General features: G+C 40.5%; 4 protein-coding genes and 1 long non-coding RNA gene across 5 annotated transcripts; 3 read left to right on the plus strand and 2 right to left on the minus strand.

The window, feature by feature from the left end:
* The first annotated feature begins 10,850 nt into the window (after positions 1–10,850).
* On the plus strand, positions 10,851–18,263 carry tmem147 (transmembrane protein 147). Its single transcript, XM_079562059.1, has 7 exons — positions 10,851–10,939; positions 16,476–16,545; positions 16,652–16,717; positions 16,790–16,926; positions 17,309–17,393; positions 17,460–17,581; positions 17,989–18,263. The coding sequence occupies exons 1-7, from the start codon at positions 10,863–10,865 to the stop codon at positions 18,107–18,109; spliced, it is 678 nt and encodes a 225-aa protein (XP_079418185.1). The 5' UTR covers positions 10,851–10,862; the 3' UTR covers positions 18,110–18,263.
* Positions 18,264–29,062: 10,799 nt separating this feature from the next.
* sult2st3 (sulfotransferase family 2, cytosolic sulfotransferase 3) lies at positions 29,063–37,746 on the plus strand (the record flags this gene model as incomplete). The annotated part of the gene is made up of 7 exons (XM_079561149.1): positions 29,063–29,145; positions 31,151–31,316; positions 34,737–34,945; positions 35,077–35,203; positions 36,821–36,915; positions 36,991–37,171; positions 37,631–37,746. Exons 2-7 carry the CDS (start codon positions 31,181–31,183, stop codon positions 37,744–37,746), a joined length of 864 nt encoding a protein of 287 aa, XP_079417275.1. The 5' UTR covers positions 29,063–29,145; positions 31,151–31,180.
* Positions 37,747–41,038: 3,292 nt separating this feature from the next.
* On the minus strand, positions 41,039–43,983 carry LOC306966038 (macrophage mannose receptor 1-like; the record flags this gene model as incomplete). The annotated part of the gene is made up of 3 exons (XM_079560672.1): positions 43,567–43,983; positions 42,511–43,177; positions 41,039–41,233 (listed from the first exon to the last, which is right to left on the minus strand). The coding sequence occupies exons 1-3, from the start codon at positions 43,848–43,850 to the stop codon at positions 41,039–41,041; spliced, it is 1,146 nt and encodes a 381-aa protein (XP_079416798.1). The 5' UTR covers positions 43,851–43,983.
* A 2,903-nt stretch (positions 43,984–46,886) lies between these two features.
* Positions 46,887–53,574, minus strand: gapdhs (glyceraldehyde-3-phosphate dehydrogenase, spermatogenic). The gene is made up of 11 exons (XM_079561086.1): positions 53,483–53,574; positions 48,982–49,041; positions 48,778–48,874; positions 48,596–48,702; positions 48,434–48,524; positions 48,224–48,342; positions 48,066–48,147; positions 47,819–47,970; positions 47,583–47,745; positions 47,406–47,503; positions 46,887–47,328 (listed from the first exon to the last, which is right to left on the minus strand). Exons 2-11 carry the CDS (start codon positions 49,008–49,010, stop codon positions 47,259–47,261), a joined length of 1,008 nt encoding a protein of 335 aa, XP_079417212.1. The 5' UTR covers positions 49,011–49,041; positions 53,483–53,574; the 3' UTR covers positions 46,887–47,258.
* Positions 53,575–54,438: 864 nt separating this feature from the next.
* Positions 54,439–67,522, plus strand: LOC306967186. The gene is made up of 3 exons (XR_013793172.1): positions 54,439–54,537; positions 58,810–58,977; positions 67,426–67,522. It is a non-coding gene; the product is annotated as an uncharacterized lncRNA (long non-coding RNA).
* The last annotated feature ends 4,567 nt before the right edge of the window (positions 67,523–72,089 follow it).

Genomic DNA, 72,089 nt, shown 5'->3' on the forward strand with positions numbered 1-72,089 from the left:
AGCCGTTTTTTTTTTCATAGCAAAAGCGTGGAGGTGGTGAACAATGTGTACCTCAGACTTGGTTTATTCAAGATACAGCAACATCTGTATGAAAATAGACCATGTTACTCTACAAATAGTACAGGGACAAACAATGGCAGTGAGTTAGAGTGAAGACAGGAGGACGAGACAAACAGGAAGGACATAGAGACAGTCCCTGTGTGTCGTGACTGCAGTGGACACTCCCTTACAGTGGGACAGTCAGGGAGTGTCGTAAAACTCTAACCTGAAACATCAATGTAGTGTCTGCACAGATAAAATCAAAGAGATCATTTCAAAACTACAGGAAGTGCATGACTTGTTTTTATTGTTTCTAATATATTTAGCATAGCTAGCTACCTAAATGCATTTTTTTTACACATCACATTTTCTATGAATCAATCCATCCTTAAAGTTGCTGACACTGGACTGTTCACGTGCCGGGGCCCTGCAGAACAAAGCAGGAAGTTCTTCTTGCAGATGCTATCAGCGTCAGTCTACTCATGAAGTCTATGACATCATGGTAGTACAGGAGCGAGGACAATGGGGCAAACAAACAGCCAGGCAGTATAAACAGAACTCAGCCAAAACACTGAAATAACATTTTTTTTGGACTGTACATTGTATTATTTATTTATTTTTATTCAACAAATGTAAATAATTCATTTTGCTGTGAATGAGTTGTGGTAATGACAATAGTGTTTTAAATCTCTTAGATCGACAAAGGAAGGCACCACCCAAACAAGTGTGCAAGGACATTTAATGACCATATGTCCGCGATACATTTCATGGAATTCCTTTGGAAGGCTTAACCATGGCAATACAATGATAATAGCCTCATCACTGTTATCAGATATGTTTTTAGATTGCCCACATGAACTTCTATACTCTATGATCCCCTTTTTTCCAGCAAAAAGGCGTGTGTGACTGAATGACAGGCCCTCACTACAGTTAATGCAATATTGTGAATTTAAAGCATAACAAACCTAACTAATGCCCCTAGAGGCCATAAGCGACACTGCAGGTGTCGTAGCATGTTACGTTTTTTTACTCATTGTCTGTGAGAGTAAATACTACACTGACAGAAAAGAAAGGGGATGAGGGACATTGTACATCCAATTACACAATGATCATATTTTCCCCTCAAACTTGGCTGTAAATACTGTTCAGGTGGCGCTAGCCCACAGTTAGCTTTGCCCGTTAGCCTGAGCTTCTTCTTTGTGATTCCATTAGTGTGTATTGGGGCCTCCGGGTCGAAGCAGGGAAGTTGCAATTGTGGTTATCTGGCCAGAGACACCAGGGGAGTTGAAAGACCCCCCAATCATCCCATTAATACTTGTATTACCCCCAGAGGGACTACAAAAAGGATTTATTAAGGTAAACAAGTTACTTAGTACTGCTTTAAAATGATATCAGATGGATTATAGAAATCAGGACATAAACTCACTTGCATAAAAGTAGTTTTTTTTTCTTCACCTTTTTTGGTCATTCTGAGGGATATGGTTCAGTTGCTTAGAAATTGTAATCACATTTTGTTTTGCAAATCCAAGGTAGCTGTCGTCTGTCCTATATGATAAGGCGATGTTCTGATAGGGCTATGGCACTTGGCCAGTTTAGATGTTTGGGGGAAGTATTGTATTGGACTCAGTGCTTACACAAACTAACCTTAGTAAAGGAGCTCTGTTTATTTGACTGTTTCAGTTTAGTTTGCAAGATAAATTCAGACATAAACACTGCAACTCGCTGGATATTCCACACAGGTTTCCTTTAGGGATGTTTTTATACGACACACTCAGATTGTCACTTACCTCACAATAATAAATAATATTTTTGGCCTTTGCTGCAGTTTTGTCTCAGTAGAAAACATTATAATAATAACATTGATTGTTTATGCGTTTAGTTTGGCTGGCTCTTTGGAAGCACAAACATATTTTACAAGCCCAAGCAAATAAAAACAGAAAGGTTTTGGAAATCTCAAACAATTGAATCAGGTCTGTCATTTGTGTGATTGTGTGTGATTGTGTGCAGTCAAACAGAACTGGTTCTTGTGTTGACCGAAGACAACTTCCATGATGGTTGAATTCATAAATGTTCAAACTATGACCATGTCAATGTCGGTGTCAACTATGTCAAACTAACAACACTTTGTGCCAAAAGTGCTTCACATTCAATATTAGAAAGCACAGCTCAAAATTTCACCCTGAATCACCTGTTGAAAATGTTGAAAATGAAAATGTGCTCATATCTTTAGAAAGCTACAGCAAAATGTTTTCACAAAGATAGTTAAGGCCCAACGCATATTTATTTTATCAATTGTTGATAAAAGAAGAAACAATATTTGAATAATACTTTAAACCTCTATTTGAGCATTCTCAGTACAACAGTGTAATGACAGTATTTGAAGGTTACTTTGGTAGATCAGCTGCTGTGGTTCAGTTTTAGGATCATTCACACCGGGGAACCACATACAAAATAACATCACAGGCCAAATAAAGAAGACAAATCTTTAAGACTCTGTGTAAAACATGTACACATCTGCTCTGAAGGGGAGTCTCATCTTCACTTTTGAAATCTAAACAGACAGAGAGATTTAATACAAATACATTAGTGACACAGTGAATTCTGAATAATGTCGACACTTTCTCTATGCAAGGATGGAGGAAGAACGCTACACAGGGCCGGCAAAGAAGCTGGTCTGACTTGTGGAAAATCTCGCAAGCGGCTCAGCTTCCTTATCCACTCAACCTACAACACGCTTCTCTGTCCTCGTAACCTGCACCAGTGGTTTGGCAATGTCAGGCTGCAAGACTGCACTCTCCCAGGGACGCTACAGGTGACGCCATGACCAGGTCCTCAAGAAGCTGGCTGAGGTGCTGGAAAGGTGCAGACAGGGCAACAAACGGCTAGCAAACAGACACTCCAACTTTGGCGTAGGAAGGGGACGGGCAAAGTTACATCAAGCCAAGAGAGACACTGCGGCCATGGCCGCCAACCAGGTGTGGGAAATGAGGGTTGACCTCAACAACCAGCTCCAGTTCCCCACTGAGATCACCATCACATCTCTCCGCCCTGACATTGTTGTTTGGTCTTCGAAGGCAAAAGTGGTGCACCTCATTGAACTCACAGTTCCATCAGAGAGGGAGATTGCAGCGAAGGCCAAGTCCTCCGAGCTGGCCGCAGAGTGCCGGGTGGCTGGCTGGAAGGCCGCCATCTACCCTGTTGAAGTTGGCTGTTGATTCTTCGTGGGGCTGTCAATAACACGGGAATCACGGGAGGGAAGCTGCGCAGGGCCACGAGAGAGCAGGAGGTGGAAAAAGGCCACTTCTGGCTCTGGCGGGGGAGGAAGGATAGGAGCTGGGGAAAGAATGCCTAACCCCAATGACAGCTGCAGAGGATAACATTCTCCAGCTGCAGGGAGTGACAGGGACATGTCCTTGTCAGTGCTCCGCCACCATGAGACGTTCCAGGATTAAAGGGGCTGTCAAGTTGGTGATAGATGGTTCCTGGCTGATGACCCTGCAGCTGACCCATGGGCACCGGAGGAGCTGCAACAAGCAGTAATGCCAAGCAGGACATTACACTTACCTGTATACATCAACTGGAAAAAGAACAATACCTGTCAGTATCATGTAAAGCTCCCAAAAAAGTACTGAGAGCCACTCACCTCAGAGACTTCAGTAATGCAGCTCAAACTTTCCTCTGAAAGATAAAAACATTGAATTTTAAAATTCAGGGTGATTATGGAGTACATTTTGTCACAACAGCTTACTTAACCTTGAAGTAACTTAACCTTTCACTGAAAGCGTTTTACTGATTCAAAAGAAAACCTTTAGGACACATACCTTTTAGGCCTTTGAGAACCTTTGTTTTATTTTACTGGAACAAAGCCTTTCGTAATGTCCTACGACATGTTCATCGAGATGGGTTTCAATGGGAAAGTAGCTGTTTGTTCCATTGATCATAAAAAAAGTTTATCTCAGGCACATATTTGGACCCAGACAGTCCAAATGATGCGCAGAAAAAGTAAATGCCTGATTTATACTTTCTTTCACAAATGTCCTGTGTAGCATTGTGGGTCCTTCAGCACAAAATGTCCATTGTATTATTATTATATTTTTAATTTACCTCAATTTGCATTAAAATGTACAAATTATTAACACATATGCTTTACAATAGTATGTATCTGTGCTAATGAAAAAGCTCCTCTAACAATCAACGGTGCTGCAGTGAAGAGGGTGACCAGCACTAAGTTCCTGGCACATCACAGAGAAGCTCTCCTGGACCATGCACACCACTGGTCAAGAAAAGTATTCAGCGTCTCTACTTTCTCTGCAAGTTGAGAAGAGCCAGCCTCCGTTATGTCCAACTTCTACAGAGGGGCTATAGAGAGAATCCTGACCAGCTCCATCACTGTGTGGCATGGAGCCAGCACTGCCTCCTGCCAAAGGAGCCTCCAGCGCATCGTGAGAGCAGCGAAGAAAGAGCCCCTCTCCCCTCTATTAAGGAGATGTTCTCCACCCGTCTCACCCGCAAAATCGCCAGGGACCCTTCGCACCCATCACACAGCCTCTTCAAGGTTATGCCTTCAGTGAGGAGACTGCGGAAACTACGGGTCAGTTCCAGTCGACTGAGGAACAGTTTCGTACACAGGGCCATCGGGAAGCTGAACTCCCTGCCCTCCCTCCCACCCCTCTTCCCCTTCCCCCCGCTCCACAGTCAAGGATGAGAGAAACATAATTCCAACCATTCACATGGTTTGACAAATAAAAAATCTTGAATCTTGAATGTTAAACTCAATTTTCATTAAAATGTACAAATTATTAACAAATATGTTTTACAATAGTATGTATCTGCGCTAATGATTTGCACTTGTACTATAAGCCATTCTTGACCTATTGATGATGATCAATACTCTACAAGCAATTTGTTATCTTGACCATGAGTAAAGAATCAAGAATCACAGATTCTTAAATTTATTGTTAAACATAAAAAAAAAAAAAAATTAAAACATACATTTTAAGTAAGAAAGGTTTATCCTAGTTATAGCTAATGAGAATAGATGTTATTGTTTCTTTTAAATCCCTGTCCACGCTAGATTGTTTTGTTTTTTTCATCCATCATTGTCCCCATCTGATCTTGCAAATTTGTTAAATCAGCCTTTTACATTGTGCATTCTCATGAAGCCTGTAAATCTCTGTTCCAACATATCATTTGGTCTTTTGAAGATACAAATGCGCCGGATGTTGACATTAGCTTTTGCGTAAATAAAATCAAAGATACTCACTGTGTGTGAATATCTTTGGTCAAGCGTCTACGTGACTCTTGTTGTGTCTTACCTAATTTAGGAATTTCTATTGTTTGTTTTTCTTTGCATTTTAGGCTTGCTGACCACATCCTCTTACGGTCTTTAGTGCTTCTCTTACCGTCATCCTTGTTGTCCGCCTTCTCAGCCAACACACCCACCACCACGTATGTGTCTGGGGTTGTGCATGCAGGAAGTTTGGAGATGCAGCTCAACAATAGAGAGTAAGTCTGTGCCAAACAGTCGCCACATGCACCATCCACAAGAGAGGTTCATTTGTATTAAAGTAAAGACCATTTAACATCCATCCAATTATTATTACACTGGATAACCTAAAAGTAGAAGATGTAGGATTTGTAGTAAATATTTCCTAAACATTACCTTACTATGGCTAGGTTGGCTTTAGTTCTCAAGACAGTTAACCAAGCAGAAAGCAGAATGAGTCTCACACTTCGTCAGTTCTTTAGCTAAAACCAGATTGGAGCTGAACATATAGAGACTCTACCCTCTGTTACACAATCCCACTCTCCCACTCCCCAGTCAAGTCCTAGTTTACATGCCTCCAGTTATTAAAGCTCAGTGACTGAACTCTGGAGGTTCTTAGCAGCTGAGAAGGTGATCGGCTGCATGTAGGGTGACCAGATGTCCCAATCTATGACCCTCTCAGTTTTGTGCCCCCTGTCCCATGTTTCTGTGAATTTATCCAAAACCATTGATTTGTCTCAAGTTTGCACAAGCTCTGTACCAGATGTCCTGTTTTGTCACCAGCGTCATACCGAAAGCAGCCATGAATGGGTCAAAAACAAAGCTTCCATAGCGACTGAACTAATTAAAAAGCTCAAAGTATTGTTGTCGATGGACAGTTTTAGGTTAAAGGGGCTAGATGCAAGTTCTCCATTTTATACTCACTACTGCCACCTCAGGTCACACATGTAACTGCACCTTCTATATTAAGCTCGTGCATGACGGCACTTCGGACCCGAATTAACACCTTTTTGAGTGACAGTGCAGGATTTTAGAGGCAGTTGTGGTGAACAGGTCTGGGCTCACACATTAGGACATTGTTGAAACATGTAGGGGGAGGAAAATACTTAATTTTAACATTTTTAAACTCTGTATAGTTCCTTTAAGGTGGATAAGGTGCTTTATTTATTATAAGTGAAGAAACATCACATTTTTGCCTCCTCCAACAAATTCACATTTTTGCTTTAGTTTCTTGGAATATCTGGTCACCCCAGCTGTATGCTCCCATCTCTCCATGATTACATTACTAATTTATGTTGCACAATTGCACCAAAATAATAATTTAAAAAAATCCTAGTTTGTGAATGTGCCTTTAGTTATACTATTCTTTTTTGGTTACATGCATGTGCTTTAGTCCAGAGGCAAATAAAGGCTGTAGTCATTTGTCTCCGTTTTGAACAGGCGTTATAAGTTAGTTATCAAGTTCAATTTACTGTTTACTCGTGTGTCTTGTGCTTTTCAATAGCCTTAGGCCATATGGTGCTCCACCTAAGTTGTCAGTGTTGTTGCATTTGTGTATAAAAGAAGCGCTATTTTTTTTTCCTTACACATTTTTTCCATCGATATTTGGGCGCAACCTACAAACAAAACCCCCAAGATCTGTGTAAAATGTTTCGTTTGTAACAGACAAGTCAAGACAGTTCTCCTGTAGTCTAAGTTAACAACACTATAGCACATTCAGGATAAACTGAGGTCCAATTCAGTTAAGTATTTCATCTCACATTAGTGGACATGCCCCACACGCTCAAACTGCCTCAGCTGTGTGCCTTGCAGGAAGTCGAGATGATAGCTCTTCTCTGGGGCAGTTGGCTGCGGGCTGTGCCCCTTCCCCCAGGGCTTGCTGTGGGACTGTCTGCCGCTCTACGTGACTGATCCCCGGTCTGTGAGAGCCAGCGAAGGCCGCCGCAGCTGCTGATAACACTAATGAGCTTCCTGCTATTACGTCTAATTGCCCTGTCCAGATCTGGGCAGACACCCAGGGTGGGGCGTGACCGAGGAGTGTGTCCCACTGAAGCCTTGACAGATTGGGAAAAACACACAGGTAGACTTCATCTGGCGCAATGATTTGATGTCCAACTCAATAAGATACAGTATATCCACAATTGCAATTCATTCAATGTATTTGATGAAGAGACAGGCCGGTAATTCCATTTATTTAGACATGAAGCCCATGGAGCAGGCAGTGTGTCTGCTGTTGATAAATGGTTTTGTCCCTGAGATATCCGCCTCCAGGCTAATGTATGTTCTGTCTACATGAGGCTGATGACTTCAGTCTAATGACATTTGTGTAACATAAAGAATATTAAAAGGAGGATGTTTAGATGTTGCACTGTATGTTTTGTTATCTGTCCACAATCAGACATCTATAGCAGCTTATATGGCCCCTGAGACCGTTGGCAATGGTCTGTGTCGACATCAAAGACTAGTTAGCTTTACACTTTTATATGTATATCTATTACTCCATCTCGTTTTGTTCACTCAACACACCAATTATTAATCTATTAGTATTTTTGAGCATATTTACAAGGGAATTAGTAATTTCAGACAATGAATAATGCAATATCCAAACAAATAAATGTCAAAGGAAAACTTGCTTATGTAGATACATGTACATATAAAAAAAAATGTTAAAAAGTAAGGAATATTGTACACTATACTACTACTACATGAAACTAGTGACTTTCTGTAATGTTAACAATGTTTGGCATTGGTAGCCATCTGAAAAAAATATATTAATGAACTTGCTTTAAACTAGACATCGTTCATAAAATGAGAGCGTTGTTGTAGTTACAATGTTTTGTCAGTTTGGTCCGTGTTAAAATAGCTGCTTTGAAGTGTAAGAAATTCTCTTTTGCTAATGACACACATCTAAATACGATGCTGCTTATTGTATGATGGATAACGTAATTACAATAGGATAAAGTTAAATCAAGTACATTGCGTGTTACGGAACAGACTTGGAACCCAAAAGCAGTACTCAACACGAAGCAAAGTTGACCAACTTTATTCAAAGGAAGGGGTATCAGGCTGGGGGCCAATGGAGCAGGTACGTATCGGGCTGGGGGGGTCAGTGGAGCTGGTAGGGGTGGTGCTGGTGTGAGCCGGTGGAGCAGGATGGAACTGAGCCTTGGGTCCAGGAGGATTGGTGGATGGCGTGCAGCAGGTTAGTGATCCAAGTTAATGCTGGAAAAACAGGATACAAAAAGATCCAAAACACAGGGAAGAAATATCAGATGAACCCGGGTAATGACGGACTGGACTGATTGTAGATGGACCTCAGGTGAGTGATGGCAGCAGGTGTGGGGAAATGGCAAGCTTCACCCAGGTGAGGCGCGCATGCACGTGCATGCGTACGTAGGGTACTTTTAACCCTACTTTGGATCACTTTCAAGTGTATAAAAAATTGCTTATTTGACCCCGACACTGTGTACTAGCTATAATAGCTCCTACTATTGTCCTGTGCTGACCCCCACACTGTGATTGTTAATTAAAACATTTTGAATTAATTGTGTTGTATTTGATCACTTTCAAACTTTAAAAAAAAAAATGCTTATTTGACCAATCCCCATGATTCTGTTACTCGTCCAACATTAGTTTGGGAATGTGTGATTGTCTATCACTGTGTGTCTATCTTTTATTGTTACAACATGTGTCATTATGGTATTTCTAAAGTGGTTCATTTGACCCCGTTGATTTCTCTGTCTCAGTTTCCCCGCGGGTGAGGTAAACTGAGACACATGACCACTTTGTTTAAGAACAATCATATTTTCATTGCCCTTTGTCCTGAAGACATGCTAATCATTTCCATAGCTGGGCAACATCCTGAATTAATGGGAAATGTGTTAATTTTACTGATCTATCATTTTAGCTCAGCTCAAGGGGAGCAAATGTAAAAACTATATCACAGCTCTCCCCTACTATGTATTTTGTAATATGTTCCTTTGTACTATTGTGATATGAACATTTTTAATTGTAATGATTTCGGGGTGGGCGCTCATAAGCTTTTTGCTTAGGCCCACTCCTGCTGAGCAGAATTTCTCTTGTTTAGCATCATATACATTTTACTGGATTAAGATTAAGGCGATCAAATCATTGACAGATCTCTGGTGTCTGTCTGTGCTTGGTTCAAGGCAGAGGAAGCCTGCAAGCCTTGGACAAAAAGAATGATCATAGGTCTCTTTATTGGGCAGCTACACTTCAAAGTTCACTGGCATCCTGTGGGGCAAAGGGGCTGGCAGCGAGGTGGGTGTCCCAGGACAGGCACCACAGGGTCTGCTGATACAAACCACACACACACTAGAGGTCATCTTGTAATTGGAAAAGTGTCAGAGCCCAAGGGAGGCGCAGGGGAGGGGCTCATGAACACAATCATCTAATGCTTAAATATTTTATCCAGATATTTTTCAAACAACCACATGAATTTGAATGAAAAAAAATCAATCAGGTCATATGATATAAATTAAAGTTAAAGGTTATATCGAAATTTGTCATCTGCTTTATCCTACGCTGAGGTTGATTTTTGGTACTTCCAGATCACTTTTCTTGTTCATCATTGTGTGATGAACAAGAAAGATTTAAAAACAGTCCCTTCCTGTTTTTAAATCTCTCCTAAAAACTCACCTTTTTTCTCTGGCGTTTAATGCAAATTGAGATTGCTGCTGTTGTTGTACTTCTTACCTCATATTTTTTACTGTAAATATATGTATCTGTTTCTGTGTGCGGCACTTTGGCCAACTGTACAGTTTTTAAAGTGCTTTATAAATAAAGTTGGTATGGTATGGTATGGGTGTGAACCGCCTTTAAAGTCTTTATTCCTTGTATATAAGACACCGCTAATTACTTGATTACACATGTTCCTGTTTATTTTTGCACCCCCTGAGTGGAGTGTTCTTGAGAGCTGATGAAGTGAATTTCTCCATTGTGAGATCAACAAAGTCCCATCTTATCTTAATTACAGTAACTAATGCAGTTATTTTATTGACATGAAATTATCGTTGACCTTTTCACCTCTTTTTAACTTCTTGAAGTAGTGTAGCAGGTCGACACCAGCCCCCGGAACCTTTGTTACGTTCACATTGTTCCTTGTCGGCGTTAATTCCGGCTGCACTTTCCGCCTGGTGTTTCATTCAGGATTTCAACATCGAGCTCTTTTTGGTTTTTAAGTAAGTATTTGTAGTGAAATGTTCGTGGTACTTTGAATGCCTAACTCGAATCACCGTCATCTTGTTGTCGTAGTGATACACTGTACATTATAGACTGTAAACCTGCACAAGCGTCAGCATTAACAAAGGCTCGGGCGGGTTGTGCTTAAAATGCCGTTTTAACATTTTGATGTTTCTATGTAATATCATTGTATTTATGTGTGGGGTCGTGTGCTTTTATGATTCTTATGGTTCATGGGGGATCCCTTGCATAATAGTTGCATGTGGAGGCTGGGGGTTAGTGATGGGGTGATGATTAATCCAAATCGTATTTACTGTGTGATTTGTGTCTTTATGCAGGTGTACCAAAAGCAACCATGACCTTGTTTCACTTTGGAAACTGCTTTGCTCTGGCCTATTTTCCGTACTTTATAACCTACAAGTGCAGCGGGCTGTAAGTGTTTCTGATATATTTACACTTTGAGGATTATTTTGTTTGAGCCGCTGATCGTGGGACACTGATAAGCTTTAAAGGGTATTTGGGTGTCAGCAGTTTGCAGGAAGGGGCACCATCAACTCTGTGGTGAGAGCTGTGACATTGAAACAGCGATGTGTCTTTCAGTTCACAAACTGACTTGTCACTGTCAATTTGATTTATAAAGCACATTTAAAAACAACCATAGTCGACCAAAGTGCTGTACAAGAACAGTAACAATATGTACAATAAACACAATAAAAGTTAAACACAGGTAATACATAAAGGCACAAACTGTGTCTGGTGTACGTGGAACCGAAGGCCAAAGCAAAAAGACTTGGTTCTTGTTGAAACCCATTTCAGTCTGCCTTAGATAAATTGTTAGATTAATAAATATTCACAAACCCCTTTCCCCTTTTTTGTATAGAGTTCGCTGTTACCATGGAGATCCGCCATGTTTGTGGGTGTTAGCAAACATTTTCCATAGACTAACAGCTAAAACAGTATAAAAAGTTAAGAAAAAAGGCTGTGATGTGTCCAAGTCTTGTAATGTGAACAGTCACTCTAGTATTTTACCTTTTAAATCTCCATTGGCTTATTATTGCTGAAAATCCCAAGATGCTTAACGATATGACATCATGATCCTGAACTCGATATGACATCATGATCCTGAACTCGATATGACATCATGATCCTGAACTCGATATGACATCATGATCCTGAACCCAATATTACATCATGATCCTGAACTCGATATGACATCATGATCCTGAACTCAATATGACATCATGATCCTGAACTCGATATGACATCATGATCATGAACTCAATATGACATGATTCTGAACTCGATATGACATCATGATCCTGAACTCAATATGACATGATCCTGAACTCGATATGACATCATGATCCTGAACTCGATATGACATGATCCTGAACTCGATATGACATCATGATCCTGAACTCAATGACATGATCCTGAACTCAATATGACATCATGATCCTGAACTCGATATGACATCATGATCCTGAACTCGATATGACATGATCCTGAACTCGATATGACATCATGATCCTGAACTCGATATGACATCATGATCCTGAACTCAATGACATGATCCTGAACTCAATATGACATCATGATCCTGAACTCGATATGACATCATGATCCTGAACTCGATATGACATCATGATCCTGAACTCGATATGACATCATGATCCTGAACTCAATATGACATCATGATCCTGAACACGATATGACATGATCCTGAACACGATATGACATCATGATCCTGAACTCAATATGACATCATGATCCTGAACTCGATATGACATCATGATCCTGAGCTCGATATGACATCATGATCCTGAACCCGATATGACATCATGATCCTGAACTCAATATGACATCATGATCCTGAACTCGATATGACATCATGATCCTGAACTCGATATGACATCATGATCCTGAACTCGATATGACATCATGATCATGAACTCGATATGACATCATGATCCTGAACTCGATATGACATCATGATCCTGAACTCGATATGACATCATGATCCTGAACTCGATATGACATCATGATCCTGAACTCGATATGACATCATGATCATGAACTCGATATGACATCATGATCCTGAACTCGATATGACATCATGATCCTGAACTCAATATGACATCATGATCCTGAACTCGATATGACATCATGATCATGAACTCGATATGACATCATGATCCTGAACTCGATATGACATCATGATCCTAAACTCGATATGACATCACGATCCTGAACTCAATATGACATCATGATCCTGAACTCGATATGACATCATGATCCTGAACTCAATATGACATCATGATCCTGAACTCAATATGACATCATGATCCTGAACTCGATATGACATGATCCTGAACTCAATATGACATCATGATCCTGAACTCGATATGACATCATGATCATGAACCCGATATGACATCATGATCATGAACCCAATATGACATCACGATCCTGAACTCAATATGACATCACGATCCTGAACTCGATATGACATCATGATCCTGAGCTCGATATGACATCATGATCCTGAACCCGATATGACATCATGATCCTGAACTCGATATGACATCATGATCCTGAACTCGATATGACATCATGATCCTGAACTCGATATGACATCATGATCCTGAACTCAATATGACATCATGATCCTGAACTCGATATGACATCATGATCCTGAACTCGATATGACATCATGATCATGAACTCGATATGACATCATGATCCTGAACTCGATATGACATCATGATCCTGAACTCGATATGACATCATGATCCTGAACTCGATATGACATCATGATCCTGAACTCGATATGACATCACGATCCTGAACTCAATATGACATCACGATCCTGAACTCGATATGACATCATGATCCTGAACTCGATATGACATCATGATCCTGAACTCAATATGACATCATGATCCTGAACTCGATATGACATGATCCTGAACTCGATATGACATCATGATCCTGAACTCGATATGACATCATGATCCTGAACTCGATATGACATGATCCTGAACTCAATATGACATCCTGAACTCGATATGACATCATGATCCTGAACTCAATATGACATCATGATCCTGAACTCAATATGACATCATGATCCTGAACTCAATATGACATCATGATCCTGAACTCAATGACATGATCCTGAACTCAATATGACATCATGATCCTGAACTCGATATGACATCATGATCCTGAACTCGATATGACATCATGATCCTGAACTCGATATGACATCATGATCCTGAACTCAATATGACATCATGATCCTGAACACGATATGACATGATCCTGAACACGATATGACATCATGATCCTGAACTCAATATGACATCATGATCCTGAACTCGATATGACATCATGATCCTGAGCTCGATATGACATCATGATCCTGAACCCGATATGACATCATGATCCTGAACTCAATATGACATCATGATCCTGAACTCGATATGACATCATGATCCTGAACTCGATATGACATCATGATCATGAACTCGATATGACATCATGATCCTGAACTCGATATGACATCATGATCCTGAACTCAATATGACATCATGATCCTGAACTCGATATGACATCATGATCATGAACTCGATATGACATCATGATCCTGAACTCGATATGACATCATGATCCTAAACTCGATATGACATCACGATCCTGAACTCAATATGACATCATGATCCTGAACTCGATATGACATCATGATCCTGAACTCAATATGACATCATGATCCTGAACTCAATATGACATCATGATCCTGAACTCGATATGACATGATCCTGAACTCAATATGACATCATGATCCTGAACTCGATATGACATCATGATCATGAACCCGATATGACATCATGATCATGAACCCAATATGACATCACGATCCTGAACTCAATATGACATCACGATCCTGAACTCGATATGACATCATGATCCTGAGCTCGATATGACATCATGATCCTGAACCCGATATGACATCATGATCCTGAACTCAATATGACATCATGATCCTGAACTCGATATGACATCATGATCCTGAACTCGATATGACATCATGATCCTGAACTCAATATGACATCATGATCCTGAACTCGATATGACATCATGATCCTGAACTCGATATGACATCATGATCATGAACTCGATATGACATCATGATCATGAACTCGATATGACATCATGATCCTGAACTCGATATGACATCATGATCCTGAACTCGATATGACATCATGATCCTGAACTCGATATGACATCACGATCCTGAACTCAATATGACATCACGATCCTGAACTCGATATGACATCATGATCCTGAACTCGATATGACATCATGATCCTGAACTCAATATGACATCATGATCCTGAACTCGATATGACATGATCCTGAACTCGATATGACATCATGATCCTGAACTCGATATGACATCATGATCCTGAACTCGATATGACATGATCCTGAACTCAATATGACATCATGATCCTGAACTCGATATGACATCATGATCCTGAACTCAATATGACATCATGATCCTGAACTCAATATGACATCATGATCCTGAACTCAATATGACATCATGATCCTGAACTCGATATGACATGATCCTGAACTCAATATGACATCATGATCCTGAACTCGATATGACATCATGATCATGAACCCGATATGACATCATGATCATGAACCCAATATGACATCACGATCCTGAACTCAATATGACATCACGATCCTGCTCGATATGACATCATGATCCTGAGCTCGATATGACATCATGATCCTGAACTCGATATGACATCATGATCCTGAACTCAATATGACATCATGATCCTGAACTCGATATGACATCATGATCCTGAACTCGATATGACATCATGATCTGAACTCGATATGACATCATGATCCTGAACTCAATATGACATCATGATCCTGAACTCAATATGACATCATGATCCTGAACTCAATATGACATCATGATCATGAACTCGATATGACATCATGATTCTGAATACGATATGACATAATTTTAAGACTTTGTAGTGCCATAATGAGTGTTTTTAGATGTAAAATACATTACACTTTCAAATTTGACAAAGACTCAAAGTAAACAATACATTTTTAGAGCAGGTCTCTGCGTTATGTAACATGACAATGGTAAAACAGACAGGTGCTTGAACGCACAACATGAGTTTTGAGCTGTTGGTCCACATGCCATACAAGAAAGCACTTTCAACACGTTTCAGAGCCAGAACTCGATATACTCGCTCAGAAGATAATTGATTTTACATGGGCGCTCTTTGCTTTAAATGCTCTTTCTCACACACTGCCAATTATTCTGTACAAAATGAAATGCTGCAATAATAGTTGTTGATGAGAAAAATGAACTTCCTTGAAGCAACATGGCTCCTAATCAGGGCCTATTTAATACTGCCATCTGCAGGTGATTTGAATGTATTACTATGCTGTATAGTACAAGTCTGTTGATCTGTCAAGTTTAAATTAAAGTATAATTTGCAACACAAATAAAAGTTTACTAGAATTATTCATAGGACGTTGCAAGTCAAACTTAAACAGGAAGTCTGTCCATTCTAGTGTCATTTAAACTAAAGTGGGACTATTTTATTCCTTATAGGTCAAACTCCAGTGAGCTGAAGCTGCAAAGGAGTCTGAAGCCAATTGGCCATAGATTTAATCATAATTTGATGTATTGAACGATGTTGAAAAACTTGCGAAATGTGACCGGGGAGCAATTTTGCAATCAATATGTTTTGTAATATTTACCGTATATTGTGGCTTCTTGCTATTCGGATATTGCATCACCTAATATTGCGATATTGTGCAGCCGTAATTGCACCACAGTTAATTTTCCCATCACTAAACATGACTCTTAAAAGTTCTATCAGTATTTTGTGAATCATCTCTTCATTGTTTTCTCCAGGTCTGAGTACAATGCTTTCTGGAGATGTGTTCAGGCTGGAGCCACTTATCTGTTTGTGCAGCTGTGCAAGGTAATTCAATCCCAATTTGATTTTTTACACACACATAAGATATTCTTATTGTTATGTCCCCTGTTGTTGATGCCTGCTGCTTAAAAGCATATTTTTATTACTTTAGATGTTATTTTTGGCAACATTTTTTCCTACGTGGGAAGGAGGAGCCGGAGTTTATGACTTTGTTGGAGTATGTATTGTAGTAATATTAGTATATAAATGATTACTGTTTGCATTTATATCAAGCAACATTTTTCTTCAGGAATTTATGAAGGCAACAGTGGATTTGGCCGACCTGCTTGGCCTTCATCTTGTCATGTCTCGTAATGCTGGAAAAGGAGAGTACAAAATTATGGTGGCTGCCATGGGCTGGGCAACAGCTGAACTTGTTATGTCCAGGTCAGTAGTATTCACCATTGTTTACTAATTTGATACTGGTCTTTCGATTGTATTCGGGCACGAGTCGTGTTTACATTTGAGAGTTGATACCGAGGGGAAAGGATGGCACTGGAAATGCATGTCTATTTAAGCAGCTCTGGCTAAAACGGCAAAAAATAAACGCTTCCAAGCAGTCAAGTACTTAACTAGTCTTTGCAGTCTTTATTTTGTGTCCAAAATAGTGCTAAATTTGAAAAAATATTCATGTAGTCAAATATACAATATGAGAGTAAATATCTGCGTAGTGTTGTACATGTACTGTCATATTAGTCTGGGAATGCCCATGCTGCTGAGTGCGCTCGTATCATTTCGCAGTTGTTATTTATAAATTAAACACTTGCAGGTGTCTTCCGTTATGGGTTGGTGCACGAGGCATTGAGTTTGACTGGAAATACATTCAGATGAGCTTTGACTCAAACATTAGTTTGGTGAGTATCATGTCGACATTTTCATGTCATTTGTTTATAAACTGACCATGTATCGTCCTCCACCAGGTGCACTACATTGCGATGGCTGCAGTTGTATGGATGTTCACCAGATATGACCTTCCTAAGAGCTACAGGCTGCCGGTCACTGTGCTGTTGGCTCTGTGTGTCTACAAGGCCTTCCTCATGGAGTAAGCCCAATTCTCACATACCAGACAACGCACTGATCACCAGTATGGCTGAACATTCTTTATCCATATGCAACAAAAGCAGCATTGTCTTGTCTGTTTCCACAGCTCGAATGTTCATTTGTAAATTGTTAAATAAATTGTAAATTCACTGCAACAGTGAATTGTATTTTGCACATTAGCTACACATATTCATTTTAAGTAACCGTTTCCAGTTTGTCGTGATTTTTATTTGCATCAGGATGCTGTTTTATCTTTTTTTTTTTTTTTTTTTTTTTAGTCCCCAAGTATTACAAACACAGCAAACATGATTTAACATCCACTTTATTATTTTTGTCAGGGGATTTGATTTCTGTGACTTTGTATTATCTACCTGGATGTTTGAGGATTCCTGTTATTTTGTTTTGCAGGTTGTTCGTTCATGTGTTCCTGTTGGGCAGCTGGACTGTCCTCTTGGTGAAAGCTGTGGTGACCGGTGCCATCTCTCTCTGTTCACTCTTTCTGTTTGTCACCTTGGTTCACAGTAACTAAAAGGCAGATACTTAATGGATAACTAACAGTAGTTTGTGTGATATATTTACAGTGAAGTCATCAATGATTATTTATACTAGTAAGAATTTTGTAATATGAGCATAAATGTGACTTTGACCACAAAGGAATAAATGTATTTCTACCATGTTACGCCTTTAAGTGCTTTCTATGCTGTAGTTTCTGAGTGAAGACATGGAAATAAGAAGATTCTCTGTGTTCTCATTTTCTTTTATCTATCCCTTTGAGACCTGTGGTATCACTGGTGGTTACAGCCTAATCTCTCAATCAACTAAAGGATCTGCTGCTCCCACACATATCAAGTTACATTTCCACAGTGAGAAAACGGGCTTCTCAGGACATTACACTTCAAACGTGTTAAATTTCAAGTTCAACAACTGAACTGCCCTTGCAACAAGCGGGATCGGTGTGCAGAAAGGCTGCTCCTGGAGAAACATTCCTGGTACCTGTGATGGAAACAGGAAAAAAATAATAAAATGTTATAATTAAATAACAATACAATCGATAATGATTCTCAAACTTTTCAAATGAAATGCAACCTAATAGTGATTTGTATTGTGCTTTGCACATGACTCAAGTCTCAACCCTTCAAACAGTGTAGGGGGTTTGTTCTCTGTTCACTCCACACACAGTAGTGGTAGGCTATGTGTGTAGCCACAGTTTCCCCTGGGGTAGACTGAACAACTGACACTGCACACATCTGCACCATGATTTGGTCTTTCTTCATTGTACAAAATACATATGCAAAATAATCAACATATAAAGAGAAATATCAAAATCATACAATTTGACCATTGTGCAATTTAAGAGTAAAACTAACATTAAGAAAAAACTACTCTTGATACTGATACAATCTATTTTGATACCACAGTAATGATCAAAACAAAACATAAACAAAGCTGGTGTATAGATTGGCCCATCACATTAACAGTACCAAATTTTATTTTGGTTCTTTTGTTGCTAGAGATCCACAAGGTGACTAGCCTGATTTAAGTAGGTTCTCACCATCTTGGCGAGTGAACCTGTGGCCTCTCTGGGATCACAGGCTCCAGCTCATGACCGGCTCTTCTCACTCACAGGTGAGTTCCATGTCTGGTGGTAAAGGCGTCTTCTTTTCCCATTGCCTCTCGATGCTGTGGCGCCTTGCCATTTTCATGGAGAGTTTATTATATCCTGGAGTCTCGTGCCGAGCTTCTTGAAGACAAAAAAAACAAAACAATAAAAAACACGCAACAAAAAAAAAAAACATTCACCAGCACCATGTTTAGAAATGTAGAGTAAAGACATTTATCCAAAACTGGTCTACTTGTAAGATATGGTTTCAGCTAGACGGATACCAAGCAAGGCAACCGCTTGGTACCAGTTTATGGCAGAAATACTACCTGGTTACTCCTCTAGCCCTGGACAAATTGATGTTTATAAAAGAAAACCTTAACAGTGTGTTGTCAATGGAAAATTATCAATCAATAAGTGAAACCTAGGTGGATTACATACTGTGGGCTATCAAGAAAATTGCTTGATTAATTACTTTTCTAAGATAATTTTAGGTCCAATCTCACACTCATAAATGCTGAGACATCATCTCCATGTATTGTCTATGGGTTAGTACAGTATATTATCATCGCTTACAACACACTTACCCATGGACAGATGGTGTCTGCCCAGTCAGCGACCATTGGATAGTAGTCCATGATTTGTCTGGCCATGGCCTGCAGCCCTTCTTTTGTGGGGTATTCCACCTGACAACCTCAGTAATCATGCTGATAATCGTGTTTTCTTATCAGTCTACAGTACAGCTCTTTTGAAAGCCTGCACTCCCATTATCGCCCAATGCGTTTAAATTAAAAATATTATCTCCTCACGTGCTCTAATTCACTGTCAGTATAAATCACATATTGTGGGCTGTTATGGTAAATATTGAGACTATATTAAATGAAAACCGGAGAGAAGTTGTCATGAATCAAGCGTGCAGGTTTATTTGACATATGCATATGGAGACACACCAAGTACCTGGATACAAGATGCTCTGAAGCACAGTTCACATCCCACAGTATTTATACACAAAGACAGCACAATGATCATACGGCTATGGAATGCCCCGATGGTGTAACAGGTCAGATTGATCTAAGATATTCAGAGACACTGACGAAATGTATAAGACAAACATCGCCAGAGCGAGGACACAAACACCATATCTTAAATTCCGGTCAAGCGAACCCAATGATGTAGTGGTCAAAGTTGTCTTACATTGTTGAGATACATAAGTCGCATGGACAAGTAAACAATTGCCAATGGCCATGAGTGAGAGAGATAAGCTGGATGTGAGAGCACGAGTGAGTGAGGACAGAAATCCTCCGCCTTATCGCACCAACTCATACACAAACATGCACATGAACTCTGGTAAATGAGGTAATGCTCACTGAATATAGGTCACTGTATGTAATGGTCAAATATCCATAAAGCATATGTGACATGATGAGAGGAATAAACAATTAATGGTTCAGATTTCCATAACAGGGCTTGGGAGCGGCACAGTTTTCCATGGACTTTTTCCAACTGCAGGCTCACTTTGTTCTGTTGCCTGCTCCTGGGCCCATGAAACACAAGCATAAGAATGTGGTTTTAGAACAGCCCAAAAATATTTAGTCAATGCTCAGGGTGGGCCAGGTCCCAAATGGCCCTTTAAATCTTCTCTCACTATGGCTGGCAGGAAATATGCATCAACATTTGCAGCTGAAGCAGGATTCTGTGGCCATAACTGCTTAAATTTTCAAGTTTGTACAATGTTTAAAGGAGGTTTTCATTTAGCTGAACTAGATTGTGTGTACAGGTAAGTAACAGAGGAAAGTGAAGATCCTGATATGTCTGCGAATTAAACAAGTCTCTTCAAAATAGTGCCGCTCATTAACATTTAGACCATATCAGGAAAGAGATTTTTTTTATTAAAACGCATTGGATGAATTTGGGCTTTCCTTATAATAAGAAAAGAAAAAGCATGGCTTCAAAACAACCCATAACAGATGATGACTGATACTTAAACTCCTCTACACCACAGAGCTTACACAACTACTGAGTTTAACCATATACATTAAGGTCTATCCATTTAGCAGTTAGCCAAGTTATTTTGTTCTCTATCAGTACACGGCACGCACACGCAGGCAGTCGACAGACTTGCTGGCGCCCGGGACAAGAAGATGTCACATGGGCTCTCACTTGGGCCTACGCTACCATCCATTCAGTCAGGAAAACAAACAATCGTACACGGTCCAAAAATATTCTCAATTGCAAAAAGAAAGTATAGCAATAACAACAAAAGTTTCACAAGCAATCGCACAAATTTAACAACTTTCAGCAAAGTCCTAATGTGTAGAATGAGCCCAAACCTATTCACCACAACTGCCTCTAAAATCCTGCACTGTCAAAAAGGTGTTAATTCGGTCCGTCATGCACAAGCTTAACATAGGAGCTGCAGTTACACGCAAGACCTGAGGTGGCAGTAGTGAGTGTAAAAATGACAACTTGCATCGAGCCCCTATTTCGGTCACAATAGTGACCGTAAAAAAGAATCTTATATATTAGGCTTTAAAAATGTTACTGAGTGATTTATCAACAAATTTTCATAAAATATTGAAATAATACAATCTTTGGATGAGATACGTGCAGTGTCACATTTTTAGAGAAAATTGTCACATGACCACAGGTGTTTACTTCCTGGTCGCACCTTGAGAGGAAGATGGCTGCTGCAAAGCCTCCAAACAAAAGGTTAGAAAAGTATGTTAAAATTAACATAGGACAAAGATTTTTAGTACACATTATCGTTATGGTGTCTAGTAATAATATATGCATTTGCAATTACTCAAATTGGTTTGGTTTGTTCACAGAATGAGTAAATATGTTAACGGTCACAATAGTGACCGGTGGGATAATATGTACACACATACTTCTATATATACAAAATTATTTTTCCTATCTTTTTCTTTTTTCTTTCATTAAGATTCACTTCAAGGGAAGTTCTGCACACAGTTGAAGACACATTTTTTCAGAAAAGCCTTCGATACATAGCCACCGACTCGACTGCTGTTTTTATGTGTTGTATTTATTGCTGTCTACTGTGATTCTTGTTTTTATCCTGGAAAGCGCTCTGGGCACCTTCTGGTTGTTGTTGGGCGCTATACAAATAAAATTTGATTGATTGATTGATTGATTGATTGATATTTTGAATCTAGGTAATGGCCCAGACAAATCATGCAACATTGCAGTTATCCCTCAAAGCAAGAAAGATGCCATCCTCTGTGATTGCAGTAGTGATGGGTCAGATATGGATAAGAAAACAGATCAAATCAATGAAACATCAACATAACAGTTAATCAATTACAGAAAAAGGCAAGAGTGCAGATAAAATACTTTCAGTTGTCATATGCACAGGTAAAAAGAACTGTTTTCAGCCTGAATTTGAACATTGTCAGAGTTGAGGCCTGTCTCACATCATCACGAAGACTGTTCCAGATTTTAGCTGCATGAAACTGAGCTGTTTCAAATTCTATTCTCTGAGCGACAGGAAGCCAGTGCAGAGACCGGAGCACTGGACTAATATGGTCGTATTTCTTGGCTCTTGTCAGGACTTGAGCAGCAGCGCTCTGGATGTACAAGTGACTGATAACACTTTCTCTTTGTGTCTGTGGTTCAAAAACAATGATCTCAGTTTTGTCTGAATTTAGTTGGAGAAAGTTGTTTTGCATGTGTATCTACAGTGTATCTACAGGCACATGTTCACCTGTATCAGTGACAGAGAGTATCTGCAGGACCATGTTTACCAGCTGTCAGGAACACGTAGATTTGAGTGTTATCTGCATAGTTGTGGTACGACACATTGTTGCTGTTTATTAGCTGACCCAGTGGAAGCATGTACAAGTTGAATAAGAGGGGTCCACAGGGACTCCACAGGCAATGGCAATTTTGTCTGAGACACAGTTGCCAATTTTGACAAAGTACATCCTGTCCTTGATATAGAACTTGAACCATATGCATTCAACATCATTCAGAAACAACATCAGATTGTCCAACACTCCCCACCACCCCATATCCACCACCCTCAACTGGATAACTTTGGCTCTGTTGAAGAGCCAAGGTTTTCCAGCCATCAGAGGAGGAACAAGTCAGAAGAACCTCAGAGGTCCTCTAGCACAAAGAAAGCCACTATCCCATGGAAAGAGATACATTCTGGCTGCTTCTGTTCTACATCTAGCAAGATAAGACTCTCACTGGGCAATCAACACATGGAATTGGTTCCTTGTATGTCATAGTTGTGACCTTACATGTGATAAATGCAATGTCTCAGTGCACACTGAGGGGTCCAAGACAAACCGTGGACAGCAGAAAATGAGTGTACATGGATGGAAGGTCCAATAAATGAAGAATACTGAAGTTGTGTTTTCTGTGAAAGGTCAACGGAGTAGACATATTGCATGACAGTGGGACTGACAGATCAAATTTCTGATTTTTTTTGTCATACACATACAGGATGTTACTTTTATTTTCTGTTGCTGTAATAACAGTCTTATCAGTCTTAACAGTCTTATAGTAATGCAAAAATAGTTAACAAATCAAGAAAGATCTGAAGCCTATACCTGCCTCTAATCTAGCTTGACATAGAATATATTTTGAGGCCTTTACTTATTGTTAAATTTTATTATAAAATATTTGAAATAATACTGCGCAAAGTAGTATTTGTGGTACAATTGTACAACTATAAATAAAGTACTTACTTAAAGTTACATTTTAATTTAGAAACAATGCATTGTTTTTAAATTCAAATGTAACTTTAAGTGACCGGTCATAAAACACACCTTTTCACCAATTTCCCCACATTAAAACCAAAAAATGTGTATTGATTATTTCAAAGGGTTCCCAAATGGGTTAAGGGTTGACTTTTTTCCTTTATTTCCTTGAACTCGAAACTACAGATCTATTACAAATTTGCAACGGCAATTCACAACTGCTCTTCTATGTCATCTTACCAACCCATCACAGCAGCAGCAGCAAGTACGACCTTAAATGAGTTCATGCAATTTTATGTTGCACCTTATTTATCATGACAAACTATTTGTATTATGAGGGCCACAAATTTGATATATAATTGAGTTTTGCTGTGGCGAACACCTGGTTCAGCACAAACTATCTATTTTTCGCATATAGTATCGGCCTCTAAGTGTGTTCCTCGCAGACAAAGTTGAGTTTCCTGGAGCAGTCTGCCGTAAGCCATGCCTTGTCATGAATTTTGGAGACAACTCCAAAGTAGTTTCCATATTCTGGACACGTGGGTATTGACCACACCATGCTTAGTGGCTCAGCTTTTTATTTATGTTAAAACTAATGGCTACTAATTACAGTTGAGATCTAAAATGAAGAAATGTAAAAAATTAAAAGAAAATGGTACTAATAAACTTTTTGACCTTTATTTAAAAAATCCCACTGAAATTAAACATTTTACTCATGTTTTGACATAAGTCTAAATAGTCAGCATAAACATAGACTGTGTTGTAATATTGATTCACCTGATAATTGTGTTGTGCTAATGCACAACCTCTGTTTATTTTTGAGTTTAGTAACTATTCGACTCAACTGGATGAGATGGAGAAAAAACTAACCAAATGCATTTTAGATAAATTGCAGGAGAAACGACAACAATGTCCCAATACACCTAAAATATAGAAAAGAGTTTTTAAAAAGTATGTACCTAAACCTAAAGAACAATGGAAGAAAAAAATGGACTATCACTAGGGGCAAATCATGTATAAAACCTCTGTTCTGACTGCCTGAAAGACAACAAAAACTAGCCTAGATAATTGGAGAATGAGTTGCACAGTTGCTTGAAAGGAACCATAAGCAAATGACAAAGCCTTGATGACATCCCCTAGTCTACAGCACGTTGCATGAACTTTATCAGAAGCCACACTCAGCTGACAGCGTAATAATACCAGGAGTAATTTGGCATCCGCGCAGTAAAGATTACTGTGCAGATTTTGAACTACTCCTGGTATTATTACGCCTTACAATATAGTTCCCCCTTTTATCCGCTTAGAAAATCCACATTGTTTAATTTTGTGTAATTATACTTTGTAGTGTAACACTTCACGTAACCATATTTAAAGAGGGAAAACGTGGAAGAGCTTGGTAGCTTCTATCTTGACCTGTTTAGGAGCTATAGAGGAGAGAGGGAGAGGCTAAATGCTAACGCCGTCTGCGCTGTGTTTACGTGACTGAAGTCACGGGGGAAGACCAGACAGGTCCTAAAGAACTCGTCGAAGCTAAGGTAAGAACATATCTCAGTATGTAAAAACGGTGGCCTATTCCTTTAAGTCTATATGTACTCAAGATATGTTCTATTTTTGTGTTTTTAGCCCTATGGAATTTTAAAATTCATTGGACCCATTGGACACCGCTAACTAACAAGAAAGGACTCCAAACCAAGCTCCCAAAATGCTACTGTGCTTGCTTTTCCCAAAGCTCAAATAATGCAACAGGTGTGGGACACAGAACAAGAAGAAGCATATAGGTTTGTACTCAACTGAGAAACAAAATACTCACTGTAATAAAATAAATTTGATTATCTATCATCAAGGTTAAACAGACCCCAAGTCATAGTTGTGACTCTGTAATGACCCTGTAATGAATACTCTACAAAATCTAAAAATATTTGATAGTGACATTTTACATTTAAATGTTATTCATTCACATGAAACTTCTTGAGGAATTTAAGACACTCCCTAAAAATAAAGTCCAAGTTACCACTACTATTTTCATATGTATCATACACTGAAACGGATATAATTTTCAACATATTCCAATTAATGGTTAAACTTGCCCACTTTTTACAGATGCAAATAATTGTATGTTGCCCAATTTTCGACATTTGCTAGTGTTATGGCATTTTAGTATTAGTATTTAGTTAGTTAAATTAGTAACCACACTGGCGTCCTGTCTTGGGTCCCCTGCTGGGCCTCTGACTAAACCAGGTAGAGACAGGCCTTCCCTGGACCCCAGACGAGGCCCTCGCACCTTTAGACAAAGGTCCCAAATGGCCCATCTCCCCAACAGCAAAAGATCTCCTTCTGCCTCCAAACGCCACCATGATTTCATTCCCATGCAAAGTGTCTTTTGGTGGCTGCATTAACATCTCCAACTGTATTACCATTTCTCTGTGTTTCTGGGCTTCCCTTTGTTGTGTATGACCCCTGTCCTGCTGCTCTGTCTGTGGTTCTCAACTTATAAAAGAGGAGGCCAAAGCTGAGCAGGTAGAGCTTACCATGACCCCCGCGTTCTGTGTAACCCTCTCCGCAAATGCATTTGTGTAATAAACTTCACATGTTGACTAGACAAACTTCTCTTAAGCTTTATTAAGCAAGAAAATCCACGACACTGCCATTCTGTGTGCACACAGAATTGGTTGCAATTGTTGAAAAGGAGAGGCCAAAAATGAGTTAATTTTCTTTCTGTAGAAATAATAACTCTTTTTGAGCGAAAGAACTAACTAAATAAAGAAATAAAGAAATGATAAGAAAACAATTGTCAAGTGGTGTAATTTAGGTCTAAGATGTAAACATCACTCATAGGTTAAGTGTAGATTACATCGGAATACTGTGGCTTTAGCTTGTGCCCCGCGCTGGATTTCAAAAGGTGTTCAATGGTGTCACAATGGTGTCATATTCAATGGTTTTGTATTGATCTTTGTGCCTAAGTAGTTCTGTGCTTTTTGATAATGTTTTGCTTTGTGTGATCACATGTGTTTAAATGTGATCAAAGGGAGGAATTGTGGAAATATGTGTCTTGTCTTAATTTTAATTTCTAAATATTATATGTTCTTAGTGTGGCATGGTGAGAAATGCATCGATTGTCAACAACGCCACCTAGGATAGGCCTAGGACCCTGCACAAGAGAGACAGGTTCGTTTTACCTTTGTAATTACAGGGCAGAGACAACAACCTAATATAAAAATATGATTTTTTATTTAACACTTTAAAATGCCAATGTTCTTTAAAATTGCATAAATGGAACAAAATAAAATCAACCCAAACAAAATACAAACCATGCAACAAACAAATTGGATGCAAAAAACACCGGTTATTTACAGCTAAAAATATACAATATGTACAATGGAGTGTCCCCAAATACGTCCTTTTAAATCATGAGTTGTTCTGTAAGAGCATCAAACATGAGCTCTATTTTAGGGGCGATACATAACTATAATAGTTTCAGTCTAGTTTATTTGTTCAGATCTAAAGAGGAGAGGGGAGGGGGCGAGGAGCATGTTTCTGATCACAGCAGACTCGTATCCAATCACCTGAGCTGAGCCGCGGACAAGTGGGTGTTTTCCCGGCATGCACGGGGCCGTGGAGCCGCTGCAGTTGCCTCTGGAGAGATGCAGCGGCTGATCAAGTCGGCTGCTCTCGTTGGGGTCTCACGATCTTTCCGTGCCCCCCGTGCCCGTGACATCAGAGCCCGTCTGGAGCAAGTCGGACAGAAATCTAACCGGCATGCACCGTGCGTCTGCAGTCGGCTGTCAAAACTGCGTCCGTCTGGCTCATCTCGAACACACCTTATAGCTTAAAGTGAAATAAGGCAAGGCAAGGCAAGTTTATTTGTAGAGCACAATTCATACACAAGGCAATTCAAAGTGCTTCACTGTTGCATAAATACAAGAAAACAAATAGAATCAATAAAAACATCAACATAAAATTAATCAATTACAGTTAAAGGCGAGAGTGCAGATAAAATACTTTCAGTCATATGCATCGGTAAAAAGAAATGTTTTCAGCCTGGATTTGAACATTGTCAGAGTTGAGGCCTGTCTCACATCCTCATGAAGACTCTTCCAGATTTTAGCTGCATGAAACTGAAACGCAGCCTCACCGTGTTTAGTCCTGACTCTGGGAACCACCAGGAGACCCCTCCCTGAAGTTCTCAGGGCCCGAGATGGTTCATACGGCTGTAACATGTCAGAGATGTACTTTGGAGCTAAACCATGAAAAGACTTGTAGACAAGCAGAGCTGTTGTCTATTCTCTGAGTGACAGGAAGCCAGTGCAGAGACCGGAGCACTGGACTTATATGGTCGTATTTCCTGGTAATTTCCTGGTAATTTCCTGGTATTTCCTGAAATAACAGTTGTTACTCTGCTCATGTGACCTAAGTTGGCCTTAACCTGAGTGACCAAGCAACTCAGGAGATTGCTACAATTGCAGTTGTAAACCTATATAGCTGCTATTGTATATAAGCTTCTGTTAAACCTGCAGACTCTCAACAACTGTCATCACGCTGTCATCTAATAAAGGCTCTAAGAACTACTTTGCTTTTAGCATTTTTCTTAGCATTTTTGTTAACTACAACATCCACACTACCAAGACTATTTGGGTGCAGGCCATCCGGTTTAAAGGAGGAACGACCCTAAAACAATTTAAAATAAAATCTACTAGCCTATAATTAACATTGAACCTCATGAACAGATTTTTTTAATCAATATTTTTACAGTAAAATGTGGTTTTGCTCAATAGCTTTTGAGGAATTTTTAATTTTACTTCCACCTCAATGGGTCAACTTCCTCAAAAGCTATTGAGCAAAATCACATTTTACTATAAAAATAGGTAAATAGGTAAATAAGGATTTAAAACATTTAAACTAAAATGAAATAGTTTAGCCCCATGGCCATAATCTTCTATTTTCATGCTATTGACGTATTTATTCATTTATTAGATTGTTTAGCCATTACACTTTTTTTTTTACTTCCGCTTTCATAATATCGAAAAAATAGATACTGTAAAATGTTGACGGTCTCTAAATATGGGCGGAGAAATAACCGAGACTCGAATTATGTCCGCTCCTCCCAGGACGTCCCAACTTCACCACGGTGCGGAACCGCAACTTTTCTAAAACTCCGCAACTTTACCGCAACTATTCCAAATCTGCAGTTTCCTTCGCAATTTCCTGCAACTTTTCCTTGACTCCGCAACTTGTGCAACTAAAGTGAGTTTCTGATCAGTTCGATTTGATGTTGTTATATTTCCTACTATTATACCCAGCGGCTATGCCTCAGACTGAAGGACTTTCGCATCTGCTTCGCCTCCTCCTCTCTCTGCCTCTCACTGTATGCTCTCACTCGCTGGTGCTTTTACTGTGGGGGGCTGGTGCTTTTACTGTGGGGGGCTGGTGCTTTTACTGTGGGGGGCTGGTGCTTTTACTGTGGGGGGCTGGTGCTTTTACTGTGGGGGGCTGGTGCTTTTACTGTATGAACTTTAGAACCGGAGCCGAAGCTCAATGTCGATGTTTAAGTAAATAAATTGATTTGCCAGTTTGTTTCCTACGTTTCACTTTAGTGACATTTGGCTGAGGAGAGGCTTGTGAGAGCTTCTGACGCGGCCATAGTGATGGGATTTTCAGCTCTTTTGGCTCCCAAATGGCTCTTCATGTTTTAACATCCAAAAATTAGAATATCATGGAAAAGTTTATTTATTTCCATAATTCCAAAACGTTAACCTTCCATAGATTATAGATTCAGGGCCCACAACTTAAACGATTTCAAGTAGTTGTTTACTTGGACATAATTTGGGTTTCCAGCTCACAAAATCCACAAACAGGTTTTCCAAAAATAGAATACTGTGAAGAAATCAGCCCAAACTTTACAGGGCATGAATGTTTTAAACTGAGTGTCACATACGACTCATCTGCTAAACTCAAAGCACTTGCACAGGTTTCTCCCGGTGTCATGAAATTGCTTCACTTTGGTTCAATTGTCTCAGTTGGGATCAATATGGGGAAGACTGCAGACTTGACCACTGGCCAGAAGACCATCATTCATGTCATAGCCTCCATTGGGTGGGTAAGCTACATAGCTAAGGAGGCTGGCTGTTCAGAGTGCTATGTCCAAGCATATCAATGGAAAGTCTAGTGGAAGGGCAAAATGTGGCAGGAAAAGATGCACCAGCAGAAGAGCCACATTCAGATGCATCCAGGAGATGGGCTACAACTGTCAGGTTCCTCGGGTCAAACCGCTTCTGAGCCTGAGCCAACGTAGGAAGCGTCTTAACTGGGCCGAAGAGAACAAGGACTGGACTGTCGGCCTGTGGTCCAAGGTCCTCTTTTCCGATGAAAGTAAAGTGTCCCTTTCATTCGGGAATCAAGGTCCAAGGGTTTGGAGGAAGACGGGTGAGGAACAGAACCCAAGCTGCTTGAGGTCCAGAGTGAAATATCCACAGTCAGTCATGATTTGTGGTGCAATGTCCAGAGTCTCTTAGGTTAAAACTGATGTAACAGGCAAAGAAAAGTTTATTAATAAAGAATATATTGTTTTAAGCAGAAAAATCGCAACTTTTGGAAAAATGGCCCACGATATCAGGCATTTTACCCTCCAACAATCATGAAAGTGCCCATGAAATCCTGGAGGGACTGATTTGGAACACTACACTATGTTAAAACTACAGTAGAAGCACTACACTATGTTTTAGCATACTGTAGCTACTACTAAAATATACAGCTCCACTACCTTCCCCATCCCTCACTTTCTGTCCCTCGCCCCCTCTCTCGCTCTCACTCTCTTTCCAGCTGGATATTGTGAGCCCAAACAAAAAACCCATTATTAAAACCCACAATGGTAGGAGCTGTAACCTCTGACTCGTTCACAGTACCTTCTGTGTTTGTAAAAGCCCACTGCGTCCTGACCATCTGCATTCCAGTGTGAATTAGAGAGGCATGAGGTGCATCATGATGGTCTCATTTGGGTCATCCCTACGTAATTTGGAAGTACATTAAAACATAGGTAACTATATATAATATATATTTTAAATTACTTAGCAGTGTGCAGTTTTTGCCCTAAAGTAAAGATGGCTTATGATGATGCTTAGTCTCATACATTAATGACTAACTTCCTACAAATTCCTGGTGTGACTTAGAAAAAAAAAGAAAAGAAGTGGTTAAGCCCTGCCTACAAAAGGAGAGCCTCAGCCTTCCGCCTGTTTTTTTCTTCTGTCTGCAGACTGCTTCCACGGCAAGACAAGTCACCATCATGTCATCTGTGCAATATGTAAATTACCAGGATTTGCTTTTGCCGCCGATAGCCCACACTAAAGAGAGCCTGGAGTTTGCTGAAAACTTCAGTGTGGAGGACACAGATGTATTTGCTGTGACTTATCCCAAATCAGGTAGCTTGTGCTTTTTCACTTTTGTGTGTCTGTGTCTGTGTCTGTGTCTGTGTGTGTCTGTGTGTCTGTGTGTCTGTCTGTCTGTGTGTCTGTGTGTCTGTGTGTCTGTGTGTCTGTGTCTCTGTGTCTCTGTGTCTCTGTGTGTGTCTGTGTGTGTCTGTGTGTGTCTGTGTGTGTCTGTGTGTGTCTGTGTGTGTCTGTGTGTGTCTCTGTGTGTCTCTGTGTCTCTGTGTCTCTGTGTCTCTGTGTGTGTCTCTGTGTCTCTGTGTGTGTCTCTGTGTCTCTGTGTCTCTGTGTGTGTCTGTGTGTGTCTGTGTGTGTCTGTATGTGTCTGTGTGTGTCTGTGTGTGTCTGTGTGTGTCTCTGTGTGTGTCTCTGTGTGTCTCTGTGTCTCTGTGTGTGTCTCTGTGTCTCTGTGTCTGTGTCTGTCCGTGTGTGTGAAATTCTTATCTACACAGGCTTGTAAAGCGCAATAAATGGTAAGGCAAGACAACTTTATTATACTGCGCATTTCGTACACAAGGCGCTCAATGCGCCTCTATTAAAGCCTGTGTGGATAAGTTTCTCAAAGCACTACACTGTTGTCTTTATTATTTCACTACTCGGTTGTGATAAGCTTCTATTGCAGCCAAAGCTGCCAGGGTTAGACTGATGGAAACGTGTCTGCCCGACTGCGCCATTGGCCTCTGACCACCTCCAACACTCACTCATACACTGCACTCATGCAGGAGGTGAGCAGTGGCATTTGAGCTGCCTACCGCGATAGACTGTCGCGTTATAGACTGTGCACCGTCTAAGCCGCTGTAACCCTTCACCCCTCACACCAAGTACCACTTCATAAAATTCCTTTAAAGGGAACAAAAGTCCACCGATTTTTTTATATGTTATACAATGAACATGTCTTAATTTCTGGCACCACTAATGAGATAGTCTGTGCTTGGCACATATTCACATATTCTAATTGTATAAGAAAGGTACAAAGCATTAGACATCTTCTATGTCATCTTATCCCAGCATCAGTTCATGGTGGCCTAATTCTCTTTAGAAAGAAAGAAAGTTACAAAAAAACATGAGTGAAACAAATGAAAGCACTTTCCACAGTACGTGTAACAGTTTGGGATCCACCGCTAAAGCATGGCCAGCAGCACTACTTTCTTCTATTTCTGCTAACTATGTTTGATCAGATAGAAGTAGATCTGGTTTGGCAGGTTACTAAATCCCACGGAGATGCTTTCAAAGGGAATAGGAAAATGAATTTTTATTTACCTTGCATGTTGTAGACTACTTTTTATGATACAATATATCAAATGGATTCCCAAATTTACTGGCAAAATTGCCAACAAAACACATTTGTTTGGCAATTTGTATTGGCATTTGGAACCTAATAATACCATGATCTATAATTGAAGTTATTAGTTAGTGGTGAAGTTTCATACTGTATCATGTGAGCATTTAACAATAAGGAGTGCAAGTGCAGCGGAGAGCAGATAAAACTCTGTAATGCCAATTACATCTGAATGTTATCCGACAGTATTGTGAGGAACTGAAGAGTTCATTTGCAAAATCAGATATCTCAGTTTAGATTTTTTGTTTTGGAAATGTGTAACTGAATTCAACAGATGCCACTTATGAAACTTAAGTTGTGTGAATTTAATTAAGAACAAGTGACTTTATATTTTTATGGCCCTGAAGCAACTCTTCAATTTCTCACAATCTCACTGTCAAATGAGAAATGTTCATATCTCATTGTAGCTACATTTAATTGTGGCATTTTTAAAATCATTTTATTTGCATCATGTGAGGGACATGCTCTCCTCTAAGTGTAGGCAATAAAAAACACTATCATAAAGAGATTTTTTTTTTTTCTGGCAGGCTAAAGTTCAAATCAAACCTGTGGCTCCACTTAGCCCAATCTCTCGGACTTGATAAACATTCCACCCTTTCTGTGGTGGCACTGGCAGTGAAGTAATTTGCAGGAAGAGTTAAATCTCAGGTTCCTATTGGAAATTACAACTGAAGAGCACCTTTATGGGTAATTTACATCGCTGAAGTTGCCATCCATCTGTCGACGCTCCCAACATGTTCTCTGCGCCGCAGTAGCGCCATCGTCTGGGCATTAACTGCAAGAGGAGGAACCAAGAGCAGAAGAGAAGAGAGAAGAGCGCAGAGAAAGAACACAATGTCACTTGAGGAGTTATCCATTCAGTATCACGGACTGTTTCTTCCCAAAGAAACGCACTCTGCGAACAGCCTGAAGTTCGCGCAGGAATTTTCGTTTGAAAACGAAGTAATAGCTGTGACTTATCCGAAATCAGGTGAGCATTGAGGAGCGGGACTGATGACGAGTCTGGCAGTATTTAAGCCAAGTGTCAACAGTAACTTGTCGACTTTATGATATTGATCAAAAACAAAACAACGCTTTTGGCCATGGCGAGGAGCCCCTACAGGCCAAGTGACAACATTGATCTTAAAAAAACAAAACAAAAACAAGTACTCGGTTTTAGTTGGTTGAATAGAAATGCTGGGTTGAGCTGGCGCGAGAGGTACGCGCTCAGAATACTACAAAACAACTCAATACCTTTGTGCCTATAGGATATCTTGTAGCAACACCCAGGTGAAAAACCACAAGAGCCTTGACTTCCTTTTGTTTTAATGCGAGCGCCTGTTTAGCACATATGTTGGTATGAAATTGTTGTTAAATTTGGTGAAGGGGTTAGAGACAGGATTGGAGACTTGAGTGGTGGGGACATTTTTTATTACAATTTTTTTTATCATTTCTTACTTTTTTTCAGACCAATATATTGTCCTCAAATCCTGCCTGTGTGAAATAAAAAAAAAATGCTAATAAAGAAATTTTAAGAAAAACCCTGAAAGATAATGAGGGAAAACCCCATATTTTTGGTCTTAAATTGTTGTAAATTACAGTAAAAGCTTTTGAGCAGAATGTCATGGCCTGAGCCCCATAGCCCAGAAGGACGAGGCTACTAATATTCTAAAATGGTTTGAGGTCATAGGGTTTTTTCCGATTGTGAACTGTCTCTGCACCAGGAACTAGCTTCTGGTTGACTGAGTAAACAAATAAGCCTTTATTGTCTCCACACAGGAGACATTGTTTCTGGACCTCATGGGCATCAATACAAAAGCATCACTACCAGAGCTTACATTTCTCTCATCCTCACAAGTTACATCAGCATGAAACAAGGCAAGAGCTGCACATCACAGGGAAAGAAGAAGTTATTGCACAGTTACATCCATTACAACACAAGGAAGTGAAATTGCGTTATGCCTCAAAATTGTGTCCGTGTCACCGCTGTGCCGCATCCCCTTCACATTGTTTAATAAGACAATGCTTTTAATTCATGTTTCTGAATTAATAGCATATGTGTATTTATTTTGATTTTGTTTATACTGTTCTTGAAGGAACAATCTGGATGCAGGAGATCCTCCCTCTCATCCTGAATGATGGAGATTTGACACAAATCCAGACCATCCCCAACTGGGACAGGACCCCATGGCTGGAGGAGAATAGGCTGGCCCTGGTTGTGGACCAACTCAAATCTCCCCGAGCTCTGGTTACACATTTCCCCTACCACCTCATGCCTGCCTCCTTCCATCAGTCCAAGGCAAAGGTAAGAAACCGTGTCAGAACATAATTATGTCAAGAACTTACTCAGAAAATCTTTAAATTTCCCCAAGTACTAAAAGTATGTGGAGAATCTAAATGACTAAACCAGACTCAAGCTGTATTTGTCTGTCACAGGCCATCTATGTGATGAGGGACCCCAAAGACGTCTTTGTTTCATTCTACTACTTCCACCAAATGGCTGCATTTTTGGAAGATCCGGGAACATTTGACGAGTTTTTGGACAAATTTCTAAATGGAAACCGTACGTCTTTATTTTAATTGTATTTTTTTTACGAACTGACATGAGTCCAAACGTTACATTGGTCAAACACATTATTTGGGTCTTAACATCTTTGCTTCTTTCGAAAGATTATTGTGTTAAAACGACCTAAGGTGTTGTATGATGTACTTATACTTAGTTGTTCCAGACATAGGTTTAACGCAGTAAATGGTCATTTTACTCTTCCATCATAAAACAGTCTGACTGGACAGAATTATGTTCAGGGGAATGAAATCCAATACATTTAGGCAGAGAGTTCAGTTGGTAAAACAAGCATGAAATGTGGCATATATCTTCTCCATAAGCCCATTTTTGAAAATGACTGGGGGTCACTCAAAAGTTCAAGTTTTTTCTTCTTCTTTTTATTTTATTTTATTCATTTATTTGAGCATACATTATGCTCAAAAGGAGTAGGCTGAAGCAAAAGCATATGAGCGCCTAGCCCCAACTCAAAATGATAAAACGTTTCATTTCTCATAGTACAATCAATGTATACAAAACAACAACAAGGAACAATAGCAAAAAAATAAAAAATGAAGAACTCGTTTCCTTTCAGAACAGCTTTTTGACACAAACCAAACTCACAACCACTGTTGTGAACTATTCACATAATAACAGAACCAACACTATTACAAGAACGGTCTTGTTTCCTGCAAGATCGCTACAACGCAAGTAACAAAACGACCATTCATATATTTCTTTCAGTTTCCAATGCCAAATATCACCCATACTCACTTGTTTTCATGACATAAGGGCACATTAATACACGTATTATAGTCCGTGTTCTTGTTGCTCCAATGGTCATTACCAGGCTCAACACAATTTTAATCTATGTGCATTTTTATTGTATTGTTATTATTTATATATATTTTATCATGTACAGTGTATGATGTGACCCCTACATCGAGTGCGTTAAAAAGCCGGGTGTAGAGCGGGCCAGTTGAACAGGGCAGTAGCTCCCCATCAACAAACCTGCACCCAGCCGCCCTAACAGCTGACTTTGTAGATGATGTTCCTCCGCTGTAAAGTGCATTAAACGATGAGGTTCATGAGCCCGTTGGGAGGGGCTCATTCTTTATTTTGTTTTGAGCATTTGTTTTCAGTTTATATCATAGGTTTTGCATGTCTCTGTTCATTTGTTTTGGCTTTACATACTTAAGGTAGAGTCAACAAGCAAAGGTGAAAGGATTAGTCTTTAACATTTCATAGAGCATATACTATAAACAAAGATGGAGTCCAATATGGCCCCCTCAAACCTTAAGTGTTTCAGGATTCAGTCGGCACAGTTTATTGAATGTTTAGTTGTAGTTGTAGTTGTAGTTTAGTGTCCCAAATGCTGTCTAATAGCCCCATATCAATTAAAGAATAGTTATAAGATCTAGTTAGACACCTGAGTTGATAAGATGCGCCAGTGCGGGAATGCTGAGCCAAAGGTTAGGGGGCTGTATGACTTGCATGTACATGTACAGCCCCCTGGCAATGGCTAATTTTATTATTAATATTTATTTATTTATTTATTTTTACTGTAGTTCTACAGGGCAGGTAAATGCCACTTTGAAAAATATGAATAAACATTGTGCTTCAATGTGTTGCTCTTAGTGGTGTTTGGAAAATGGACAGATCACATAAAAAGCTGGAAAAACAACAATCTGGGAGATCGTATCATGTTCATCACATATGAAGAAATGAAAAAGGTGAGGATGTGAGAGGATCCCACATTTTATTAAGTAAAACTATGGCATTAGTATTTACATTTCCTTGTCTTTTAGGACCTGCCTTCAGCTCTGAGAAGGATCTCCAGTTTCTTGGGGAAGAATCTGAGTGATGAAACGATCCATAAGATTGCAGACCGCTGTACCTTTAAAGCTATGAAAGATAACCCCATGTCCAACTTCAGTTTGGTGCCAAAGATTTACATGGACTCTGACAAGTCCCCATTTCTCAGGAAAGGCAAGTATTTCCACAAGCACATTTACATTTGTTTAACCGAATTATAGATCAAATTACGTTGAATGAGAGAGGCTGATGTAAAACCAGAAAAATGATTTGAATCCGTATATATTGCTGGGTTGCAGGTTCTAGAAAGTGAGGATGTCACAGGAGCCAGTGGGGGCAGGAGCCAGTTTTCTTTTAACTGCATTACACTTTCACAAGTCATATCTAAAAAGAACATGTATGAATTTCAAAAATTATCATTATTATCAGTCACTGGGTCAATGATCTCTCTGTGGAACACCAAAAATGTCCTCAAAAACTAAATAATTTTCCTCTATATAATATTATAGGCCTTTAGAACGCTGTGATGTCACCTGCAACCCTGCAATAGCTGATGTTATAGAGACCTTTAACATACGTGCTGCATGTTGCTGCCTAAAGTGACTCTTCTCCTGAATGGTTCTTTTGTTGTAGGTGTCGCTGGAGATTGGAAAAATCACTTTACCCCTGAGCAGCTGAGCCGCTTCACTTCCACCATCAACAAAGAGCTGGAGGGAGAGAGTTTCTCTCTGCCCTGGAGCCTGGACTGAGCAGGTGGGGTGGAAACTGGAAGTCTGAATTTTTAAGTAGTCATTTACTGTGACAAAAACATTTTGTCATATTCTTACCTCTTTGTATACAGAATAATATATATTTACAGCACAGTCAAGAAATATTGGCACCATTTGGTAAATCTGAGAAACTTAAGGTTGTGGGAAAAAATATATTTTTCCATTTAACATTATATTCATAATCTTTACAAAAACACAATTTGCACTACAAAAGTAATTCTTAACAAAAAAATGCAAAGAAGATGAAATAATAATAGTAATAGTAATAATATTAATTAAAAAATGTTTTCCTGTGCCACAATTATTGGTGCCCATTGTCACTACTCTGTGAAATGATTTATGTTGAATAATCAAAAATGATCACTCATCAAACACATTTTTGCATCCTTGTTTTCTCATATTTAACAGGGATGCCAATATTTCTTGAGAGCGTTGAATGAAAATTGTGCATTTTCTAAAGTGTCTAAGGTGTTTTATAGCCTTGTAAGTCATTTTACGTTTTTGTCATAGCCTACAATGCTTTTGTAATAAACCAACAGTTTAAAGGTCTTGTCAATAAATTGAATAAAATCTCTCTCTTTTGACTCTAGCTTCGGTATATATACATTAGGCAAGGCAAGTTTATTACACAAGGCAATCACAGTTGCATAAATACAAGAAAACAAGTAGAATCAGTAAAAAAAAATTCAACCTAAAATGTATCAATTGCAGTAAAAGGCAAGAGTGCAGATAAAATGCTTTCAGTCATATGCACGGGCAAAAAGAACTTTTCAGCCTGGATTTGAACATTGTCAGAGCTGAGGCCTGTCTCACATCCTCATGAAGACTGTTCCAGATTTTAGCTGCATGAAACTGAAACGCAGCCTCACCGTGTTTATTATTGACTCTGGGAACCACCAGGAGACCTCTCCCTGAAGTTCTCAGGGCCCGAGATGGTTCATAAGGCTGTAACATGTCAGAGATGTACTTTGGTGCTAAACCATGAAAAGACTTGTACACGAGCAGAGCTGTTTTAAAGTCTATTCTCTGAGTGACAGGAAGCCAGTGCAGAGACCGGAGCACTGGACTAATATGGTCATATTTCCTGGTTCTTGTCAGGACTCGAGCAGCAGCGTTCTGGATGTACTGCAGCTCTAACAGTGAGCAGGTTGTTACAGTCGTCTAACCTGCTGGAGACAAATGCACGGATAAGTCTAAGTCTGGTTTTGACACTATTCCTCTGATCTTAGCAATGTTTTTCAGATGGTAAAAAGCAGCTGATGTTATTGCTTTGATGTGGCTGTTTAAGTTCAGGTCTGAGTCCATGATCACTCCTAGATTTCAAACCTGATTTTTTGTTTTTTAGTAGAGCGGTTAAACAAAAAAATGGTGCACTTTGTGAAGAAAGCATAACAGGCTGAAAAAAATCTCCATTTTGGCATTTTGAGGTCAATGATCTCTCTGGGTCATCAGAGGTCAAATACAGCTTACCTGCGCATATAAAAATAAACCTTTTGGTATGGGCCAACTGTGATAAAACTTTCATGCTTTCTTCATAAAAACGCACAATGCATTTTTATGAAGCTTAACCGCTCCACTATTTACAGAGAGAGACTCAAGTTAATGAGAAAAACTTTGTCTTTTTGTCTGTGGGCCAAAAATAATGATCTCAGTTTTGGAGAAAGTTGTTTTGCACCCACAAACTGATCTGTTCGATGCACTGAGAGAGTATATCTACAGGCCCATGTTCACCAGCCGTCAGTGACACGTAGATTTGAGTGTCATCTGCAAAGTTGTGGTACGACACATTGTTGCTGTTTATTAGCTGACCCAATGGAAGCATGTCTTTTTTTGTCTGAGACACAGTTGCCAATCCTGTCCTCGAGGTAGGACATTACTTAAACATGACTCAGGGGCACCTTCAGTCAGTTGACAAGTCTACACATGTTTGTCTTCACTCCTGGCAGCAACACCAGCCCGAGTATGTGCTTAATATATGCAACTATGTCCGTCCCATAGTGTTATAATCCCCCTAAAGCTTTAAGTTATATTTTCCAATCAATACATTGCACATTTACTGCTAGAACTCAAGGTCCCATCACCTCTTGTTGCAGCCGTCAGCTACACAAAGCCTTTGTGCTGCTACTGAAACACTGCCATGATGATGCACTCAGGACAGAGTGAAATGTTTGCATTTTCCTTGAAAAGTTTAGTCCATTTGAGTTATTTTTAAACCTGAGCCCCATGGTACAGCCTATTAGTTTTTGTTTTGGAGAATAGAATAGATTTTTATTGTCTACCAAGGTAGAAATTAATCTTTGGTTCGCCGATTAGGACTAGAACAATACAAACAGGCCTAATAGAAAAATACACAGGGGAAAAAATTACAAAAATAATACAGGCATATGAATAATTTAAATACAAATAAATTGCGTCAAATCAACTGATTTGCTTTGTCCCGACACATCTCCCAGCAAGAGTGCCCTAGGTTCAATTCCCAGACTATGTGGCCCTTTCTGTGTGGAGTTTGTGTCTGGATGGATTTCCTCTGGGGGCTCTGGTTTCCCCCATCATCCACATCATGCACAATGAATGAATACATTTTTCACAAAGGTGATTCTGACCATTCTTCAAACCAGGAAATGGAGGCATTTTGTTCTAGTTGTCACATAATGACAAATAAAGCATCGTAACCAGATCACTCTATGTTATGTGGTGCCACTACAGACTGACAAAATCTCACATGCCATAATCTGTGGCCTCTATTATCTGGCAGCATCACAAGCAAGATGAGTAAGTCGGCTTTTGTCCAACTTGAACAGCTGGTTCTGAGATGGTTAGACAAAACCTGTAATTATGGGCTTATGGCGTAGAAGTTAAAAGAATATTAATAAATGTACAAGATATTCTGCTAGTTTGCCCCTGGGCAGTTGTGGCTAAGACATAGTCTTAAGGGTTGACCAAAAAATACGTTAGACTTGAGACATACAGTATAACACTTTTTTTTATTTCCTTGAACTCAAAACTACAGATCTATACAGATTTGCAAAGGCAGTTCACAACTGCTCCTCTATGTCATCTTACTAACCCATCACAAACCACAATGTTCAGCAGCAGCAGCACTAAATTGCAAACGACCTAATATTAGTTCATGCAATTTTATGTTGCACTTTATTTATCATGACAAACTGTTGTAATATAAGGGCCACACATTTGATATATAATTGAGTTTTGCTGTGGCGAACACCTGGTTCATCACAAACTATCTATTTTGCACATATAGTATCAGCCTCTAAGTGTGTTTCTCGCAGACAAAGTTGAGTTTCCTGGAGCAGTCTGCCGTAAGCCATGCCTTGTCGTGGATTTTGGAGACAACTCCGCAGTGGTTTCCATATTCTGGACAAGTGGGCAACATCCCCTCATCGTTCACCGGCTTTCCATTTATCCACCACCACTGCCCTCCCAGGAAACGCAGGCCTGTCCAAACCTGTCCAAACAAACATGTCAACAATTGATAACATGTGAGATATTGTCATGTGTCTTCTTCTGTTCCTATAATATCAGTCTTCTTCATCTTTGTTTCTAAAAGCCATATTGCATCACATTTCAGCCAATAAATAGATTAACTAATAGTGCCATTGTTAGTGGAAAATACCCCATTAAACATGTTATTGTGTTGCTTCTCCTCAGACCTAAGCGGTTCATGATCACCAGCTGCTTTGACTACAGGTCACCAAACAATAGACACTAATATGCGACAGTGGCTCAGATGGTAGAGCAGGTTGTGTCATCAGAATGCCTGGGGTTCAAATCCCGGCTCCTGCAGGTGCACGTTGTCATCGTGTCCTTGGGCAAGACACTTCACCCACCTGCCTCCAGTGTCTGTGCACATTGGTGTATGAATGTGAGCATGAATGAGTGGTTCCTTGACGTAAAGCTTTGGGTAAAAGCGTGATATAACTTCATACTATTTATTAATGGTCTCCTTCTAAATGCTTTTTGACATATATAACATACTGCAAAAATACAAATGTCTGCTTAATTAAGATCACACAGGCATGTTGATGCTTTACAACCTATTTGATCTTGTGAGGCAGCAACTAATTGCCACTGGAATTTTCAGTAATGTGGCTTTATTTTATGGAAGATGTAAATAGTTGACCAATCCATACTACTACTACTACTACTACTACTACTACTACTACTACTACTACTACTACTACTACTACTACTACTACTACTACTACTACTACTACTACTACTACTACTACTACTACTACTACTACTACTACTACTACTACTACTACTACTAATAATAATAATAATAATAATAAATACTTAATAATAATAATAATAATAATAATAATAATAATAATATAATACAAAGTATCGAGATCTGGAGATTGAAATCAAGCGCATGTGGAACAAACCTGAGGGACCTGGTTGGCCCCTGGTGAAAGAACCAGCTCAAATGCTGAGATGATGATGGCAATAATAATAATAATAATAATAATAATAATAATAATAATAATAATAATAATAATAATAATAATAATAATAATAATAATAATAATAATAATAATAATAATAATCCATCATTTCTTAAATAGAGCTTTTTTTGAACACTCAAAGACACGTCACATTGTATTATTCATACAGTCCATTCTCTTTAAGATAAAAATCAGACTTGTATGTATGTGACTTAAATAATATCGCCTCTTCTGTTTCTTTACCTGCATTTTAAACCATATTTTCAGCTGTTACCTCATCAGTGGTTGCGTCATAGATCCTCTTGCTCACATAGCTAAAATCAGAAGCGCTCTCTATCGTCAGCAGATTGTGTTGAATCCTGCATGTCCCATTGGAGCACTCCTCCTGGAGACGTTTGCAATGCTCCAGTGCCTCCTCCCACGTCTTAGTCTCGGTCACCAGCAGCAGGTTGTCCTCAGGACAAACCACGTTGAGATGGGAGTCGCACGGGTAGCTCTGCCACTCTTCCGCTTGTGCATTAAACGCTCCGCAGTCATTGGTAACTGGTTCACCTTGTCCCCATGCGCTAAAATCCACACTCTCTCCCCCTGTGCCCCTCCAGGTGTCGCCGCCTACCCTATAAAATCCAATCCATCCCTTTTTCTTTGAACTCTCTAAACTGTCATCAACCTCATCACCCTCATCCTTGAATACGTTCTTGATGTTTAGGTCTAGATCACCTCCATCCTTTTGACAAAACGTGCGCGCGTCATGCCAGGAGAGTTCGGTCTGCTTGTAGGTGATGCCTTTACTTGAAGAGCAAAAGAAGGGTTGCTTTTCGTGGCATCTTCTGCTGGACCAGGTTGAATCAGAGTTTAAAAGCACACAGTGGCTGCTCCAGCCTTCCTCAGACCAAACCAGACTCTGGGCGACATCACCTGCTGTTGTTGGTGCCAAAATTCTGAAGTGAAATTAAAAAAACAAAGATTCAGATGTAATGGACATGTGTTTTTAGTCAGTGAAATTAAACAGTATTTAGAAATGTTTTTGTTTTGCTTTTAAAATTTTGAAATTTTACTCTAAGGTATACGTAAGCTGGAAGTGAACTGAACTCACATTTTACTTTACTTCCTTTATATATTGACACATAAAACAAAGCTTCCGTACAGCACAATTAAATACATGGCCTAAATATTAACACACAGGCCTAATTTGAGTGCCACAAACTTTATTAAGCTAAACTTTGTACTGAAGCCATTACAAAAAGCTTGAATTCATTTCACAATAGACTAATTTTGACTCAATCGTACAGACATGGCATTTTGTAAAGATGTGTATTTGAATACATACGTAGTATTGATCCAGTGCCAGGCCGAGTCGTTCTGTGCGTCCCTCTTCAGACCCATCCAGTTCATCCCTTCTGTGGTCGACTCCAGATTGGATTCAGTCATTAAGCCCAGCGTAAACAAATCACTGCTGTAAAACAAACAGGTTTCCCGCGCCTCAGACCAAGTCATGGGCAAAAGAGAGTAATCATCATCCACAATCGCAAAAGAGTCCTTTTCTATGGCGAGATCAGATTCATGAACCATCATAACGATCAGCAAAAGGAAAATAAGTTGTTTCTCCATCATGATGACGCCCCCCTACCAGCCAAATCAGTGTCTTGAAGAAAGCCTCAGGCAGTCACTTTTATAGCAGACACTTGACCCCTCCCATCGCAGTCGCAAGATAACCACCTTTTATATTTGATCATGAACATACCATCATTTATCTGAACATAATCAGCAACCATAGTTCATTCATAATAAAGTAATGCTGATATATACAGGCCTATATGTTCAAATGTACTGGTCTATTCTGCTATATACTTAATATATAGGCCTATCTTTAGAAAATATATAACAGCTGCTAATATCGATGCAACAAGTGCCAGGCAGGCCTACAAAAATCTCATTGATCAAGTCTTTAAATAGTAGAATTTTGTTTGATATGAATAAATAAATAGTGTTGTGCAAAGTCATGACTGGATACAAATATTTGCATCGTGTGCCTGACCTGAGAACAGAAACGTGACAAACAGCACAGAACCAAATGGGGCAGACAGTAACTCTAGACTTCTAGACACGCAAATCTTTCACATTCAAAACTGTACTTCTTATATTTCGGCAGCAAATGAGGCCTCAGGCAAAGCATTTCAATACATTTAAATATATGCTTCAGCAACTCAATAAAATACAATAATTCTCCAAAGCAATTCATCCTCGATGTTGCTGTACCAAATGTGTGGGTCTTCATGTCTGCAGTTTCCAAAAGCCATGTAAATAGGATGTTCTCTGTGGCCAAGACATCTCTGGAAAAGTCTGAATCTCAGTGGGATGTTTCTGATTAGAAAATGTCAAACTAATTGTAATATTGGGTTAACTTTCTCAAATTTTACGTCTGAAGAAGGATTGTGATTGAATATTTTATTTTGATATCGTTTGGTCATAGAAGTATGTCCATTTATTCATTTATCTTGAATGAAGAGTCTCTGTTTCATGAGGCTAAACAGTGCACTCCCAAACCCTCTGACTAACTAACCAACCCTTGGGCGGCTTTGAGTGGCCAATGATTGTGCGTCTGAATACATACAGATACTTACAGATACTTACAGATACATACAGATACATACAGATACATACAGATACTTACAGATACATACAGATACTTACAGATACTTACAGATACATACAGATACATACAGATACATACAGGTACATACAGATACTTACAGATACATACAGATACATACAGATACTTACAGATACATACAGATACTTACAGATACATACAGATACTTACAGATACATACAGATACATACAGATACATACAGATACATACAGATACTTACAGATACATACAGATACTTACAGATACTTACAGATACATACAGATATGAGAATTCCAACATTTGGGCCATGCTGTGTCCAAAGCAAAGTTTGATCTGATCACAGTGTATGCTTTTTACGTTTAAAATGTTTATTTTGTGGGACAGCTACATATACAGTACTTTGGGATATCTCTTTACATGTGGTCTGACTTTCCCTAACTTCTGAACTAATGTGGTAATATTACCTTCGAATGTGTAAAGCGCATAATGCCTATAAGAGAATACAATTTTTTTAAAATTAAATAAAAGAATACAAACTCTCGCTGAGACTTGAACAAAAGCTAGGGGGTGAACAAGGCTCTCAAAACACAAAGAGAGCATTCAGCAAAGTAAGAGCAATTATTACAATTATGGAGCACGTTCTTTTAAAATAAAACTAATTTTGAAAATTGGTGGCTCGGGGTATCTCGGGGTCTTGTTCACGAGTGAGGGACGGATGGAGCGTGAGATGGACAGACGGATCGGTGCGGCGTCAGCAGTGATGCGGTCGCTGTATCGGTCTGTCGTGGTGAAGAGGGAGCTGAGTCGGGGCAAAGCTCTCGATTTACCGATCGATCTACGTTCCCACCCTCACCTATGGTCATGAGATTTGGGTAATGACCGAAAGGACAAGATCGCGAATACAAGCGGCCGAAATGAGTTTCCTTCGCAGGGTGGCTGGGCGCACCCTTCGAGATCGGGTGAGGAGCTCAGTTACCCGGGAGGAGCTCGGAGTAGAGTCGCTGCTCCTTCACGTCGAAAGGAGCCAGCTGAGGTGGCTCGGGCATCTGTTCCGGAAGCCTCCTGGTCGCCTCCCGTGCGAGGTGTTCCAGGCATGTCCTAGTGGGACAAGGCCTCGTGGAAGACCCAGGACAGGCTGGTGGGACTATGTCTCCGAGCTGGCCTGGTGTCGCCTCGGGGTCAGAACAGCTGGAGGAGGTGTGTGTGGATCGGGCAGTCTGGGCATCTCTGCTGAGACTGCTGCCCCGCGACCCGCCCCGGATAAAGCGGAAGAAAATGGATGGATGGTTGGATGGTGGCTCCGGCCTTGTAGTATATCGCACCACTAGGGGGCGCCCTGCCCACTACACGGATGTCATCATGGCGTGTGGTGCGCTACACGTTGTGGTGCTCCGTGGAGTGGACAGTTTTTTGTAGGTCCCAGGTTCGGCAGAGTCACAATATCACTAGACTCGTTCGATAAAAAATATGACATGTAGGGCCTTGGTCAGGGGTCCTCAACCATAGAGCAGAGGGCTACTTCAGGAGCATTAAGTTGTTCAGGAGCTACCAGTTAAAAATAATATCCCAAAGACTTAAAGTTTAACTGTTTAAATATAGACTAAGAATATAATATGACAAATGAATGCATTTAAACAGAAGAGTCACTTATCAAAGATAAATATACATACATTTTAAAAGTACATCTTCAGTTAAATAAAGTACTGCCCACCGCTGCTGATAAACACAATCCGCCAAAGGTCAGAGAAACACTACCTATAGTATATTTCTGTTATCCAATTATTCGCTTTGGTAGTAACTAAAACAAGAATCTCACAATTGAGAAATAAAACTGATTCTTTGCATTATTTTCCTAATTCCCTGATTCTTCATGACTGTTATGAGCCAACACACACTGTCAAACGCGTTTTGCCCAAACAATAATATTTCATTGTAACTTGCAGAATGCTGTTTGTATTAACCTTTCAGCTGTTTCCTTCTTACACATCAAGTATAAAAGACACTGTGACAAGTGAAAGTATTTTACGTTTTATTTCCTGGTTTCGTTACAGTAGCGCTCTTCCTCCTTCTGCCTGTGATAGCCTTTGAAACACACCAACAGGAAGATGGATACAGTAGTCTTGTAGCCATGGCGACACATCTAAAGTGGCAGTAGGAGGCGAAGGGGGCACACGGACACATATACCATCACTAACTCATTGCCTCTTAAAAGGAACAAGACATAAACTGAGAACACTCGACAACACCGGTCTCGCAGCCTACGTATATAATAGTAGAGCTAGGACTGTGATGCTATTAACTGTGCAATGGGTGGGGCAGGTGCAAAAGAGAAGGGGGATGGGCAAATAGATGGGGTGGTCCCTTTCCGAATTCTCCCTCCTGAACTATCTACTCCTTGGAGTGCATGTAGAGCAGCAGGTCAGCAACACGGTGGCTGTAGCCGAACTCATTATCATACCTGCGGAAAGAGGAGAGCAAAAAAGTCAAAGTGCGGTTTTGTAATAAGAGCCAGATTAAGAGGGGCGTCAAACTTACCAAGAAATAAGTTTGACAAAGTTGTCGTTGAGGGAGATGCCAGCACCAGCATCAAAGATGGAGGAGTGAGTGTCACCAATGAAGTCAGAGGACACCACCTGCACAATCAGTCAATCAATCAATAATTCAATTCAATTTCATGTTAAATCGTAATCTGCGACTCAAACAATCATTTACCTGGTCATCAGTGTAACCCAGGACTCCTTTCAGAGGCCCGTGTGCGGCCTTCTTCACAGCCTCCTTGATCTTTTCGTAGGATGCAGGTTTGCTCAGACGGCAGGTCAGGTCCACCACTGACACATCAGCGACAGGAACTCTGAAGGCCATGCCTGTCAGCTTGCTGTGGAGATTTCAGAGATGTCTTTCTAAGCATGTTGTGTATTTCAAAATCACTGTGTGGCAGTGGCATTTACCCGTTGAGTTCAGGGATGACCTTGCCCACAGCCTTAGCCGCTCCAGTGGAGGCGGGGATGATGTTCTGGTGAGCCCCACGGCCGTCACGCCAGGCCTTTGCACTGGGTCCATCCACAGTCTTCTGGGTGGCTGTGTATGCATGGACTGTGGTCTGAACACACAAGTGAATTAAATGGTAAATTTACCAAGTGAATTACTCATTATTTATTAACACTGACTAAAGCTGAAGAATAAACATAAATTCACCATAAGAGCTTCCTCAATGCCAAAGTTATCGTTGATCACTTTGGCCAGAGGGGCCAGGCAGTTGGTGGTGCAGGAGGCATTGCTACAAAAACAACCCATCATCATTAGAATCCAAACAACAAAACGTGATCTTTTGTTCCCAGTAATTAAGTAATTACCTGACAATGGTCATACTGGATGGATCATATTTGTCCTCATTGACTCCCATGACAAACATGGGTGCGTCTGGGGAGGGCGCAGACACAACGACACGCTGGGCACCACCTGAAATATGAGCCTACGGATAGCAGTAAAGAAAACAACTGTTTTAATTAAGCCCTTTTATTCTAAGGATTTTCATCTGCTTGTGACCATACAAGCATACATACAGTGGCTTTGTCCACACTCAGGAACACACCGGTGGACTCAACGACATACTTGGCCCCAGCTTCGCCCCATGGGATTTCAGAGGGAATTCGGCTATTAGGATCGAAATCATTAATATTAATGAAAGTAATAAAAATAGTGGTAGTTGTATTCTTTACACTTACGCCTGATAGACATTGATAGGATGACCATCAACAATAAGTTTTGAGCCATCATGGGAGACCTCTCCTTTGTAGCGGCCGTGGGTGGAATCATACTTGAACATGTAGACCTAAATCAAAGGGTTCAAAAGTTAGGGGAGATGTTTGGGAACAATACACAACATAAAGAGGAAGCATCAAATTACCATGTACTGGGGGTCAATGAAAGGGTCATTGATTGCCACGACCTTGATGCCCTTCTGAAGACAAGCCCTCAAAACAAGGCGTCCAATACGGCCAAAGCTGTAGAGGAAAAGAGAAGAACCGTTTTATTAAACACTTAAACAGTAGGCCTCCCACTCACAAATGTTATAAGTAATTACAAGGATGGAAGTTTATTTTGAACTTACCCATTGATTCCAACACAGAGGTCTGACATGGTTACTGTTGCTTTGGGTGTTGCGAGTTGCCTGCAAAGAAAAAAGAGAAACGTTATACATGAGGCAAATCTCAAATATCATCAATATCAATATTTTACATCCTTTCTGCCATGGGTATTTACATGACACAGTTGTTCTCAATTATATGTCAATGTTGTAAGTCACTTTTATTATGGCTGTTGCTCTACCTGTCAACATTCAACACGACTGTTTAGTATACACGCAATAATGAGGTAGGGAGGGTTGGCATGGAAGAACAAAGGCTGAAAATGAATGTTAACTGTACTGCACTGAAGTGAAGTGTACTGCAATATAGAAGTAAATATGGCTCCTACAGCTTGCCCTTGCAACTGATTGGTCGTACGCTAGTGTAATCTCCTAATCTCTTTGTGTGTGCGAGATTGAAAAAGAGTCATGTGGTACAGGCTGGCGATCTGGTGAAAGGCATTATGGGAGAACTTTAAATAGACAAAAGTAAGAAGTGGCGCAGCACATCCCTCGACAAGTTTGGTGGTGACATCAATCCAACAGGACAAGTGCCTTTTCCAGCACTTTTACTGCAGTGTGTTCCAAACGTCTCTTCCTTGGTCACATAGAACTCCACTTTAGGCTTAAAACATTGAAAATACATGTCTCTCGGGACAATATATCATTTCTTTTTAATTGTTTTTTGCAAGATACATATTGCAAGAAGCCAAAATATATTGCAAAAATCCCCATCTGACTGACGATTAATTGTTTTGCTAAAAAGCCTCGAACAAAAATGAGAATGTCCTGTTCCACCTAGACAAGTGCACACAGGCAGAATAATCAGATTGGCAGGCAACTCAGTGGAAACATCTATGCATCTCCTTTTAATCATCAATGCAATGACTTCCTGTTGAACTATAGTTTGTTTTTATTCTACAGTAGCAGTTTGTGCCATGTCACAATTACTTCATTGTAATAATCGTGTCTATTGTTCCAACCAGGACAGACTAATTGACAATCACTCTCTGCCGTCTGTCGAGCTGCGCTTATTTGGCACAACCCCCCCCCCTTAAAGCTTTGACCTAATTTTCTCCAACAAAAATACATGCCTATTAGTTAGAGTGGGACAGAGCGGCCGCTGCAACAGGCTGGACTTTGTGAAGGAGTTTGTAAAATGAAATGTCATGTCCCTTTGTTAATAAACCAAAGCAGGAGAAAATAATCTACACTTAAACATAGAATACTATTTTAAAATGATTTTTACAATAGGACTGCATCATTTGGTAACATCAAAATGCAGTTCACAGGGTACATTTCAAGCATTAACATTTTAGGGACAACTGGAACATGTTTCTACATGGAAAAAACACCATGGAGCTACTAGAAAATGTTTTTGTATCACACCAATGGCAACACCTTCGCCATTATGTTAACTTTGTGAATAGGCTCCAGCTTATTGTCACGTCAATCCAATTCGATACAATTCTCTGTCTTCTTTAATATAATTTTTAAAGCAGTATAAGTAAATGGCATCAAATAACAACACATTTATTAACCAGATTTTAAATCTGACGGTACAAATGTGGGCGTCCGCACTTCTTTAAATCAACATTTGGGGGGTGCAACCTAAAACGTTTAAAGACCCTGGCCTTTAGTAAAGTGACCCTTTTCCATAATTAATATTTTTTATGCTGGCTTTAGAGCGTCATCTCGATGTCTAATCCTCGTAGAGATAAAGGTACAAGTACATTTTTTTGAAATCCTAAACTGTATCAGTGAGTTTTCTCCATGATATTCTCCTCTCTATATTGGTCTTCTTTTCAAACCGGTGCTGGATTATTAAACTGGTCTAGTCCACTTTAGAGCCAGTATTGGAAATCTGTCAGTGTGTGAATGAACTCTCTGACTTATTCCTACCGTCCTGCCTCAGAGCCACTCCCCTCCCCTTCTCATCCGCTCCACTCTCATTGTTTCGCTGCCTGTAGTTTATTTTAGCATTCCAGAGTAGTTTTCCACTGCTGCAAACTGATTGGCGGTTGGCCAAAATGACTAGCCAATTAGGTTTCTTTTTGTTGCACAGCTCAAGGAAGCATTATTGTAGTCCTCTCGCCGTTTCCTTGACTACATTGTTGTCAGTTTGATGCAGAAACTAGTTCAGCTAAACGTCCAATGGACTCGCGTCAGACGCTCGACAGGCCGTGCTAAACGATTGTCCTGCTGACAGTGGCATACGGGCGCCTGGCTGCCGACTCTGCTTTCATGAAAAGCATTGTTTATAAAACATTAGTAACTGTATTCCTAACCACTAACTTCCAACATACTAATGAAGAATTAGCAATAACCACAAAATGATAGAGGTTTAGGCTGGTGCATCAAATTATCAGTTAAAATAGGATATACTTAACTACTTGCTAACAGTTTAAGTCATACCTGGGCTATACTTCTTAAGTGAGACCATCATGTTTAGTGAATTGGATAAGGACACAGTGATGAATTAGTAATGGGGTGCAGCGCAGTCATGTAGGAGGTATTGAGTAGCGCATGCAAGGGCACTGCTGGACAGGACAAACCGAGCCTGTGTGAGCAATGCGTATTTATCTAGTTCAATGTAAAGAGGAAAAAACCTTGCTGAAAAACAAGAAAATATGTATAATTTATTTATTTTTCAGTTGTACAATCCGCCCCCCCTTTGTGCAATGTCACAGTGAGACTGGTCAGGCACATTTCGCCGAGTCACAGGAAGTCCCCCCCTCATACGCACATCCTGAACTGAATGAATAGTTTAAAGATGGCCGCCCAAATTCCATCATATTAGCCATGTGCATCTTGTTAGTTACACTAACCTGTAGAGTAACCACACACACACACTAAATGGATTAAGGTTCATGTGGGTAGTAGCAGGTCCAATTAAAGTGGGCTTTTTATATTTTGCTATTCACTGAACTGTAGGGCTGCAGGGCTCTTCCATTTATGAAGAAGTCTTTATGAGCGTTCAATATATCAAAGCAAACATATGATTCATTTAACTGGTTTAACATAGGCCTATAAATTGCTATTTTGCCTTTCTTTAAGTTGAGAACAGCATCATCACTACCAGGCATCAGACCTACTTGTTCATTCAAAACATAGGTGTAAGTCATGGGGGGTTGCTAAGCATCTCCTGAGCAGCTCCAGGCCTGGTGCGACCTTCCCCGTCCGCAATGGTGACCTTCAGAGGCCAGACATGGCTGCATCCCATCCAGGAGGAGGAGGGACATTACACTGTTATAACATAGGAGACGCTGCTTCCCTACTGTGCCAGGATGACTGAATATGCTGATTGCAATAGTGATGGATAGGATATATCGGGCAAACTCGTGTGGCATAGTTAAACACTTGGACCGGTGAAGTCATTGTGCACGAAAGAGAGATCCCAGCCGCATCAACAGGTCCTCAGGTGTGAGGTCGAGCTGCAGCAGGATCATGCGACATCTTTTTTTCTCCTCCTCCCAATGTTGCCCTTCAACGCACCACGGGAGGACAATCCTGGCGTTTAAGCGGCTACACCCCTCGCCCTGCCCTTAAGAGACTGCTTTTATTCTCGGTTTGGCTTTAGTAAACCCGCGACAGCCGTGTTGAACCAGCCCATTTCTCTGGTAGACTTCATCAGTGCGCCCCGGGGAGGCACGTAGGCCACCTTCATCCACGCAACCATCTGACTGAACGCACAATGACGGTCGTATAAAGAGCAGTGCATCCGTGAGAGGTGCTCATATATAACCATCACTTCAGACGCTGCATCTTCTTTAATGAATAACTGCATATGACTGACGTCGATATGCACGTAGTAACGCACATTTGTAGCAGGCTAATGATTGCATAACATGGAGGCCAGGCCTAATCCACTTCCGTAAAGATGCAGCACTGTGCTCTCCCCCAATGTCACGACAGGCGCAACTGAGGCATTTGGGATATCCATGTTATCCATGACACCTCCGTCGGCCATTTTCTTATTTTAGTGTAACATTTCATGCATTTTTCACCCTGATGTGATTGCAGTCTATTGCAAGTTTGTTAACTGATGCATTACACAACAGCCTCACGAGTCACGACGCGCGAGGCCCAGAGCACATCTCCACCGTTTTCTGCACTTCCTCAAATGGAGAGGGCAGGGTCCTGCCTTAGCTGCTAGCCATGTACACTCAGACTGCGTCACTCTCAGGGCAGTTTGTCATTCAAATTACCGCAGCAGCCTCATAAAACATGCAGATCCACATACAGATGTTATTAGGTTATTAATAGTCTTTCCTAACTCAGTAAATAGTAAGATTAGTTTGTGAAATACACATGATGACGGCGCTACAGATGGATGAATGAACATGGAATCAGCGCTTCGGGTTCATCGGTCAAACCTCCGCGATCTCTCACGCTGCGCTTATCTACAGCATTATGCATTTGTTTAAGTAAACTGGGTCTGAAACGAGCACTATATCACACAAAGGCGTAACGATCAGATGCTTACCTCTCTCCTGACACTTCTTTCGTCTGTGTGCAGATCCCGGTGCCGCTTTCCGGCTTTATACAGACCACGTGCCTCCAGGAGGAGGACGGTCACCCTGGTGACGTGACGTCACTACATCCTCTGCAGCTCCTGCCATTGGACACGAGGCCCGAGTCACGGCTGCTAGTCACTGGGATGGGAGCAGAAACGTGTGGTACGCGAAATGTTCATTTTGGAAAAACAAAACAAATTGTGTTGGTATTCCTATTAGATCCGTAACGTTTTTTCCCCATTATTATTATTTTTTATTGGACCAATCCGAGTCAGGGAGAGTCCTGATCCTCAGGAAATACTTTACTGTTGTGGCAAAAGTCACTGCCCGTGCGTCAAAACCTTACAATGACGGGACATTTTCAGGCCTGGATTAAGGAATATGCAGATGGTTTACAACAACAGACGCCATATGCATTCTGCATTGTTATTACTTGATGCCACACGAGTACGGAATGTCGAGGGTCCATTTTAGAATGAAAACAACGCATATCATTTTGTGACCTGTTTTCGCTTAGGTGAAAGGTAGGCCTTGATAGTAGCCCACAATAAAGCCTATTTCAATGTCGCTTATCTGTACAAATTAGGCTATTTGTACACAGTGCACAACGTGAGAAAACGGGCAAACCCATATAGGCACAACATGGACATCATCATTTGATTTGACCGAGGTCTTTCATCACTTTGGGCCCATATTGTGCAGTGGTCTGTGAACTATAGATTCTTGCCTTGTGAGCTGTTTCAGAGCTGGTTTGAATGGACAACTCTCTTATGTAAGAACCTGTTTCCATGGAGACAATAGTCTGTTCTTGAGTTTAACCTATAAACAACTAAAACCATTGGCCCATAAGGACCAAATGCTGCTGTATTCATCGTGTACATCGTGTGTGATTTTCTGCCACAGTTACATGCTGCAGACTGCGGCACGTGCAGGGATGACATCAGCCAGCGCTACGTGTGGAAGAGAGCGTACTGCGGTGTAACATGGGAAATCCCTGCAGCCCAGGCAGGCCACCACAGGATGAGTAAGACCTTCCTTGACTAATAACTGATTTCTTACACAAGTTTGTTTCTCTTTTTGTGATTAAACTAGAAATGTATACGCTCAGTAAGGATTAAACAACGAGGAGCCGTGCATTAGACGGTTATAATGCACGACGCGGAGTGCATTATAACCGTCTAATGCACGGCTCCGAGTTGTTTAATCCGCTTATACCAGGGTCCCACAAACGTAACATTTATAATAAGTATTTGTTTCATTTACTAAAGTCACTAAATATGCCAGACCACCGGGACTATTTTATGTGGGTTATTAGCCGGTCACTGAAGGCTCGTCTCAACCAAACAACATAAGCACAGAATCACAACACAACAGGACTAACCCGGCACTTTTCCGTGGAAGTAAACACCGATGTGCGGCACTCGTGGGCAGGAGTTATTTCACTTTTACGCTGTTTAACCTGAAGCTAAAGCTAGCTAGCTCAACGAGCTCAACTGTTTATGGAAACAGCTGCGGTGGAGTCGCTCACACCTGGGCCCCACGAACTGAAACTTTTATGTTTGACTTTACTAATCCAGCCAAATATGTTTAAATGCAGGATCATTTTATGTACGCCTGAAAATCATGAATAGTGCCTTAACCGTTTTCAATAGAAATGGAAAGCTCATATTTTATTAACAGTAGCTAACCTAGCTGCTCACTCTCCTCTACTTCCCATTTATCAAACATTTTGTTTTGGCCCAAAACGTTAAAATTAAACAAAATCCATCTCATACGTTCCTGTCAGTCACTAATTACGTGTTTATCTGATTCAGCTGTGTCATGCGTTGCTATGGCGATGCCCACAGCGGAGTGATATCCCAGTGATTTAACTACCGGACTACGTGTGCGGTTATACCAAAATAATGCACGCTTGTTAGCCCCCACCAGCCAATCAGAATCGAGTATTCACCCAGACCATGGTATAAATATAAATAAGACTCACAGTAGCCTATTTAATAATTCCAATCCGACTTTATTTAGTTGGATTGAAATTTAGTTGACCAAAGTGCAGAACAGAACAACGGTAAGTCACCACAAAACAGCAGTATAAAGGTAAGAACAATTTCAAGAAAACAATAGGCCAACCAGATAAAATAGTACAAAATGACTGGCTCAATTAAAAGCTTAAGTACAAATATGAGGTTTAGAGCTCACATAATAAAAACAGAGAGGTGACCCCACCCATCTAAGCTGCAAAGGTATTCCATAATGTTGGGTTAACAAGGCTTAACAAGGTCGCACAGACAGATAGCAGATAATTTCCGAGTCGGATTTGACAATGACATCTTCAGAAGATGTGTGATTTACTTGCATTGTCAAAACTACAAAGGCACCTCTTAAATATGCCTAAAGGGCAGATGCACCATAAGTGGAAAAATGGCCTCTTTGCACCATGAAGCTTCAGCTTGTGTTGCAAACTTACTCAATGCCAGTTGGCTTATGCAAGACAGGACATGTTACGGCCTTTTATGATTATTATGTTGGTATGTGATTATGCTGCACTATCAGGGCATTGGTTTGGGTGGAGCCTTGTACCTCATAGTCAGGTAGGCTAGGTCGTTGGCTGGTTGTGTGTGGAAGCTGTTCTGGGCTAGAGGCCAAACAGTTTTTGGACCGTGTGGAGGCGATACAGAATGTGGCATCTTCATCCTGATTAAAGCATCCATAACTGCATCTGTAAGTTTGGACATTGAGTTTGTTCACTTTCACCCTGGACACATGAGTCAAGCTTAAGCCATGCCCGTACAGCTATAGTGGCGAGCTGTGGATTTAAACTGCCTTAAACAGGACAATTAATAATTCTTCATCAGATCTTAGGCTTAATTAGGCCTATTTCCAAATAGACCTACCCTAATTTTGATCAAATAACGTATGTGTTATGTAGCTGATATGACATGAACAACATTTGTAAATTACTTTTCATATCCATTCACACAGAGTCCCTGTTTTTCAATTGTCATGAACTGGAGGCTACAAGTGAGAACATGATGTTCCATAAACGCCTCTACAGCAAATGAATATTGAAAACCTGGCTCCATCTTGTGGACAAAGACAACATTACACAAACGCCAAGGTTCTGGAATGTCTCTGAGGTCCATGGTTTATTTAGTCGCAGAAGCAGCAAACTGCTGCACACACTCAATGCAGCAGCAAGAACTGGACACACTGGCTCTTTTCTTTTACGTTTTCTGGGATTTATCCAACTGTAAAAAAAAGCTTGGTTTTACAAAATCACTTCAAGCCTCAAGGCTTGTTCGGTTGGAATTCACGCCAGATCTGAGACGCTTAAGTCCCAAAGCTCTGTGGAGAGGCGAAGGAGTTCAAAGTCGCATCGTCTTCAAATAATAGGCTCTACACGTTATTACTTTAAGTTTGTCCACTGGTAGAGATAGTTTGGAGAAAGACGGTAGTGAGATGTCTGGAAAACCTTCATGCAATATTCTTTTTGGCCAGCAGAGAGCAGACTTGTTCTATATAATGTATATTGCATTCCTTAAGGCACAGAATCTGCCTTAGAGGTGCGTCCAACATGGGCACAAAAATATCTGATGTCTTGTGAGTGGACCACACAAATCCCTAAAGACATGTTAAGATGTTAGACTTTGTGTAATTTATATTTAGAATAGATTAATTAAAGTACATTTCAGTTTGCATAGCCATGACATTCATGCAAACCGGTTGTGGATGGTGTGTCAATTGATCAAAATGTAAATCCTCTGAAACTCTGAAATGTGAAAACCAGGCCTGAAGGTGATGCCACCCCTCAATGTGAAATAACTGTAATGTCCTCATAATGAATTAATGAAATAAAGTGTGCCTGCGCGGCGCGCACATGGGAAACTGTAGTTTATTGAACTTGTCTGACTTGTTGAGGGAAGAAAACTTGTTTGCCAGTCTGCTTTTGGTGATTATTTTTCATTATGTCTCTCCCCGTTGTGCCATAGATCATGCTTTGGAATCGGAAAGCACCTGTGTAGCAGCACAAAGTATTTATTGATATTTCAACTCCCTTACATAAACTGTCAGCTGATAGGACCCACTAACTAAATGACAAATCTCCCCCATTCACCTCCTACGACCACTTAACAGGAAACTCAGCCCCGTGTGCGGAGGTGTGGGGGCGTACGCACACAAGTGATTCCAGCCTTTCCTTCATACACAGCTTTGGAAAAACAAACCGTTTGTCATTATAATTCAAACTAAAAAATAATTTCCACATGTTCCAGTTATGTCAGCGTCTAAACAGTACCAGCATTAGACCAAGCTGTCACGTTTACATTACTCGAGGCCCGTATAGGCCTGACTGTATCTCATCTAGTTTTTGTTCACATTCTCAGCCGGACCAACGTGATTTAAGGTGACTCTAATGCTATGCGCCCCAACAGTTCGACACAGGGAGCCCCTGGTGCCATTAAAAGCACCCCTGACCCCCTCAGGCAGCGAGCGGGCCCTCTCTGATAATATTTTCATAGGCTGTGAATTAGAAGTGTTTAAGGGGGCACTAATCGCGGAGCTGCACTCATGCCAAGAGCTACTTTGCATCAGTAAACCACAGCCCCTGCTCTGAGAGACGACAGGGCTGAGTTAGAACAAAGTTAAACCATCCATACGTTTTTTATGGAATATCTACTGTGGAAATATGAGGAACGATGGGAGAGAATTGTGGCCCGAGACAGTCATGTATAGTGTCTTCATGCATGACTGTGGTAAAAGTACATCAAATGCAAAGTGTGAAGCCGTATGAAGACATTTTGGAAGTTTAGAACAGCAACTACAGGCCATCCACTTCCCTTAAAGAGACTAGATGCAAGTTGGTCATTTTATACTCACTACTGCCACCTCAGGTCTTATGTGTAACTGCAGTCTCTATATTAAGCTCGTGCATGACGGCACTTCGGACCCAAAGCAACAACTTTTTGATCGACAGTGCAGGATTTTAGAGGCAGTTGTGGTGAACAGGTCTGAGCTCATTCTACACATCAGGACATGGCTGGAACATGTAGGGGGAGGAAAATACAGGTGTTGATCAATGCACTGTCATTATGAGCCATTTTAGCTGTAATGGTGAAAATGCAAGTTATAAACAAATAGCTTGTAATAAAGTAAAAAGGTCAGATATGTTTGGTCTCTTTTTCTGTTGTTGAAGCTGCGAAATAACAAACCTTCAAATATGGAAACATTTTATAAAGTTGATTTTACAATGACCACTTCTGTCATCGATCTACCCGCTCTTCCTTTCTTTGGCCTGGCACAGTGGGACTGGAAGTGTCACCTCATCACAACAGCCGTATACTTCCCTCTGAGGACCACTGAAGGATGTCTGCTAATCTGATCTGAAATCTCCTCCTCCTTCAAACGCTGCTGCCTCCCTGCACTCCCCATGAGCTCGCGCTGCACGTTGTTCATCTCGAAAGACAGACAGGTAGCTGACTCTCTCCCTACAGCGTTGATAATCTGCAAACACATGCCAGCTCCAAGAGGCAACATTGTTGGTAATGGTTCTCATATTGCACTGGAAACGCGCGTCAAAAATATCTGATATCCTGACAGATAAAACCTGTAAGTGGACCAAAACTGTGCATTTCAAGCAAAGAGGTGCATTTATTTTTATGGGAGCAATAGTTTCCAGGTGGATGTTGTAAATCCACACGGAACTTATTGGATATAATCTTATCCAGAATTATCTGACTGTAAATCAGTTTGGGAAATGCTATACTGGTGGCATTGTTTGGGGTAAATGAATAACTGGATGTACTTTATATAGTGTAGTAGACTGTTGCCGTACTATTTTCAAGGATTCAATTAACAATGAGTAGGTCTGATCATTTTGTATTATTTCAGATGAGAATTTGAAAACTATATATTGCTCTGTTTTTGCACAGACGGTTACTGTTCCATTCTCTACAATTATCCCATAAAAATGTAAATGATTGTCATTGGAGCAGGTTTAAAAGCTGGATTATGGCTGGGCTGAAGCAGATCCTCTTCTTTCCTTTTGGCTCGATGTCCAGAGAGCTATAAACCCCGCCAGCCAGACGAACTCTTTTCCTTTTCTATATTGGTAACGGTAAAGATGACATTCTTGCCGTGTACAGCGTGTCTCTTCAGCTTCTGTCAAATGCATCAGGTGTCTCTCCAGAGGGTTCGGGAGGAGCAGTGAGGGGTCAGGCACTGGCACAAAAACACAGGCTAACTGTTACCAGAATACAGTGACTCAGGTTTTGCATAAGACATAATGATCTCCCAAACAACCCCGAGAAAGGGCCTTGTCATCTGAACGCTGAGCAAACACGTTAACAGCAACCAAAGGTATTCAGAATAACCACAAAACCCACACAACAGCTGCACGTCATACCCCAGTACTGCACAATTTGTCTTTTTGGCTTTGATTCTCCACAACACATACTTAAGTCATGTCCAAAATGTCATTCTTAAGCTATTGATTCACTGCCACTTTGGGAAACCGCACTCGGTCACTTTCACTGGGACTTTGCCCACCGGCATCCAGTAATGCTTTGGTAGTTTATTTATGGGCAATACAAAGGGGCAAATGCACTAGTTATTGTGTTAGTGTGTCTTTCCCTCCTCAAAAACATACCTCCAGTGTTGTCAGGTATTTTTGAGTAATCTTTGAATCTCCTGCCAGCAGCCATTTTCCTGCTGTTATGCTGGAAGGGACGATGCTCCGCCCCAGGACCAGGCCCCTCCCATGTTCTGTTCCTCAGTTCAGCCCACAGCACCCGCCCCTGCAGACCTTTAATTATACTTTTGTAAGGAAATCCTGGCTTATGTTGTCTGTACTTGAAATAAAAAAAACAACAACAACAACAACGTACTGAAGGGGGAGGGCTCATGGGCGGCACAGAGTTTCTTAAAGAGACAGAGGTGATATCGGAGCGTCAGGAACAGTGTTGCTTTAAATTCTTTTAAGTTCTTTTTGATAGTTGGTCTTCTTCTCAAGAGACAAAAGTATAAGCCTCCCAGGTATTGACATTTAACACTTAATTGTGCCGCTCCTTAGTCTTTTTAACCTGATTCAGTCCTTATTGCTGCCAGTAGGGGGTGATATCTGAACAACACACCTACAGTATTTGACTTGGTTTGGGTGTGTGGATGGGTGGTGGTGGTTGGTGGGTCTGATTAGTGCAGCCACTATTCTGTCAATCTACCCCAAGGGCACTCGTGGCTACATTTGTATATTACCACCACCAGATCTGGAGTGAATGTGAAATTGCCTCTTGTGAAGTCACCCTTTGACTGACTTGTGCCCTTCTCTTCCCCTTCCACTAATTTAAACTCTATTTTCTTCTTACCCTTGTTATTCCCCTGGCTTCTTTCAGCACACTCTTACTTCACAGTCCTTATCTGTACCGGTCTCTTATCATCGTCCCACACTTTCAGGATTTCGAGTGTGGCCACCCATGTACTTCACATAAGTCTTAAAACTCCTAATGCCCCATTCTCTTTCACTTAACACTGTAATTTCATCTATTGCTGAGTAAATATCTTTTGGTTTTGTCTGCGGCTGATGTCATGTGTTTGACTTGGGCTCCTCCGCGCCCTCTGACAGATAAATGGTGCGAGACGTGTGATAGTAATGACCCAGATGAGTCCCGTAATTGGCTTTTAAAAAGTCAAATACTATAATTCATGCTTAAAAGGGGTTCTAGTGAGACTGTGGAAATACAAATGAAGAAAGAAGTGTAAAGTCTCAAAAATAAACAATGAGAAAAGAAAGTCAATAGGCAAGATATACACGAGTGCATTTTAGTCTGCAATTTGTGACAAAAGACACACATAAACATAACACTCAAAATTAAATCGGCACGGTAGCGCAGCGGTTAGCGCCTCCGCTTCACAGCTAGAAGGTCCCGGGTTCGACTCCCACCAAGGACGGGGCCTTTCTGTGTGGAGTTTGCATGTTCTCCCCGTGTCTGCGTAGGTTTCCTCCGGGTACTCCGGTTTCCCCTACCGCTAAAAACATGTGCAATAGGTGAATCCTCCAGCCAGGTGATTCTGACCATCAGCCTGGCTACACATCATGGAGATGGGTCCCCGGGCGCGGCACGGCCGTCGACCACTGCTCCTTACGGGTTGCCCCAGCGGCATCGAAGGATGGGTTAAATGCAGAGAACAAATTTCCCTACGGGGACAATAAAGTATACAAACAAACAAAAAAACAAAAAATCTAAAACCTGTCAGATCTGAAGTATTCCTTTTTTTTGTTGCCCTGTGGCGCAAATACGTCCAACAATCGACCACAAATCATGGTAAGGTGCCGTAGATCCACATGGCCTGGACTGCCTTGACTCTTTTCCATCTCTTGAACTCGCAGCTGCTGTGGCCACTCACTGTTAAAGACCCAAAACTGATTTCATGGACAAACTCGGAGGTGGATCTGATTGGTCACGGCTCTGTATTGGACTCAGACGCGCCTCACCTCTCTGTGAAATACACCAATCAATCAGCCCCAGTTTGTGTAAGGAAACCCAACTTTGACCCTCTGCAGAGTTCAGCGCCGCACCACCAAAGATAACAAGACCGACTGAAACGGCGCATTCAGAAACGATGTGGTAACCGCACGTTTGGTCCTTGGGCTGTTTTGGCACTTCATGGATATTAATTGGTGTGTGTTTTTTAAGATGAGGACTAAAATGTGTAAACCTGTTCCCACAGTTGGGTGGTATTAGATTGTGCAAATTAATCTAAATTAAAACAAAATTGGAAATGGGAATGAATCCATCTGTTAAAAACATGTTAAATATCAATAATATCAGTGTGTTAATAATTATTGTGTTTTAAATCCAGTACTAAGACATGCATGTATCTTTCCCTCTGTTTGGGATTGCTCATTTAACTTCTGTGAGAATAATTAGGGGTTTACAATGAAACCATCTTTTAAATAATGAAATATCAGTGAGTTACTTTTGTTACTGTGTTTAATATAATAAACATCATGCTCAAGTCTACGCAGAGCAGTTATATTTTTTTACCTGTTTTACACCAAAGGCTTTTCCTGGTGTAGGCCTGTCCATGTGCCCAGGTATGAGAGTGATCCCTCAGACTCTTTATTATTTATTTTCTTAACCAGTAAAGACAGTTTCTCCAGTTCATCTTTACCCAAATCCATAAGATCACTGCCTGTAGGCCAGTGTAGTGCCCCATTTGAAAGCTAAGACCTACAAAACTAATCTAAATGGATATTTTTCCTTGCGTTGCTTTATTTCATTACATTGTTGTCACTTTTTTGTCAGTTTTTGGTCAGTTTTTCGTCACTTTTTTGTCACGTTTTCGTCACTTTTATGTCACTTTTTCATCACGTTTTTCGTCACTTTTTCATCACTTTATTGTCACATTTTGTCACTTTTTCATTGTGTTTTTGTTGCATTTTCATCTCTATTTTGACACCAAATATCCCTCAGTATATATTGGATATGACAATGGAAGGGCGTCAGGCTTAAATGCTCTCCTAAAACAGCCTATAATGTCCTGTGGCAACATCTAAGCAGCAGAGAAAGAAGTCTGGCATTTCACAATTGTTCTTTTAAGGTTTTTGACATGTTTTATGAGGTAAAATTGCTTGGTATCCTCTGTTCCAGAGACTGATTTGCCAGTTTGTCTGCTTAGAGTGCACCTCAAATCCGCACAGCCGTTCACCCCAGAGCTACACATCATCTTGTTAGTCTTGATTTCAGATTTTGACCCAAAGCTGGAACTTCCATCTGAGTGCTTTCGGTCCAAGGTTGACAGACGGATCATGTTGCCCCCGCTGCTTCCTGGTGTGTGTGTCGTAGCGCTGCCGTAGACTCGCTGTGTGTTTGTGTTCGCTGAACGCGAGCCAGGTACGGGCCTTAGTCTAGAAGGATTGATGGTCCAGGTGGGACGGCAGCTGGAGCGGAGAGTGGACAGACAGACAGACAGATGCGACGGAGCGAGGGAATAAAGCAAAGAGGAGAAGTGGTGAAGATGGTTGGAGGACTGAGGCAGATCATGCAAACTGGAATGTGTTCAATTGAATGTTTAAATCGCAAAATATGCCATGTTTATTGTGAGAAGGCAACAATGTTTCTATATAGATTTGCCAAACAAGAGCACAGGTATTACATAGATAATTATATAGGAACATTAGGTAAATACATCTCTACCACTTCCGTAACTTGAGTACTTTACATTTTGAGATCACCATTGGTTTGCTATTACAGGGACATGGTGGTGCAGTGGTTAGTGCTCGTGCCTCACAACAAGAAGGTCTTGGGGTCAATTCTCAGGCCTTGTAGGGTCTGTGTAAAGTATGTATGTTCTCCCCATGTCTAAGAAGATTTCCTCTGGTTTCCTAACCTCTAAAAACATGTACAACAGGATCTTCTGGGGCAAGGACTTCTCTGAAAAAGAGAAGATTCTGAATCCCAGTTAAACTTTCATGATTAAAGTAGTACTAAGTAACTTGTTTACCTTAATAAATCCGTTTCGTAGTCCCTCTGGAGGTAATACAAGTGTTGATGGGATGATTGGAGGGGTCTTTCATCTCCCCCTGGTGTCTCCGGCCAGAAAACCCCACACTTGCAGCTTTCCCTGCTCCGACCCGGAGGCCTAATACACACTAATGGAATCATAAAGAGGCAGGCTAATGGGCAAATCTAACTGTAAACAGTATTTACAGCCAAGTTTGAGTGAAAAAAGTTGTCTCCATTGTGTAATTGGATGTGCAATATCCCTATATTGCTTAGTCTTTTCTATCAGCGTAGTATTTACTCTCACAGACAATTAATGACCGACATGCTATGACACCTGCAGTGGCGGTTATGGCCTCTAGTGGCATGAGTTAAAAAAAAAAGGATTTATTAAAGGTAAACAAGTTACTTAGTACTGCTTTAAAGCAGTACTAAGTAACTTGTTTACCTTTAATAAATCCTTTTCTCAGAAGCTCTGGGAACTGACTGATCTCGATTGTGAATTGGTAGAGGATACGTAATCAGTGCTGATGTGGTATATTGTCAATCATGAAGCTAAGTGTACGGTACATCGCTGTGGTAAAGTGTAAATATGAATCTAAAAGACGCAGACAGACAATAGAATCAGTAATGAAAGGCTGGTCATAAAACACCAGTCATACAAACTGCAAATACTTCTGAAATGAAGTGATGTAAGATTTCAATAATATCCCGTGGGTTGCAAAATGTGCCGTCATTCAAAAATACCAGGAGACCATCGGAAATATCACATAATACTAATGCATCTGACCACAGCCAGTCCTGACTTTGTGCAGACTCTCTCCACTTTTCTCTTCTCCGCATCTCTCTCTCTCTTTCTCGTCTTCTTTTCTTTTTCTTTTTGGGTCTTTTTAAACGCACAGACGCTGACCACATCCCCTCTCTCCCCCCTCCTCTCCAAACCTCAGGTCGTGTGGTAATGAGCGTAAGATGGAGACTCGTGGCTACCAGACTGGCAGAGGTATTTTTAGCACTTCTGGCGGTTTCCATCACTAAATACACGATCCGACTTCATATTTCGAGATCGAAAGGGGGGGACCTCAAAGGCTTCAGAAAATCAGAGAGTTTGTTGCAGTTGGTTGCAGTTATTAGACATAGGTTGCTAATGTAGCGTGGAGCTCTGTATAGACAAAAGCACAGAAAGTTGCTTTGAGTTACTTGAGGGTTGGGATTATTTGCCTAAAGGGGGAATAATGAGTGGAAACAATTGTCACATTCGATCAGTCAAAGCGAGGAATTTTCCCCAACATGGCAACTGTTTTTATTCCAAACAGATGCGAAACATTGCAGCTGTGGCATTGGCGGTGGCTGCGTCTGGCATAAGCAAATTTACCTGTCTCATTCGACACTATACCCGATGTGTGCTCACCTAGAAAGGCGGCAACCGTGACCTCGTGTTGGGTGTAATCAGCGGATGAGGGTTTCGATTGGACGTGGCGGCTCGAGCTATTTTCAGGAGCAGAAAAAGAAAAAAGGGAGAAGCAGTGTTTGGGTTCAGATTTGGCCTCATTGATCACATAGAAACATAACAAACCAACACTTCCTCCTGCAGACTCTCTGTTTCCCTCCCGAAGCTTTGAGCTGAAGAGACGCTGCAGGGGCTGGGAGAGGTCAGGATTATGCAGAAGGGGTTTATGTGCAAACACAAAACTTGATACGATTGTCTGCTTTGCTACTGGTGAGATGAACACGTGACAGACTGCGCTAAAATAGTTCTGCATGTTCTTTTGTAATTTGTATTGAAGATCTGTTAATCTAATAAAGGTAATAACTTTGTCTGCTGCAGTCATCCGTGCACATCTGTGATAGCTGTTATGCGGCATGTTGTGTTTTGTGCTGTTTCAACCATTAAAGTTTCTCTCATTCTTAACCTGATGGAGAAACAAGAATTGACCTATATTGCATTTTTTTCCTTAAGGTTTACAGAATGATTAAATTAAAGGTATAAATACTAGGGCTGGGACAAAATATCGGATAAAACACTTTCAATACTTGTGTTTAGAGGCATTTTTATCATAAACTCCAGCAACAGTTACACAGCACTTTGTTACTTTTTGTGTTAATGCACTTCTCAGTCTTAACACTTCAGTAAATGTCACATGGCCTTTGGTTTATAAACTCTGGACACATGACAGTTGTTGAAGGTCAACATATTACTTATAATTACTTACTGTATCGCAATACGTATCGGATCGGCCCCTGAGTATCGTGATACATATCGTGATCGTGGCAAAAGTGGATCGTCCCAGCCCTAATAAATACAAACTCTCTTGTCTGTCTCTGGTCCTTCCTACCTACCTACCTACCTACCTATACCATCCTATCTACCTACCATCCTACCTTCCTAACTTACTAACATCCTACCAATCCAACCAACCAACCAACCAACCAACCAACCAACCTACCTACCTACCTACCTACCTACCTACCTACCATCATACCATCCAACCTACATACCATCCTACCTATCTACCTACCAACCATCTTACCTACCTACTTACCATCTTACCAATACTACCTACCTACCATCCTACCTACTTACCATCTTACCAATACTACCTACCTTCCTACTTACCTACCTACCTACCTACCTACCATCCTGCCACACATAATGTAAGCAATCACATTTTGTTGACTAGATGCAAAATATTATGCATGCTGTATATTCTTACGCTTTGTTTCTCACAGTGAGATCAATTAACTTCCACCTGAGCTTATCTTTCACTTTCACACGTCTTTATTTTAAGTGTTTAAAAAGCTGAATTTACTCACGTTGCAATATCCACAGTGAGTAAAGAAAGTGTAGTGTGGATACTTGGGTCACACTCTGTGATATCTGGGCTGGTTGTGGGCGTCACGTGATCACTGTAAAGTGAGGAGCATATTTTTTGTAGCGACTCAAGAACCGAAAGCTAAAAGGAAAGAAAAATATTGCATAATTGCAGTGAAAATAAATGCTTGAGATATTTTCCTCTTGACTGAATTAACAACCGAAATAAATTCACATTATGTCCATTATTTTATTATAGCATATTGTAACCAAGCGGCTTGATTTAGACAAGGCGTATTTATTAAGCTATTGGTCTTTTCAGTTGTAGTTTTATTATTGCTATTATTACTATTTTATAGATTGTCTGGGCACAATTTAAATGGTGGCTTCAGACATGTGTGGATTATAGCTCAAATTAACCGTGAGTGTCAGAGGTAAATTTATGCCCATGCAAATATTATCATTTGTTCTTCCACACAAACACAAAAGGGGCCTCAGAGGTGACTTACTGCCCACAGTGGACCACAGACTCTTATCCTTTCCCCCATTTCAAATCTTCCACTTTTTCCTTTCTTTCCTTTACATCTTCTGTCTTTATTTCTGTTGGCAGGCCTGTCTCGTTCTCCGGGACATCTTTCCTCTCTCACAAAGGGAGCTTATTGTGCGTGGAGGAGAGGTGCTTTATGGGGCGGACCTCGACAAGTGGCAGCAGCACATTCCTGCAGTTATTGGGAGCTGTAATCCCTTCACTCCACATCTGCACTTGTATGTTTTGACTGCTGGGGTCACTTCACAATAAAACCAAGTGATATAAATGCTTTAGTCTGGTCTCTCATCTTTCCAAACAGATGACATGAAGGCAATAACAAGGTGGCCGCGGTCCAAATGGGATTCTGAAGAAAAAACATTAACACAAGGGAACAATCTCAGTCGCAAAACACTGTGGAAACAAGTTGATTTGTAAATTTTATTGTGTGTGTGTGTTTTGGTCTAGGTTTAATTGGTCTAAAAAAAATAAAAAGGAAAATTTGAAGAATAATATTGCTGTATGATCTCAATTGATTTTGGCTAGGACCTCAAAAATTTACACCTAAACTACTCAGGACCCCCATTGTATAAAGTTATTGCATCTGATGCTACTTAAGGGCAGAACAACATTTTTAAACCAAGTTAATATGTATTTGCATGGATTTCACAACGTATATGCTGTATTACTCAAAAATATACTAAAAACAGTTGCATTTTCCTTTTTGTTTCATCTTGAAATCACCTGGGGACCCCACTCAAGGCCTCGCAACCCCCCGTGGGGTCCTGACCCCCACTTTGGGAACCACTGTCCAAGCATATAAGCCTACACTTAGTCCAAGATAATTCTAAGGATAAACTACTATTATTATTTTAACTCCTTAAAATATCACCAAATACTTAAAGTATTGTGTCCCTATCCCTACTGTACCGTGGGAAAGTCTCAGCTCACTCATCTTTAAATCAGAAATTGGCTCGTAACAGAGAAAACCTGCCCCGGCAACAAAGGGCATCATTTTCATTCTAAACAGCACTCTGAACATTCCAGACTGAGTCTCAAAACAAATACTAACACATTTCATAACTTTAGACTCATTTGGCTTCTATGCATTTGCCAATGCTGTGACATCACCTGTATACCCTCTACAGCGATCCATGTTTGTTTTTTGAAAAGTGGCCTGCACTTCATGTTTGACCCCAGTGGCCTTCAGCGAGCGCTCTCTGCTTTTCCTCCCGACCACAAACCCTGCTCTAACCACCTTTTAAAACTGAAGCCGGTCACAGAGCAGAGCACAGGGCGTTTCCACTACTTCCACCTCACTACTACTGCTTCTACTACTACTACTGCAGCCCGCGTACATTCACCACTGTACACATCACCAACCGCACTCCCCACAACTCCACACAGCAAAGAGAGCTTGGCACGGGTCAGTACAGAGTAATACCATTTTCTGGCATAAACAGGCTGTGAAGATGCACCAACTGCTAAAGGTACCCCAAAAAGATGAAAGGCCTCACTGAATATTACAGATTTTATTATTCAGCTTTTGCATATGTTTAGGTATGTGATGGGATAATAGATAAAGATCGGTCAAGTGTACAAGTGTTTTATTATATCGTGATGGAAAAAATATAGTGTTCAAGTAAAAGTACTAGATTATATCCTCCCACTATTCAAAGCATTCAAAATACGAAATATGGGAGTCAATAGTCCCGTCTGCCACTGGGTTCAGGAAATACATGTCATTCATTCATTTGATCATGATTTTATTCATTCATTAAGAAGTGATTTTAAGCAGTGATTAAGTATGCCCCCTGCTGTTTGTCTGTCGTGTGTATGACTGACCGTTCATTATTTTTTCTTTTTTTTTTTTCTGTGCACTGTTCAAAGTAACGCTGCTCCACAAGTGAAGTTCCTAACGGAGTAATAAAGTTCTTAACAAACCTGACTGAGCTCTTACTACAAGAGCCCAGAGCTTCAATTATAGGATTACAAGGTTCTGCGACTTTGCACAGAAATAGATGCAATAGCGCAGCCATTCCCAAAGTCTGGGACATCGCGGACCCCTTATTAATCAGAAAATCTTTCGGGGCCCTCCAAATCATAATAGTTTACTCCGTTCAAAAGATTTTTTTTATAATTTTACAGCAAAAATGACATAAAAAGTAACATCTAGTAATGACAGTAGGCTAAATACTGGTTTAAACTGGTGCATTTGACCAAATAAATGTATCTGTAAATGTATCTATCAAAATTAACGTTTTCATTTTTTTCATTGTACTTTTTTTTAGCAGACAAATTTTGGGGGCCCCCTGTAGTGCCTCTGAGGCCCCCCAGGGCGAATAACTGCTAAAGGGGATCTCACATTACAGTTTACAAACATTTCGCTTGCGCTCGAGTGTCATAACCTTCAGTAAAATTCTCAGAGTCATTGTATGTGACATTCAGCTTATACAGGGTCCTCTTTTTGGTGCACCGTATACAAAGGAGAGCAGAAGAATCAAAATTGTGTATTATGGTCAGTAGTTACCACACAGCTGGTTAACCTTTGTCCTTACTTTAAATTCATAATGTATATTTTCCCCTAGAAATTCCAAATGAATGGGTAATTAACTTCTGCACCCCAGAGGTGAGCAGGACTGTTGAGCTCCCGAGTGCATACACCATATGGGAAAAGGCCTCGGATATTTGCAATGTAAAGGCCTAAAAAGAAGCAATCTGCATAGGGCTCCTTGAAACAGTGCTGACAGTGAGTAACGGACAAGAAGCCCAGGTCAAATCGGAGGCAGCGCTGAGATGATCTGAAACTGACTGTGTTGGATTTTTACCATTTCCGAGGCTTCTTGAGACTGTGCAGTTTCCACTTTGGTGGGCCGTCCAACATGACCGTCACATCTGGTTCTGTGAACGATGGCTGATCTGGACCAACTCCTGGTTTACATTTATCTGTCTCTGTGAATCTTCCTGGGATCAGCTTCTCAATCTTCCTCCCGGGCTGCAGCTATATCCTCCGCACCCGGGGAGCTGACATCTAAATGAATGTAAACCCTAATATTGTTCTTTCAGTGTATACAAGGCAGAGGATAATAACTTCAATCGTTTGGTATTTCATCTCTGGACTTTGTCTTCGCACAGTCCATCTGCGCCACTGACCACAAGCAGAAAATCACATCTTTGTAGCCATATGGTTAAAATTGGATTGCACCTTTCATTCTGCACAATAGAAAACACACAATCCAAAACCTCTGAGGCTCAGAGTGAGATTGTTATTCTCTATGCCACAAGTATTCACCCAAATAACTCACTTTCAAGTTGCATGTTCAACATTATTTTTCTCCCTGCACGTCGTAATATGGAGCAGTTCACTATCACAGCTGTCAGAAGATCTAACAAAGTTCCCAAAATAGTTGATGCATAAAGCAAGTAATTTTGTCTCCAAGCACTGCCTCAAATTCAGATTCCACTTTTATTTTAGATTTATTTAGTGGTTAAACTGTGCTTCCCAACCAGGGTGCAGTGAAGAATGTGAAAACTAGTACTACTCTGAATGTCCTTTTTTCCCATGTGAGTTTGTCTAACTAAGAATGAACTGAGGAGTTATTTTAGTTGTTCAAATTACAAGTATCACTGTATAAATGTCTTTGGATCTTTGACGGAGGCTTCAAATCACAAGTACGCGTTTTTTGAACCACTGTGTTAAAGCCACATTCGCTGCACTGTAAAATGTGATCTATTGTTTCAACTCAAAAACATGATTCCAAGAGCTGCAGAGAAACTCAGTGAACCTCCTTAGACAATTCAGTCCCTTTAGATTCTTAGGTTGACACACTGCTAAATAGCTTTCTGAAGTAAAACAAACAAACAATCAAAACATAATCATATCAACGATCTGCAGTAAATTGATCATTATTAGTTTATAGAACTCATTTGTGCAATTGTTTTAAATGTACAATTTATGTACTTGTGTAGGACTACAGATGTAATTTAGCATAGTGCAAAATCTGGTGCAGCCATCTTGTTGTTGCAACTGCACATTGTCCTTCAAATAAACCAAATAAACTAATTTAATCTTAAAGGTCCTATATCATGCTATTTTAGCCATTCCAAAGTTAAGTATAGGCATTTATATGATATATTGTACCTCTACCACTATGGAGCACTCATTTTTGTGATAAATATATACCGTAATATAAATAAACAACAATAAGTGAAGTCACTTCACGATGCCGTTATACGGAGTTGACATCTGCAACACAGCTTCATAAATGGCTAACACACATGCTAATATGCTAACACACAAGCTAATATGCTAACACACAAGCTAATATGCTAACACACAAGCTAATATGCTAACACACAAGCTAACCCGCGTTTGGATTGACTCACCGCTCTGGTCCATCGCTGTTTACATTATGGGACTTGCGTTGGTTATAAAAGTTAATCCACTTTGGTTCTGGCGAAGGTTCACCAAACATCCATCAGTGACAATATTTTGGCTGATAGTCGCTGAATCCCGGAGAAAAAAACAGCTGAGTGGCCTCTTCCTGAAAAAGGTTGAATAAACTACGTAGCCAAACGCGCTTCTTTTTCTCCGTGACATTATCGTTAGTTAAGAATAAAGAACAGGTGTGTCCAGAGTAGGTAACGAGCTCCATCTTCACAGCTGCAGCGCAAACATGACTGATCTGTTCAGACGCGATGTGTTTGTTTTGGCCACAGCTGACCTGGAAGCACCTCGGGCACATCCT

This window comes from Gobius niger (assembly GCF_951799975.1).
Source record: "Gobius niger genome assembly, chromosome: 8".
In the NCBI taxonomy this organism is placed as follows: Eukaryota; Metazoa; Chordata; class Actinopteri; order Gobiiformes; family Gobiidae; genus Gobius; species Gobius niger.

Excerpts from the sequence above, each read along its gene's own strand:
- gapdhs (XM_079561086.1), bottom strand. The coding sequence starts at position 49,010 with ATGTCAGACCTCTGTGTTGGAATCAATGG. Across the intron at positions 48,703-48,777 it reads TCATTGACCCCCAGTACATG|GTCTACATGTTCAAGTATGA; the intron begins GTAATTTGATGC and ends CCTTTGATTTAG. Across the intron at positions 47,971-48,065 it reads GCATTGAGGAAGCTCTTATG|ACCACAGTCCATGCATACAC; the intron begins GTGAATTTATGT and ends TTGTGTGTTCAG.
- tmem147 (XM_079562059.1), top strand. The coding sequence starts at position 10,863 with ATGACCTTGTTTCACTTTGGAAACTGCTTTGCTCTGGCCTATTTTCCG. Across the intron at positions 17,394-17,459 it reads TTGACTCAAACATTAGTTTG|GTGCACTACATTGCGATGGC; the intron begins GTGAGTATCATG and ends GTCCTCCACCAG. Across the intron at positions 17,582-17,988 it reads TACAAGGCCTTCCTCATGGA|GTTGTTCGTTCATGTGTTCC; the intron begins GTAAGCCCAATT and ends TTTGTTTTGCAG.